Source organism: Symphalangus syndactylus, chromosome 15, assembly GCF_028878055.3.
Source record: "Symphalangus syndactylus isolate Jambi chromosome 15, NHGRI_mSymSyn1-v2.1_pri, whole genome shotgun sequence".
In the NCBI taxonomy this organism is placed as follows: Eukaryota; Metazoa; Chordata; class Mammalia; order Primates; family Hylobatidae; genus Symphalangus; species Symphalangus syndactylus.
The window spans coordinates 35,191,709-35,263,797 of NC_072437.2; the positions used below are offsets into that span (position 1 = coordinate 35,191,709).

Sequence of the window (72,089 nt, forward strand, 5' to 3'; positions counted from 1 at the left end):
AATAAGAGTATTTCCAATAAACAAATGAAAGAAATAACTATGCACTCAAAATCACCAATTAGTATTTGCTTTTTTTTTTATTTCTCTAAACTCAGAACTACTCTTTCTATGCAATTAATGTCATACAGATTTTGGAAACACAGTGAAATGAACTAATTAAACAAATTATTTGTATTGAATGTAATCTGTATACATTAACTATTAATTCTATTTTAGAATATGAATGTTTTTCTTAGAAAAATCATAAAATAAGAAAACAACTGTCTAGTATAAAAGTATGAGTGTTGGTAAAAGGCATGCTGATTTAGTCATGAAGAAGTATTTGATAAGTCAAAGTAAATGACAATGATTAGTGATAAGTTAAATATAACAATTCTTCCTTAACTTTACCAAAACTTAAAATAATACAACATCTACAGATAGAAAGTGTGCTAAAATTAATTAGCAAGTAGTGACATAAAGTCATGCACACATTTTTTTAAAGGCCAATGATTGAGCTATCTCGCCCTATTACATTTCGTATGAAAAGTTCTTTCAGAGTAAATGCATCATTATTTCAGGGATATAACCCAGTTAAACTTACAGACTGGATCAGATAGTTAGTATTCTACATTTATTTCCAGCTATCAAAGCCTTTAATATCTGAGTAAGGAGTCAGTTTTAAGGAAATAGAAAACAAGAGTTGAATGGAGTCTTTCACCTTGTTTTCTGAGGGCAGAGAATGTCTCTAAAATATATTACTCAATAAATATACCTGAAATTATGGGCACATTGTCTCATGCTGGAATTACAGGCCAACTACAGGCATTATGAGCCAATGCCTGTAATTTCAGCATGAGAACAATGCACCCCACAATTTTAGGTATATTTATTGGGAGACCAAGATGAGAGGATTCCTTGAGGTCAGCAGTTCAAGACTAACCTGGGCAACACAGCAAGATTTCATCTCTACAAAAATAAAAAATACAAAAAATTTAGCTGGGTGTGATGGTGCAATATTGTAGTCCCAGCTAGGATTGCTTGTACTTAGGAGTTTGAGGTTACAGTGAGCTATGATTGCACCACTGCATTCCAGCCTGGGCAACAGACTGAGACTCTGTCTTAAATTAATAATATAATATAATAAATATAATATATAAAATCTACCTAACATGCCACTATCTTTTTCATTAAAAAGGTGGTTCTAAAATCCATAATTCCAATCAACAGCCACTAACTTTACAAACAAGATTATTCTGACAATTCTAACGTTCAATAGGCAAAATAAAGACTTTTTAGTATCCACATTTGGAGATCTGTGTTTCAGATTAGAATGCAATTTAACCACCTATGGGGTGTAGATTCTAGAGTATGGTAATTAATGAAATCTTAGTATAAATTAAACTAGAAAATACACATATCAAATTGCCGATGCTCACCTCATAAAATTAGTGTCCTTCATGCGTGTTGTTAATGGATGGGAGCTTGTCACATTGTATAGAAATAAAGGAAGGCTCCTTAACAGTAAAGCTTCATCAGATAACAGATTGTCGTCATAATAATGACACAATGGCAGTTAGATATTTCATTCTGAGAGAATGCTATCATACCAATATTGTTTATGTGAAATTTAAAAATTATATACTGAGTTTGCGACTTCTTTTTGAGGAATGTAAACTTCAGCATTATTCTGATATAAAAGCTTCCACACTATTTTGTAAAGAAAATATAAATGTAGTCATGTGTAATCTATTAGTATAATCTATTTAGTATAATACAGAAACAGAGTGGTGTTCTTATTTACATATTGAAATGTGTATGTTATGTAGGATACATATATTAATAATTAATAATTTCCTAAAAAATATATGTTACAAGGTATAATTAAAAATGTATTATGTTAAAACAATAGCTTGTCATTTTCAAAATAAATGTCCTTTAGGATTTTAAAAATTTCTTGGCAAACCTACATTATTTTATTAATTACTTTCCAAGATTTTATTAGAAGAGAATTAAAAATAAATTTACTCTATTGCAAAATCAATGCTATAATCAGGTTTATAATATTGATAGCAGTGGTAATAGGTGGAATTCTAAGATGTGTTGCCAAGATTCCTGGGTCAGGATATATACACATCTTCTCTTAATTTTTTAAAAGCTAATCTTGGTATAGTTTGGAAGGAACTGTGCAAATGTAATTAAAGTATCAGATCTGATTTTAAAATATAAAATTATTTGAGTGATCCTAAGCTAACAACTCTGAATCTTTAAATTGACTGTAGAGGTCATAGTCAGAAGTCAGAATTTCAAAGTGTGAAAAAAATTCAATGAGAAGAAAATTCTCTTTCTAGCTTTTAAAATGGAAGAGGTGGCATAAAAAGGAATGCTGGAGTTATTTAGGGTTGCCAGCAGCCCCTACCTGATAGCTAGCAAAGAAACGAGGACCTCAGTGCTACAACTGCAAGTAACTGAGTATGACCAACCAACTGAAGGAGCTTGGAATCTGAGTCTTCACCAGAGCCTCCAGGTAGAAATGTAATCCAGCTAGCAGCCTTGATTTCAGCCTTATGAGAAGCAGAGCAGGGACGCAGGCCACGCTGTGCTAGAATGCTTATACGTGGAAATTGTAACCTAATAGTGTTATATTAATCTGTCAAATTTGTCATAATAATGCTGCACAGCAATAGAAAATAAATACAGATTTTGCCACTTGGAAGTGGAGTGCTTTTGAAAGAAATAGCTAAAATATAGGAGAGGTTTTTGAATGGGGCAGTGGTAGAGGGTAAACAATTTTTGATAAAAATGTAGAATATGTTTATTAAAATCTTCATTGTCTTGAACAAACTGTTCAACAAACTATGGGAGTGAATACTTATGAAATCCAGGAAAGACGTGCAAATTTCTTGAGAAAATTGCATCAGCAGAAACACTGTTTAGCTTTGAATAAACAGTTACAACACAAAATAGAAGGGGGTTGTTGGAACTCCAAATATTACTGGCATCAGGCAGTCTGATAAAAACTACTCTGCAAATGCACAGAGTGCATTTTTAGGAAAAAGGATGGGTGACTAAAAACGAGGAAGCAGAGCCTAGAGAATTTAAAATAGGAATTAAGATTGACATAATGAATTAACTACAGCATACTAAATATATTAATATAGATAAGAAGTTTGGCTCCATTCTATCCTCTTTGGGTGTGACCCTTAGTAAACATTGTAACCGTTATGAGACGTGCTATCCTTACCTGCAAATTAAGAAAACTTGTATGCTTGTATGCTTGTAAGAATTAAATAAAATAGAATACACACACACACGCACACACACAAACACACACACACATATATGAATAGGTCCTAGTCAGAGATGGAATCATATTTGGCATTTAATAACCCCTTGTTGATATCATTGCCCTATAGTTATTTTACAGAGACATCATGAAGACTTAATAATTCCCAAATTAAGAAATAAAAACTTAAAAAAGCAATTTGATAGGATATGCCATAGAGCAATTATTAACATATCTAATGTATCACCTTTATCAATATTCCACAAATCTCTAATATTATATTTAGCTTATGTAATAATTCACATTGTATATTTAAAAAATATCTAGAGCAGCTACATTACTGGCAAAATTCTTAGGGTCATATTTAATGTATAAGAAATGTATTTTTTAATTTGAAAAAATAAAAAAACAGTTTAATCGCAAATTTTCATGAAAAGTTTAGATTCAATCTAATTTTTTCTCTTTTAACTTGTTTTTAATTCAATAGAATGCTTATTCTTAAAATTTCTCTAAGCCGTACATATGGTGGAAGATGAAACAGAAAAATCATTGATGGCCACTTAAATGTTGACCTTAAGTTTTAGGTTTCTGAGAAAGAATGTGTTGATGAAAAATTTAAAATAGAATTGTAATATAATTTGCTTTTTTAAAAACCAACATTTATTGGTAGAGTGTCTATAGCAAAGCTGTAGTCATAGGAAAATGTAAGAAACATGTTACAAACATTAGGCTACTAGGGATCTGGAGTAGTAAAATGAGGAGAGGGCTGTAGATTCATAACAAATAAAATTCTTAAAAGATCAGATAAATAGATTGGAAATTGATTACTATTTCAAATGCGCTTACACATATGCGCACAACAATATGAACGTACTTAATAAAGTTGAACTTTGCACTTAAAACTGGTTAAAATGATAAATTTTATGTTGTGTCTATTGTATAACAATTAAAAAAAACATACTTGTGTGAGCTAACTTCTAAATAAGTCTTTTTATAAAAAAAGTGTGAGTCAGTAAAATGAAAATGATTTAAAAAACACATATTAAGTTAAACCTACTAAAGTGTCCGTATTTTTTTTTGTTTTATTACCAAAGTATAAAAAAATAATAACCTTCAGGGCATGCTTGGGCAAAATTACAAAGTTTTGCAATAGATTTACATAATTTATAATTTTATATTAAGCAAGTAAGATTAAGAAGAAACATATTGTATAACTGAATCATTTTCATTTTAACTGATAGGAGACACTCAGTGTGATGTATGTAGGAAAAGGAAATTAACTAGGAGAGTTCAGGATTTAAATGCTAACTAGCATGGGCACACCTGGATCAAAGAGTTTAAATTCTCCAAGAAGCTGTAAAAATACCAAGAAGCATATGAGGCCAGAGTTTTTCATCCTGGACTGGAGAACACAATGGTTTTGGAAAAACTGGGAGGATCAGTAATCACCATAAAGTATTTATCTTACAAGCACTTCTTTTATTTTGAAATAAATTGACAGACTTTTAATCTTTCCCAATATGTTCTGGGAGATGATGCTTTGTTTATCTGAACTTATTTTTTGAATAAGTCAACGGTGTACTAAAATTTCTGAGAGACAGGCTGCTCTAGCTGAAAATAGCACTATAGAGAGCCGCCAGCCAGGTTGTGTCATCATGAGTTACAGCCACACATCTAAACTACTGCTGTTTCCCTACAATCACTGCAATGAATTACAGTAATACATTCAATCCTGATAAATGATCTACTCAGCTTCTGCTTAAATTAAACTGACTGCAATCCAGATGAGTGCAGCCACATATTAATGCCGGGTCCACCATTTCTTGTCTCTATCTGGGTGAATTATGGAATGGTAGTGCTAGCTTTATGCATTGATTAACATTGCTGCTACAGCTTTTTCACAGATCAATGTTCAAGTGGAATGAAAAGTAGGCTCAAACATTCCGCTGCCACATTTAATGCTGTCATTATAAAAATAAATGTGTAGTGCTTAAAATCAAATCTTACAAATAACACTAGACATAGCCATGCCGCAAAATATTCATCTCTAATTTCTTTTACAATTAGTATATGAAGATAATATTCACAAATACCAGTACAGATACCTAAGGAGTAATGACTATCCTTTTTTAAATAACATTTTACCTGTTTCTTCAGGGTCCAAGGAATACTCTCAAGTTGAATGATTTTGTATATTCGTAATATGCCTTTTGAAGACTCAGTCCATTGTATTTAATTTAATATTTTGTTGGAATGCACGAAACACACACACATACACATACACACACATACATTTCTCAGTTGAACAGTGTTAGCTCTTGATTAAATAATGTTATATTTTTCATAAAATGAGACACATTTACTGTATCATATTTTCATTTTGTCATTGGCTTGCAGGAAGCTTAGAAGTGAATGAAGTGCTTAAACATTTAACAACAGAAGTGTAGACTAATTGTAAAAATTATTCTCCACTGCTCTCTATTTTGATAATGCAACTTTAAACATCCACCTCAAAGTCACTTCAAATCCTCTACAGAATATGTGGATATAACAACATTAAAATTACATGAGATATTAAGACAAATAGTAGTTGTAAGATATGCATGATTTCTACACAGAAAAAAAGATATTTATAATTAAATTGATATTAATGTAATAGTAAAATAATAGCATATCTTCATGCGGGAAATTGTTATCCTACAACATATATTCTTCAACATATTGCATTTATCCCCAATTATTTTTCTGGGCACTTTCAAAATGTTTGTAGGCTAGTGTTAAGTACTAAGAAAAACAAAGTATAAAGTTTAAAATTACAGGGTTCTGCTATAAATAGGGTTCAGAATATTTTTCAAAACTACTTTCTACTTCACTTCTGTTAAGGTAAATGAAGCAATGCCCAGTAGTTACTGTGGGCCAATTACTTATTTTGTATCTATCAGATAAACATCCTGCTTTATACCTGGTATGTAACACTAGCAAGGAGTAGTGTGAGTTCATCCCTGGTGGAGAAAGGGGTCTAAAGTTTCCATCCCCCTGTACAAACATTTTTGTCATTTTTATAACAAGGAGGTAATGTTTGCAGGACATGTGAAAACTTTAAATGTTTTCCTTTCTCCTGACTTAAAGAAACAGAAAATTGGGGGCAGGGGGTGGTTATCATTGCTATTCTTCAAGTGTCAAATGCACAGAGGTGCTTTTATTAAATCATGAAAAGTAAGAATAATGTTATGATGATGAAAATGTACATTACATTTTACTAGAGCAACAATTAAAATTAATAGTTGTAGGAATTTTATGAAATTTCAACTTGCCTCTCTGAGTTACTGGCTATCTTATTTTTCTGTTTTTAATTTGTGTTTATTGCCACTAATGATGTTGTGATGAAGCGTCTCATTTATTTGTAGAAAACCTAGACTGGAATTTAGATTTTTAAACTATTTTCTATAGAAACCTTAAAGTACTTGAAGTTTCAGTATTCTTACTGTATCTCTTCATAGAAACATATTTATTAAAGAATAAGATTTTAAACCTTTTCCTGTTTTAGCTTTTGTTATACTTTCATTTTGTCTACCTGATTTGGCAAACAAAGTAACTTTTATACAATTTGAAAATTATATCCAATTTGTGGAGATTTGGAGAGACAATATAACCTAAAGCAATTTAATAAAGATCATATATGACTTAGCCAGTTTAACTGTGTATATTTATTACTCAGAATAATATCTTGATTCTGAAATGGCACCAAGACAAAAATAACTCAATTGTGTGAGAGTTCCTCATTTGCCACCAGAAAGTACTTTTTCCTTCCTGTAATATTTTTCCTTCTTATGAATTTGTGTATATCTTTATCTACTTGCAAATGATTTGAGGTTCATTTATTTTTTTCTGTGTTTGGTATCTCTTCTAAAATAGAATACATTTTGACTGCATGATAAAGATTTTCCAAGAAACCATTGCTTAAATATTACAATAATTTTGGAGCTAGGCAGCTGCTGCATTGGTTGCATAGTCTGACAAGGTATCTTGTAATTTTCCTCATGCTTCCTACCTCACTTTCATAAAATGGCTGAGCCAGTGCAGCCATCTGTCAGTATTTCACATGGAAAAAGGAAAAGAGACATACATGCATTCTTCAGTGAAAATTTTCCTCCTTACTTTTGAAGAGAAGCTCTCCATGAAAATTCAACCTGCATGTCACTGACTGTAACACTACTACAACTACTTCTTCGGGTTTTAGATTCCCTGAAGTAAAAGGCAAGGAAGAAGTTGGTTGGGATATAATTTGACTGGGTGTGTCTTTACATTATCTACCCAAGGACCTACACAAAACATTTTTTTCCCTAAATACTAGACCCCTTCTCACCTCTTGAGATTATTCACTCTTCTCCTTGGCTTAGAAATCTGAGAGAAAATCTTGAGTTATCCCTTTTCTATATATAAACATATAATTATAGAAAACATTGGCTTGGTTTTATTTATTTGATTACTCTAAAATGGATTTGCTTCTCTGCATTTCTATTATCCCTATTAGTTCATATCCATAAATTCATTCTGTATTTTATCAGTCTTTTACATTTTCCTGCTTTAGTCTTTAAAATACAATTCTAATTATCGATCAGAAGGTATGTAATTACAGTATTCTTGATTTGCTTTAGCATAATATAGAAATTCCTCAGCTTGGCAAGAAGTACCTTCCTGAATTTTCCTATATTTTATTCTTAATCTCTCCAACCAGAATATTAAATTATTACTGGTTAAACTGCATTATTTTTAGTTTTAGTCAAGGATGCCATCATCTCTCCATTTGTTTTTCTTTTACATTAGAGATTGTACTTCAAATGGTAAAAGTATTTTCATACTTTAAAATCCACGACTAGATACGATGTCTTAAAACACAAGAAAACCAAACAAAATATTGCTCACTCATACTTCTATCCCTGTCCCAAATAAAATGTTGCTCTTGTCACCTATTGCTATTCTGAACCTGCCCTTCTCTGTTTACAAAGATGTTGTAAGCTTTTCAGATTCATGCTGTTGACATTATTGTAATTTCTTCAAGCTTCCTGAGTTATAACTTTGGAGTTTTGGTTTTAAATTTTTGTGCATATGCCTTATCAAGTTCAACCTCAATCATTCGTCTTTGTCCCTTGAATTCCATTCTTTCCAACATCCAACACCTTTTTCATAGCTTTTATGAATACCCATCTACAAGGTTACAAAGCCTTTTTAAAAAACAAAATCTTATTGTTGTGTTTCAATAAAAACACATCACTATTAACTAAATTCTAAATTTTATTCAGATTTCTTCAGTTTTTCCAGTAATTCCATTCTTCCATTTCAGGATCTAATTTAGTATACAAAATTGTGTTTAATCACTGTGCCTCCTGAGTCTGCTGAGGCCTGTGATCATTTCTCATTGCCTTTCATGACCTTGAAGATTCTGGGGAATACCTGCCAGGTATTTTGCTGGATGTCTCTGTACATGAATTTGGCTGATATTTTCCTAGTGATTATAGGGTATGAGATTTTCAAATGAATGTCACAGAGATTAAGTAATTTTTTCTTTATATCAGGTCAGGTGATACAGCTATTAACCTTAATTACTTCAATAAGCTAGTGTCTGCTAAAGTTCTCTATTGTGGAGATATGTTTCTCTTTTTATCCATTTCTCTTTGAAACCTAATCTGTTAGATCAGTATACACTCAAGAGAGTGGACTCCTAGCAAGGGAGTTTCTGGGTAGATTATGAATTTGTTGGCATTTCCTGGAAAGATTTCTCCCTTCTTCAGCATTTATTATACAATATTTTATTTATATCAGTATGGCTCATGGATGTTTATTTTTTTCTTTGGGTTATAAGTTAATATTAAGATATTAATTTTGTTTTTTAAATTATTCCAGTTTTTCCATTGGGAACTCTTTCAGTTTGCCTCCTTTTGCTGTTGGTGGTGTTATTTGTTTGTTTTATATGACCCTAACATTTATTTTTTGAGTACTTCCATACTTTCTGGCACTCTAAGATGTTCCAAGCTTAATTTGTATTTTTCCTTGCATTTTGCTAGAGCTGTAGCTCTAGAATAAACTGTTTCTCTAGGTATCCCTGAAGATCAGAGAATGGTATTTTTATCAGAAAATGGCATTTAGAACACGAAGTTTGAGCACATGATTGCTGTTATTGGTGTGTCACTGGGCCTATATATATGTATGTGTGTTGCCATATGTGGATATACACACACACATACATATAGCCTATATATCTAAACATATATCTAAACATGAGTTTATAGTAATGTATCCAACTTTAATCTAGTGCCATATAGTTTATTTTCAATTAATTTTTATTGCTCTACTTTTTTCTCTTCAACACTCTTTTCGTTGCTGTAAGTTTTTATTGGATAGATTTATAGCTCCTAATATACAATTGAAACTTGGCTTTTCTTACATAGTACTTTTATTTTCACTCTATTTATTTTCCCAAAGATCTATCAATCCTTTCTTCTGAACAATTAATGCCTATTAAATTATCTAGTGTACAGTTTTAAATGTAAGAACATCCTGAAGCATTAATTTTTTTTAGAAGTTTCACAATCATACATTGCCGTAAGTATTATAAACACACAATAAGAGTATATTATAATGCCACTCCTGGGATCATGTAATGTTACAGGTAAAATCTTGAATACTTTTTAGAGTTTGGATTAACAATACCTGAAACAGGGAAAGAGCCATAAGATACGAGATTCCATGCATAAGAGCATACTACTTTCTAGCAGTGTCTGGGATACTGATTTTTCAAAATGTCTATATCTGCTAATGTGCCAAATAATGTAAGATATGATATTTAATCTCAGATATTTTTTAAAAGTTTAGACAGGAAAATAAATGTATAGATTCAATAAAAGCTCACACGGTATTTATGACAAGTAAATGTACATTAGTGTGCTTGTTGTTTACACCTTGAAACAGTAGATAGCTAAATGTTTCTTCATTTGAAGACATTTACACAAGTTTTTTTTTCAAGTGGTCCATCAGCACTAATACCAGAATGAATAAGTTTTGAAAAGTAGGTTACATTCCTTTATATGTAAAATGCAGTCCTAGTTGTTAATTCATCTGACAGCTCTGGAGATATAGTCAAAGTTTAATAGAGACCTTGGGGCAACTAATCAGGATACAGGAACATACCTGCCTGGGGATGCAGTTAGATCTGGACAGAGAGAGAAGAGCAGAATTAACCCTTTTGAAAAAATAAAATAAAATGTACTTGAATGTGTCAATTAGTGGTAATTCATCTTACAATTATTATTTCCATGTAATGTTAGTTATATATTTTATGTTTTAGTGCAAAACCTTTTACAACTTGAAGAATTTTTAAAACAAAAATGATTACTTTCTGGTTAGTACCTTAATATGCCACAAATCAGAGTTTAAAATTGGATTTAATACAATTATTACAAGTATTGAATTGTTTACATTTCATTTAAGATACACTTTAAAATCACAGAGATCTTTTTTATACTGTAGATTTCAAGTAAAATAGAAATGCATAGAATGACTAGTGATTTAATTCATTATCACCACACTTAAAACACTTAGTGACATATATTAAAAATTACTCTTGTAGGCCGGGCGTGGTGGCTTACGCCTGTAATCCCAGCACTTTGGGAGGCCAAGGTGGGTGGATCACTTGAGGTCAGGAGTTCAAGACCAGCCTGGCCAACATGGTGAAACCCTGTCTCTACTAAAAATACAAAACTTAGCCGGGCGTGGTGGTGGGTGCCTGTAATCCAAGCTACTCAGGAGGCTGAGTCAGGAGAATCGCTTAAACCCAGGAGGCAGAAGTTGCAGTGAGCCAAGACTGTGCCACTGCACTACAGCCTGGGCAACAAGAGGAAACTCCGTCTCAGAAAAAAGAAAAAAAAAAAACAAATTTCTCTTGACACTTAAAAAAAGTTTATATAATAATGACATTATAAGTGAATTATAAATAAGGAAATCTTGTCATACATTATGGTGTTATAAGTTTTACTTATTATAATATATTAAAAATTATTTTAATTAAGCAAGGACATAATCTTATTGTATGAATGCCAATATTTTTTATGCATGTTGCTTCTTCCAAATGAATTTAGGTTGCATAATGTAAGTGTGAATCTACTAAAGATTATTAGTGAGACTGGAAAATTAACTCTTGTTCAGAATCAGAAAACAGAGGGAAAGAAATAGAAAAAGGGATCAAATAGTAGGCTAAAAATATACAGGTTTAAGAGGCTAATTTAAGATTTATTTTTAATTTTCCAGTAGACCATGTATGTGTTTGACTCTATTTGTTATTTGTTTACAGTGAAGTACAGTTAAGTTACAACTTACAAACAGTAATTTGTTGCAAGTTAAAATTCTTACAAGGAAAAGATTACCCAAAAATCAATTACTCTGTTTTTCTTTTTTAATTGCCTTTTAGGAGATTAACAAGATTTGTATCTAACCTAGAAATCTTACTCAAATATTCCTGTATATTAAAAAAGTGTAGACAAATATACCTGAATACTTTTCTGATAAACAGTATAACTTTCTTCAATGTTCTTGGAACCAATTTACCATATCGAGATTCCATTCTTAATTTACAAGTTAAATAAAATCTTTTAGAAGTGTACATTAGATTTTCTTATTTTGAAAGCAAGAAAACACTTTATGTATGGAAATGCAAGGACCATAAAAATTTGCATTACTCTATAAGTGATGGGAATATTGGCAAAAATTATCAGAATCAACTTTTTCACATTTCTGACAATTAGCAAAGTCTTGCAAGAATCCAGGGGTGTTTAACCAAGAAAAAAAGAGTCTTAACCTCTGAAAGAGCAGTGATATTTTGACATTTACACTTATCGGATTACCAATCATTCTTCTCAAATCCAAAATAGTCTTGAAAACCAACAACTTTACCATAATAGTAGCTGAGAAATAAGCAGCTTTGAAACCACTGAAATGGGAAGAATGAGTTTGAATCTCTCCCAAAGCTTTCTGTCCATAAAAGTATCAATCTACCGTCTGGAAGCTCTAAAACCTTCATTATTAGGGTTTGTCTTTATTTGAACTCACTCAGAGTTTTCTAGAGGGCATACAAACATGCAAAGTAAGTTAGTTGACAAATTCTGTATCTGTGATAACTTTATAGACCTTAAGCATGACAATGATAATTTATTGTGTAGTATATGTGTATTAGTCTGTTCTCACGCTGCTATAAACAAATACTTGAGATGGGGTAATTTATAAAGAAAAGAGGTTTAATTGGCTCACAGTTCTGCAGGCAGTACAGGAAGCATTGAGCCTTCTGCTTGGCTTCTGGGAAAGCCTTGGGAAACTTATAATCATGGCGTAAGATGGAAAGGGAAACAGGAACTTTTTACACGGCTGTAGCAGGAGTAAGAGGGTGGAGAAAATGCTACACACTTTTAAATGACCAGATCTCATGAGAACGCACTCACTAACGTGAGAACAGCACCAAGGGGGAAATCCACCCCCATGATCCAATCACCTTCCACCAGGCCCCACTTCTAACACTGTGGATTACAATTGACATGAGATTTGGGTGGGAACACAGATCTATACTGTATCAAGATGGTATGTTAGCATTTAATATGCATTAATCAGATGTTGCAATAGAATAATATAATGATCTATTTAAACAGGGTTTTCAAGCAAGAACCCTTTGAGGATAAAACATTTAAAATATAGCCTATTATTGGAACAATCACTAAATCAATAGTGAGAGGAGGAGTGCTTATTTGACAAATGGGATCTAATTAAACGAAAGAGCTTCTGCACAGCAAAAGAAACTACCATCAGAGTGAACAGGCAACCTACAGAATGGGAGAAAATTTTTGCAATCTACTCATCTGACAAAGGGCTAATATCCAGAATCTACAAAGAACTCAAACAAATTTACAAGAGAAAAACAAACAACCCCATCAACAAGTGGGTGAAGGATATGAACAGACACTTCTCAAAAGAAGACATTTATGCAGCCAACAGACACTAGAAAAAATGCTCATCATCACTGGCCATCAGAGAAATGCAAATCAAAACCACAATGAGATATCATCTCACAACAGTTAGAATAGTGATCATTAAAAAGTCAGGAAGAACAGGTGCTGGAGAGGATGTGGAGAAATAGGAACACTTTTACACTGTTGGTGGGACTGTAAACTAGTTCAACCATTGTGGAAGTCAGTGTGGCGATTCCTCAGGGATCTAGAACTAGAAATGCCATTTGACCCAGCCATCCCTTTTTTGGGTATATACCCAAAGGACTATATATCATGCTGCTATAAAGACACATGCACACGTATGTTTACTGCAGCACTACTCACAACAGCAAAGACTTGGAACCAACCCAAATGTCCAACAATGATAGACTGGATTAAGAAAATGTGGCACATATACACCATGGAATACTATGCAGCCATAAAAAAGGATGAGTTCATGTCCTTTGTAGGGACGTGGATGAAGCTAGAAACCATCATTCTCAGCAAACTATCACAAGGACAAAAAACCAAACACCGCATGTTCTCACTCATAGTTGGGAATTGAACAATGAGAACACTTGGACACAGGAAGGGGAACATCACACACCAGGGCCTGTTGTGGGGTGGGGTGAGGGGGGAGGGATAGCATTAGGAGATATACCTAATGTAAATGACGAGTTAATGGATGCAGCACACCAACATGGCACATGTATACATATGTAATAAACCTGCACGTTGTGCACATGTACCCTAGAACTTAAAGTGTAATTATATATGTGTGTGTGTGTGTGTGTGTAGAAAGAAAGAAAATCAAAGGAAAAGAAAGAAAATGACACAGTTTATGCAAAGTTCTAAGGTGGGAAAGAGCAGAGTGTTTGATTGTTTTATGGAAGGTTTGGGTGCCTGGACAGCAGTAAATCAAGAATGAAGTATCACCCAGCAATCCCACTACTGGGTATCTACCCAAAGGAAAATAAATTGTTATATCAAAAGACACTGCACTGGTATATTTACTGCAGCACTATTCAAGATAGCAAAGTCATGGAATCAACCTAAGTGTTCATCAACAGATGACTGGATAAAGAAAATATGGTATATATACAAAATATGGTATATATACACCATGGAATATATATATATATGTATATATATATATATATATAGCCATGTAACAAACCTGAACATATACCTCATTAATCTATAGAAATAAAAATTAAAAAGAGGGAGCATTACAAAAGAATAAATTATCATAATATATGTTAGGAATTACAAGTAGAGTAATTGGGCAATCGATGTATCGAGTTCTTCAGTAAGTTAGGACATCTATGTTTGCACCAGCATTGTTTTTTGATATCATAGTTATATCATCACTCTGGATAAATTCGACCAACAATTTGTGTAGTCCCTTTAATGGAACTGCTTCAAACATCGGTATCTTCTTGTCGATTAGGTGTTTAACCCTGACAACATCCTATACTGATCAGTCAGTGCCCAGGTGTTCCTGATCTCTTTTCTCCATTTCAGTATCATCATAACCTGCCTCCTCAATACTTATTTAATATTTTTCATGAGATAACCAATATAAACTTGCAAAGTGCAACTAAATTGCAAAGTGCGTTTAAGTTTTCATCTGAGAACAGCATTATTTCATCACATTAAGTAGTTATCAGTCGTTATTCTTCCTAATAAAGTTTCCAAATGTTGTCTTTGTTTTGTTTACCTCTGGAAAAGAAACAAACAAATATATACATATATATATATATATATATGACACCTGTGTTTGCACTAGCATTCTTTTTTGATATCATAGTTATATCATCAAATATATATATATATATATATTTTTTTTGAGATGAAGTCTCGCTCTGTTGCCCAGGCTGGAGTGCAGTGGCACAATCAGGCTAGAGTGCAGTGGCACGATCTCAGCTCACTGCAGCCTCCACCTTCCAGGTTCAAGTGATTCTTCTGCCTCAGCCTCCTGAATAGCTGAGATTATAAGTGTGTGCCACCACGCCCAGCTGATTTTTGTATTTTTAGTACAGATAGGGTTTCACCATATTGGCCAGGCTGGTCTTGAACTCCTGACCTCTAATGATCTGCCCGCCTCAGCCTCCCAGTGCTGGGATTACAGGTGTGAGCCACCACACCCAGCCAGAATAAAATATTTAAATAATACTTAAGTAACACTTATTTTGAAGGCTCCCATTATTGTAAGCATTAATTGAATATGTAGCCTGTGTTTTCACTCTTTGGTTTAGTTTTCCAGACCAAGTTTCCAAAGCGTGTTTGCTTCCGTTAAGTGTTTTGCAGCATGAGTGTAATGTGGCTATCACATGATGAAAGGGATAGTATTTCAGTTTCCTTAATATAATCATATGCTTTTCATGGATGTGACTTACTAAAGACAATAAAAAATCTCACAGAAGGCCGGGCGTGGTGGCTCACGCTTGTAATCCCAGCACTTTGGGAGGCCGAGGTGGGCGGATCACGAGGTCAGGAGATCGAGACCACGGTGAAACCCCGTCTCTACTAAAAATACAAAAAATTAGCCGGGCGTGGTGGCGGGCGCCTGTAGTCCCAGCTACTCGGAGAGGCTGAGGCAGGAGAATGGCGTGAACCCTGGAGACGGAGCTTGCAGTGAGCCGAGATTGCGCCACTGCACTCCAGCCTGGGCGACAGAGCGAGACTCTGTCTCAAAAAAAAAAAAAAAATCTCACAGAAAATTGTTAAAATTAAATTACTTATAGCTATTGGGAAAGAGACTTATTTATTAACCTTTATAGGTAACATTAATTTAATTAATTTAAAGACTTTCATTTAGAAATGTATGCACAGTATATTTTTTTCAGAAATATGAAAATTTCTGACTATATTTTTCTCAATTATTTTTTATTTGTTTGCTTCTAGGTGAACAGAGCCAAGTATCCTAAACAGGTGCAATTCATTTATTCGTAACGCAAATGAATATTGAGCTCCTACTTTCATCAGGGACCTTTGCCAAATGCTTACTATACTCATGTTTCCTAAATCTAGGGTGAAGAAGAATAGGGGTTTAAAAATAGTCTTCATCTCTAGCTGTTAAAAATCTACTGAATTTCAATAAGCAATCGATTCGTGACACTCTAGGAAATTCTCTCTCTTGTTATTTAAGCCAAGTGTGAATGTAATTTCCTAAAACATTTTTTAAGACAAAATATATATTAAATTCAGCCTCTTCAACTTTACAAACTATACAGACTAAATTTATGTAGTCTGTACTATATCCCAACCACTTTAAATACTTTTGATTATATTGAACTCTTCCCAGATAGAGACTGTGGTTTAATCATTTTTATAGCCCAGTTCAGCAGAATGCTATTTATTGAGTAGGTAAGTAATAAATAGAGCAGGTCTTCAAATAACATTTTGTTCACCATCTTTTGTTATAAACCTGATGAGGGGGAAAAAAATGGTTCCTGGCAGGGGCCACTGTCAGTGTGAAGCTTGCATGTCCTCCCCATGTCTGTGGGGTTTTTCCTGGGTACTGGTTTCCTTCCATATCCCAAAGCTGTGCGCATTAGGTTCATTGGCATTTCTACATTGTCCCATTATGAATGAGTGTGTGCGTGTGCGCGCGCCCTACAATGAGATGGCATCCTGTCCACCACTGGTTCCTGCTTGTGCCCTGAACTCCCAGGATAGCCTCTGGTCACCCATGATCCTTACTGAAATAACGGAGTTAATAATTGTCTTACTTGTTTTTATTAATCTTTCTTAAGTGCATACATGAATCATATGTATTTTAATTTTTAATATTATAATTATTTTGGTCTTCATTTAGAAAATGGTTGACGTCCGGGGACTATTGTGAGGTGGGGGGAGGGGGGAGGGACAGCATTAGGAGATATACCTAATGCTAAATGACGAGTTAATGGGTGCAGCAAACCAACATGGCACATGGATACATATGTAACAAACCTGCACATTGTGCACATGTACCCTAAAACCTATAGTATAATAATAAAAAAATAAAATAAAAAAAGAAATACAAAAAAAAAAAAGAAAATGGTTGATGTTTTGTGATCAGAAATGTGCCATAGGAACTTACCTTTTATTTAAATCAATTAGCTCGTGGTAAAACTGATTTCATTACAGGTTGTTTGCTTAAAGTCACAGTTTCCAAGAACCTATCAAAGATGTGCATGAGGACTTGCCGTATGTGTTTTGTTAAAAATGAATGTACTTGTCTATCTTTCAGATATTGTATTGAAAATCAGATAAGGCCAGGTGCAATGGCCCACAGCTGTAATCCCAGCACTTTGGGAGGCCTAGGTGGGCGGATCGCTTGAGGTCAGGAGTTCGAGACTAGCCTGGCCAACATGGTGAAACCCCGTCTCTACTACAAATACAAAAATTAGCCGGGCATGTTGTTGGGTGCCTGTAATCCCAGCTGCTCTGGAGGCTGAGGCAGGATAATTGCTTGAACCTGGGAGATGGAGGTTGCAGTGAGCCGAGATCGCATCACTGGACTCCAGCCAGGATAACTGAGTAAGACTCCATCTAAAAAATAAATAAATAAATAATCAGATAAAATAAATTTAAGATGTAATATTATTCTCTTACATGAATTGTCACATGAAAATTCAGTTTTATCTAAATAAACCAATAGTGTAAATATATTATCAGTTTTATCTATAAAGAAGAATTTTTCAAGAAATGTGATTCTTTCATAAAATCAGAGCCAGTTAGAGCTCCCGAGTAAATCATTGACTTACGTTTAAATAGCATCTAAGGGACTCTTAGTAATGATGTTTTACCAAATTATTAAATACTCTCTGTTTAAAATATTTAGGGAAAAAGTATAAGCAATAAATCTACTTAAATGTCAAGTGTATGGACATCACGACTATTATAAATAACAGTAATGCACGGATAGTCTCACATGCAGTTTTCTTCTAGGTTCAGAATATATTAAAATCTTGAACTCCGACAGCATTCAGAATAGATTCTATTATTTTGTATATCTATTTTAATAAGAAATATGAAAGGATTGCATTTATTTTCTCTATAAATACGTGAGTAATACAGTTCCTGAAGAATTATGATCTGAATACTATGTGAGTATATATGTAATTTCAGCAACACATCTACATTGTACATGTGTGTAAATTGGTTTGTAAGTTTATGTATATGTGTATAACTCTTTTCTCCTCATGAACATATATCTTTGGAGAATTTAAACATTCATTTCAAAACCTTCTGTATGTATTACATGATTAAAATTTATAATAACATATATAGTGTACAAAGAGATAGATTCCACAGAAACTATTCTATTACAAAATCTCTATAGCTAAAGCTGGCTGACTTGGTAGGTATGAAGTTGTGATTCATTCAAATAAATATCTTCAAAGAAATTGACGGAAGAGACAACGGTGGACATGTTAAAGGATAGAGTCAGGAAAAAAATGAACTTTTGAACCATACTGACCTTTAAATCCCATCAAAACAATAACATAATATGATTTTCTATGTCATCCATTTTTCATGGCCCTGATAAAGAGCCTGCTTCTACTTATATCTTCAAAGATATTTCTCCATGGAATGACATCTCAGAAATGCATGCTGTAATTCATTAAATCTTTTATTTTGGCAATGGTAATATTTTGTACTTGTATCTGAATATGTGTTATGATCCCTTTAGATCAGATCTTTTGTGAAATACAAAAGCCATCCTATTTTCTCTAAATCTTTAATCAAGGATTTACATAGAGTATGCTTTAAACAAATGTTATTTGTGGTAATATGGGCCCTTAAATAATCCAGCAATAAATAAATATTTTAATTACTTAGAAAATTCAAATAAATGATGTCAAGCTATACCTAGGCTAAATTACATTATGATCATTGCTTGACTATATTACGTCACTTGTATTCTGCTACCATTTACTTGTATGCTATTGTCTCAGATTTGGATTTTCTACGTTTTAATAGCTCAGAAAGGTGCATATATGTAAGCAGAACATCTAACTGAAAGAATATTATTTCCAAATGTGCTTTTGAATTTATATGTGGAATCGTATTAACTGTTCACAAACAGAAAAGGCAGAAGTCCATTTCGGGAATAACATCTGATTTCTTTGAAAATTATCTTAGGGACCTATTAGAACAGATCAGGGCAAAGTGGTATGTGATAGGTGAATAGTATTAGAAACCCTGGGAGTCAAATGTTGGCTCAAAGGGAATTCAAGAAGTGGTTCAGAATAAACCACTGTCAACAAATCACCATGAAGTGTAATAATATTGAAAGAAAAAATGGGAAAACCCAGACTGAATGATAAAATAGTTAATCCCTAAAGTGCCTGGCAGAGGAAGGAAAGTTCAAGCTAAATCAATGTAGTAGCTTTCCTCAGCTAATGTACTAACGTATGAGAAGGCTAGATATTGAATTTTTAGTCCAGATCTTTCACTGTTTTTTCTAGAGAGAAGAATATTGGACAGTTTTCTATTTATATATGATATTTTTATGAAATAGTGGAAGATGTATAATGTTGATGTAAATATAATTTTCTTTTTTTAAATGTGTATTAAAATTGCCTAAATTAATGTGTAGGATGCTGGCATTTGGCATACAGCATTCAGTTTTGCAGAATAAGGACAAATGATCTCTCCAATAGTGATAACAAATATTGATATAAAACCACTGTGGAGTGATCATTTAAAAATATGTAGAAAAATTACCTAAAAGTTCTGGGAGAATTTGCAACCATAAATTGCTTAATCAGTGTGCAAATAAGTTCGCGATCTCGGCTCACTGCTAACTCCGCCTCTTGGATTCAAGAGATTCTCCTGCCTCAGCCTCCCTAGTAGCTGGGACTACAGGTGCCCACCATCGTGCCCGGCTAATTTTTTTTTTTTTTTTTTGTAATAGAGATGGGGTTTCTCCATGTTGGTCAGGCTGGTCTCAAACTCCCGACCTCAGGTGATCCGCCCTCCTCGGCCTCCCAAAGTGCTGGGATTACAGGTGTGAGCCAACACGCCCGGCCGTATATTTTACTTTTTTAGCATAACCATCAAGAAGAGACTTGAAATGAATAGATATATTTTATTGTTGATGTATTATATAAATTTTTAATGGCTAGATGATGATTTCTGGAATTATTTGAATGCATCTTGACAAAAAGAAAAGCTTTCTAGAGCTTACTCATGAACAAATGATTGGTCAAAATAACAAAAATGGATAAAAAGGAAATTCATTATACTTTCATAACAATTTTTCTTAGTCATGTGTAAAGTATTACTGAAAGAATCAATATATGTCTTGTTTTTTCCAAATGTAATTATTCATGGTTTTAAATCACTATGGCTACATCACAGTATTCTAATTGACTGTAGTAAATTCCTTTTTAGAGGAAATAACCTATCTAAAAGTGGTTTGTTATTACAATTTAAAATAATAAACAGAAAATTGTATTATCCAATTAGTTGTATATTTCCACTGAAATAAATCTTGCTCTCAATTTCCAATACAGCAGATAATTTCAAGGTTGTATTAAATATGTAGCAGCTGGAGGTTGCCAAATGAATGTTTTGAATGAGTACATTTTAGTGAAGTGTGTACTATCTTTTTTGACATGCATGTAATCATAACACATTTTCTGGCAGCTGGGTTCCCTGGGGCAAAATGAAGCTGCAATAGAAGATAAAACAACCTGCTTATTTAATGACCATAAAATAGTATGTATATATTTCTGAAAAATGTCTCAATTGGATGACTGACTCTAGCTGAGGTCTTATTTTACAATTCGCATCAGTGAAGCATTTTCAAAATCCTGGGTATCTAGCTCTTTTAAACTAAATCTGAAATTTTCTTTAACACATGAACAACATTTCTTAATAAAATGTTTTCTAAATAAAAAGATAAAATGATTTTAGTAATTTTAATTTTTCCTGCCACAAGCATATGGAACCAAAGTCATACGGGGTTTGGCGGTTTTTTTTTTATTTTAATATAAATTCAGTCTTAGAATTTAGTGAATACATAGGGGAAGTATTTTTGTGTGAAAACTCATTAGAAATAGCTTTCTTCCCCCAGAAAAGCCTATAGTAAGCCACTGGGTTTGAATAGTATGAATAGTAGTTTTGTTTTGTTTTGTTTTAATTTCCCAGAGTCAAACTTTACCAGTAAAACAAAAAGTACACAAGTGAGTAAAACTTCCTGAGGTCTGGGACATGCTGCATGACTGCCCACGTCCTTTCTCACCACATCAAAGTCATGCTCTCTGGACCAGAATGATAGATAAGTCCTGTAAGTGGGCATTTGTAGTTTATTTCCTATCACTCCGTTGAGAGCATTTAAGTTATGAAACATATCTTTTTATGCTTAGAGAATTATTTAGCTTACATTATATTCTCCAGGGATGACCATAACGATTTTTATTCATAAGGACTAGCACGTGTTTTATTTAACAACTTTAAGAAGGTTACCTACATTTATACCTTTTTGCATCAGGCTTTCTATTCTTATTCATCATGTCTTTTCTTGATCTGCATTAGTGTTATGTACATTTAATATTTGAGAATGTGTAATTACACTGTAGAAGGGGAAAAATATACAAGATAGATAAAATTTATAAGATATCTTGGTAAAGAAAATTCATATTCCAGCAGATTTCAAAATATAAGTTAACATAAAATGCTTTTAGTATGTACACTAATGTGGGACATTACAGAAATAGGCAAAATGCATTGAATAGATGATAATATGTTTAGGAAAAATATCCATGATTTTCAGATGAGTAATAACAAAAAAGAAGAAGCCTAGCATTTATATAGGTTATAATATTAAATGACAGAAAGAGAAAGAGTAAAAAAGCCAAAGGCAAATAAAAATTCTTATAGATATATTAACTCTCACACACAGAACTTGGTATTTGGGAGACAATAACAGAAAAGAGTGTGACATTTCGAGAGGTTTGAGTTTCTTGAAACTGTCTTGAATACATTTAGTTATTCATATTTTTGGGAGGTGCATATCTATATTTCTATTTTTCTAAAATATGTTTATAAAGGCGCTACAAGTATTAGCATACTGATATTGACAATATTTTCTAAATATTTAAATCACTATATATTTCTGACTGTATTAATTTTTCCTGTCTAATGTCAATACTTATCATTTCTTAGTTTTCTTTGATCATTCTTATTGAAATTTTTCCCATTAAAATATTTTGAAATATTATTTCCCTAGATTTAAAAATCTGTTTTTCTCTTTTGAGTTTTTAGCTGATTTGTCCCTTTTTATTTGTATTATCTCCTTCTTTCTATAGAACTAATATTTATTTATTGTGTTTTAGCTTTAGTATTTCAGTGCTTATTGTTTTTAACTTACTTTTTATTAAAAAATAATATAAATTTTCTCTAAGTACTGCTTTGCTATCTTTCTGTTTGCTTTTTGGATATATAAGCCCTTGATTAATGCAATAATTATTTTGGATATTGCCTTTATCTTTATATGGTTGCATATTTTTAAGGAGATGATGTTAAGATTTTATTATTAAACAGTCATATTTCAATATGAACAGATAATGCAGTCATAATATTGGTAATTGTTGAACCAAATACAAAATAATTTTAAATGCCAAATGTCATATGTATATGTGTATCTAGTCCATGTGTAAATATATAACTAGACGTGTACATAAAATCAATGTTTTAAACTATATTAGTTAAATTATATCATGTTCTCTATTATTCAATGTACCTAATAAAGACAGTTTGTTGTTATATTTGTTTATTCTAATAATTTATAGTATGTTCGTTGAACATTTTTTGATCCATCTGTTCAAATTTATAAAAAATCAGAACTCATAAATTCATTATAAATTATGTCCTTTACTGTAAACCTCATTATTCCGTTTAAATTCCCTTCCCTAACATATCTTTCTGTTCAAAATAACATTGATATTGTTTTGCGTTTTTTTTTTTTAGTATTCTGGCCTTACTGAATCAGGTTCATACTAACATTGAAATTACTGGTTTATTTTTTCACCAATAAAAATACAATATTTTATATTTTCATTCTAAAAAAACTGTGCCATTTATTGTCAGTTTACTATGTAATGTTAATTATATTTATTCTCTTTTTTTTGGCGTTCCAATGGGCTTTTATTGAGATAAATTAACAAAAATCAAGATTTTACCATAATTTTTTTTTTTTTTTTTTTTTTTTTGAGACAGAGTCTCGCTCTGTCACCCAGGCTGGAGTGCAGTGGCGCAATCTCGGCTCACTGCAAGCTCCGCCTCCCGGGTTCACGCCATTCTCCTGCCTCAGCCTCTCCGAGTAGCTGGGACTACAGGCGCCCGCCACCACGCCTGGCTAATTTTTTTTTTTTTTTTTTTTTTTTTTTTTTTTTTTGAGACGGAGTCTCGCTCTGTCGCCCAGGCTGGAGTGCAGTGGCTCAATCTCTGCTCACTGCAAGCTCCGCCTCCCGGGTTCACGCCATTCTCCTGCCTCAGCCTCTCCGAGTAGCTGGGACTACAGGCGCCCACCACGACGCCCGGCTAATTTTTTATATTTTTAGTAGAGACGGGGTTTCACCGTGGTCTCGATCTCCTGACCTCGTGATTCGCCCGCCTCGGCCTCCCAAAGTGCTGGGATTACAAGCTTGAGCCACCGCGCCCGGCCATAATTTTTTATATTTTTAGTAGAGACGGGGTTTCACCGTGGTCTCGATCTCCTGACCTCGTGATTCGCCCGCCTCGGCCTCCCAAAGTGCTGGGATTACAAGCGTGAGCCACTGCGCCCGGCCTTACCATAATTTTTGAACCTTATAAATTCAGCAGACTCTGGTCCATATATGTGTACATACAACATAACACATCCCAAGAAAAACTGAGCCCCACTGGAACATCTGCCAATTAACAAAAAGCCAATTTTCCCTTCCCCAGTGTTTCTGAAATTTTGAGTTCCCACTGTTCACTTCTTAGTAGAACTTGTCACTTGTGGCTAGAGACACTGGAATTCTCTACCATTTTTACTGAACAAAAAATAATTTTTTCCTTTATTTCTAAAAAGGGAACAGTGACTTTGTTTTCTCCAGGCACCCCATCCCCCAAAACCAATGGTTAAAATACAGCGGACTGTGTCTTAATAACCCAGCCCTACTCCCTCCCTTGCCCAGCATTGTCTACTGGAGAATTTAAATGCACTTCTCTTGTAATCTATCAGATGTGGAGGGGCAGAGTCCAGGTGCCAGGCTAGCTCCCTCTGACCTCATGAATTGTGACAACCTTTGGACACTTAACTGTTTACCCGAAAGATGAGTTTTTAGATCAGAAAGTAGAGTAAATTTTCTTTAGCAGTTTTAAAAAACTATCCTTAGAGATATAAAGTACAACTACAATTCCACGGAAGTCTGCTAAAGTTCACCATAAAGCTGACTTACTTCAGCTCTCATGAGGTCAATAATTTTGATAAAGGTATTTGGCAAGAAAATGATTCCACAATAACAAATTTACAGATACCTCAAATGTTGAAAAAGTAGCAAATTAAAATAACATGGCTTAATTCCCAATAACTTATTTCATTGTTTGTTACTCATCTAGAAATTCAGGAGTGTGGCTAAAGGCAGTTTCTGATGAGATTATGAGCTTCCAAAGTGTTTCTACATTCTTAGTGCAGACACCCTCCCTTTTGGGGCAAAGCACCCTCTCTCCCACATCTACTAAAGAAAACCCAAAAAACCAAAAAATTAAAAAATTAAACCAAGTACCAAAATTGAAAGTATTACTGAAGTAAAACCTCTAATGAGCAGTGGCATCTAAACTATCTGGGATACCACTACTGGACACAGTCTTGTAGAGGCAGCAGTCCAGTTTTGGTGCTTGATTCTTTAATAGGAATTATTAAATGGAAAGATGCTCTAAGGACTAGGTCAAAGCCTGGACTCTTATTTTTTTTTTCTTTTTTGGTCCCTCATAATAAGGAGCACTGTTACTGTTACCCCTTTCCCAATGCCTCCTGATTGACCTAGTACATTGGGTTAAAAGGGAAGTAAAACATTAGAAAAAAAAAAAAAAAGTTTACTGGTTTTGAATCATCTCACTCCTTTTGCCTGGAGATCAGGCCAAACATCAAGCATGTTGTGAGGAGTACAATTTAAAGCAACACTATTGATTGTAAAGCATTTACCAGCAATTTACAGTACAAAATGACAGACAACAATTCTTGTTACAGTGCAAGAGAATGACAAGCAGCTTTCTGTAGCATGAAAGTTAACAGCTCTCAGGTTGCCCATTCCTGCAAAAGACTATGTATCAAGGTAGGCAGAGGGCAACACATTTACACACTAGAGGAAATGTTCCACAGAAAATTAAGCTCCAGAACTGCTAACGTTACCAAAGCTGGTACTGGCTAATATTCTGAAATGCAAATCTGTGCTTTATATATATACTGCTCAACGACACTGCCATTCAACAGAATTCCCACACTGCAAGGCAGATTAATCTTTGCCCCCGTTTGCAGAGCTTCAAATATTCCTCAAACTTTTAGAAAGTGGGGAGAAGCAAAATCAGAGCTTCTCAAATAAAAAAAACTCTTTAATTATCAATGTTTTGACGCTTCCTTGCTCTCTCCAGTAAATCTACTCCAAAGGTACTAGATGAGACTGTGTGGCAGCAAAGAGTACATCCCAGATTTCTGGGGCCCTTAACTAACACAGGGTACCATAGAAATCTGCTCTCTACAGCAAGAGGCCAAAGTACTTTCTAGAATTTGTGTTGCATAACACTGAGCCCCTCTCATCTTTTGCTGTTCCTATAATCACTCTAATCCCCTTAATCCCAGCAACCTTCATCCAAAATATCTATCTACCTATCTGAACCCAGAAAAAAAAAAAAACTTATTTACAAAGTTTATACAAGTGTACACACCCAATTTTCTACGGGACACGCTTTGCCACAGAGGAAAGGGGGTCAAGACTCTGACATGTCTACACATCAAGTGCCATACTGCTATGGGAGGCTTGTGTAAAGGAGTCTTTAGTGTCTGCTGTAGAGCACAAAGGCTTGTCATACAGCTCCTGCAATGATAGACTGCTCTTTCCTTCGGGAGTGATGATGTTTTATCTACTCAGCCTAGAAGAACTTTTCACTTGGGATTTTTTTTTTTTTTTTTTGAGCCGGAGTCTTGGTCTGTTGCCCAGGCTGGAGTACAGTGGTGCAATCCCGGCTCACTGCAACCTCCACCTCCCAGGATCAAGCAATTCTCCTGCCTCAGCCTCCCAAGTAGCTGGGACTACAGGTGCATGCTGCCACACCTGGCTAATTTTTTGTATTTTAGTAGAGACAGGGTTTCACCATGTTGCCCAGGCTGGCTGTGAACTCCTAAGGTCGGGCAATCCACCCACCTTGGCCTCCCAAAGTGCTGGGATTACAGGTGTGAGCCACCGCGCCCAGCCAGGATTGTTTTTTTAAAATACAAGTATTTACAGTGTGCATGAACTGCAGTTGTATATCAACTCCTCCACATAAAGAAAAAAAATGGTGTCTAAAATTACTAATGAGTTATATCTTACAGCCCTGGGCTTGAGTATTGGGTAGAAAGGGAAGATGCTTCAACTTGAAACTAAAATGAAAAGACAAAATATTTTAAAAGAAAAAGAAAGAAAAAAGAAAAGAGTTACTATTGAGTCCTTGGGCTATGTCTAAAAGATGATATTCTGAAAATAAGTAATAAGCTCTTCAGGTTTACAAAACGGATGAGTAATCAGGGAGAAGTTGAAATGCACTCGAGAGTCAGCTGTTGGAGAATTTTGAAATCATAGACAAACTTGTGTGTTCATTAAGATTCTTCTCTTTTTAGGGTTTCTCCCCTTCTCTTCTTTCTTTTCCTTCCTTGTCCCCTTTCCCCAGAAAACATTTTTTAAAAACCAGTAGTTAGTGTAACTAATGTTCAGTCAGCACATAGTGCAAACAACTGGAACCAAAAAGGTATATTCCTTCTTCTCAGCCTTTTTCTCATCACCAGTTAAAAAAGAAAAAAATGTCTGAGCTCTTTTAAGTCTTCATAGTTCCAAAATAAAAGATGGAAAAACCCACAAAGAGAAGAGCATTCCCCTCAAAACGATGTGTCACAGATCCAAACAAGCCGTCTGTAGTTGGTCAAAGCATTCTTGTGAAGGCTTCTCATCCTCTACAGGCTCGCTGTGGTATTCTGCCACACACAGGCTCTTGTCAGTGTTGCTTGGAATAGGTTTCATTTCTGTTCCCAACTGCTCCTCAATACTTTTCAGGTTGAAGCGATCATCATATGTGATCAAGCTGATGGCTAAGCCAAGATGACCAAAGCGACCTGATCTTCCAATACGATGGAGATAGGTCTCTGCCAGCTTTGGGAAATCAAAGTTTATTAACACATTCACACCTTGTATATCAATACCTCGTGTAAACAGATCAGTGTAAACAAGATTGCATCATAAGCCATTTCAGAAATCACGAAATACACGATTTTGATGTTCCTGCCTCATTTTAGCATGAATATAGAAGCAAGAATAACCTAGTTGAGAAGTCTTGGCTAGCAATTCAACTGGCTGAGAGGAGTTACAGAAAATGATCGACTGGTTTATCTGAAGCCTGGAGAAAAGTGTGTTGAGGCAGTGTACTTTTTGGAGCTCAGTTACACATGCATAGTACTGGGTTACTCCCTTTAGAGTTAGTTCCTACATCAGGTTAATCTCATAGGGTTTCTGCAAGTGGGAATTCATGAACTTCTGTACACTAAGAGGGAAAGTAGCAGAATGTAGTAAAATCTTCCTGTTTTTAGGTAGCATGAGAATAATATCCTCCATTATCTGCACAAAATCCTGAGACAGCAACTTATCTGCCTGCTCATCCAATACTATAATCTGAACATGATCAACTTTTGCTACTCTTTTTTTTTTTTTCTTCTTCTTCTTCTTCATTTGGGATGGAGTCTCCCTCTGCTGCTCAAGCTGGAGTGCACTGGTGTGATCTCAGCTTACTGCAACCTCCACCTCCCCGGGTTCAAGTGATTCTCCTGCCTCAGCCTCCTAAGCAAATGGGACTACAGTCGCACGCCACCAAGCCTAGCTAATTTTTGTATTTTTAGTAGAGACAGGGTTTCGCCACATGGACCAAGATGGTCTCGATCTCTTGACCTGGTGATCTGCCCACCTGAGCTTTCCAAAGTGTTAGGATTACAGGTGTGAGCCATCACGCCCGGGCTACTCTTTTCTTAGTAATATCCAGGATTCTCCTAGGGGTAGCAATCACTACGTGCATTGTATCATCAAGCCTGATTATGTCATCTCATAAATTGGTTCCTCCTGTGGTTGCCATTACTTTGGCCCCTCCCATGTGTTTCCTGACCTGGATGCAAATTTGACTGACCTGTAGAGCAAGTTCTCGAGTCGGAACAAGCACCATTGCTTGTATACCGTGCTTCTTCAGATCTCGCCGTTCAAGTAAGGGAATGAGGTAGGCTCCGCTCTTGCCTGTTCCATTTTTTGCTCTAGCTAAGATATCCCTACCAGATAAAGCAATGGGAATGCTCTCCTCCTGAATAGGAGGTGGCTTTTCCCAGCCCATTTCAAAAATTCCCGTCAGTAACTCCCGTTTCAAACAATAATCTTCAAACTCATTTTCTTGTTTGGAGTGTGGAGGTCACATCCGAAGTTTTGATTCTTAGATCTTTCGGAGGGAGTATTAAAGTCTTTTTCCAGTCATCACCAGGCCTAATAGTGGTGGTTTTACACTGTGCTTGCTACTGGGTGCCATTATTGATTGTGCTAGTGTTTTTCAGCTGGTTCATCTGTTGCTGTGTCTGTGTGTCCCCTCCTCCAGGGCCACCACTGGGTTTCACAGGGCCCCTCCACTCACCATTTTGACTGGACAGACCCATTATAACAAGGTAGTCTGTTCTGGCCGTGGTCATGCTGTTTTAGTTGCAAAGGTGTCTTTCAAACTTCAAAAGTTTGAAAGTCAGTAGACAAATTCTAATAAGTTTATTAGGCTCTCCAAAACTAAGAGAAAAATATAAGTCTTGCTCAATAAATGAGTCTGTGTTGCAATGCAGGCAAGCACCTGTAAGTCTCTGAACAGTAAGCAGCAACTTTGCTCTCTTGCACGGAATCAGCTTTTTATTTTTGAAAAGCCCTCTATGAAGCTTGAGTCACATCTGAATTCACTCACGTCAATTAACGAGGCCGCTCAGAACACTTGGTCCTTTATTGTTGACTTGAAGCTCCCCAAATCTATATTTAGTCTTAACTATCGCATTTGATCTTAGTTCTTTCAGTTGCTTCTCACTTAGTGCTGCATTCTTTAGTATGGTAAATTAAATATAAATTTATTTATTTATTTTTAATTGTATTATTATACTTTAAGTTTTAGGGTACATGTGCACAACGTGCAGGTTTGTTACATATGTATACATGTGCCATGTTGGTATGCTGCACCCATTAACTCATCATTTAGCATTAGGTATATCTCCTAATGCTATCCCTCCCCCCTCACCCCACCCCACAACAGTCCCTGGTGTGTGATGTTCCCCTTCCTGTGTCCATGTGTTCTTATTGTTCAATTCCCACCTATGAGTGAGAACATGCAGTGTTTGGTTTTTTGTCCTTGCGACAGTTTGCTGAGAATGATGGTTTCCACTTTCATCCATGTTCCTACAAAGGACATGAACTCATCCTTTTTTATGGCTGCATAGTATTCCATGGTGTATATGTGCCACATTTTCTTAATCCAGTCTATCGTTGTTGGACATTTGGGTTGGTTCCAAGTCTTTGCTATTGTGAATAGTGCTGCAATAAACATACGTGTGCATGTGTCTTTATAGCAGCATGATTTATAATCCTTTGGGTATATACCCATTAATGGGATGGCTGGGTCAAATTGTATGTCTAGTTCTAGATCCCTGAGGAATCGCCACACTGACTTCCACAATGGTTGAACTAGTTTACAGTCCCACCAACAGTATAAAAGTGTTCCTATTTCTCCACATCCTCTCCAGCACCTGTTGTTTCCTGACTTTTTAATGATGACCATTCTAACTGGTGTGAGATGGTATCTCACTGTGGTTTTGATTTGCATTTCTCTATGGCCGGTGATGATGAGCATTTTTTCATGTGTCTGTTGGCTGCAATAAATGTCTTCTTTTGAGAAGTGTATGCTCATATCCTTCACCCACTTGTTGATAGGGTTGTTTGTTTTTTTCTTGTAAATTTGTTTGAGTTCTTTGTAGATTCTGGATATTAGCCCTTTGTCAGATGAGTAGGTTGCAAAAATTTTCTCGCATTCTGTAGGTTGCCTGTTCACTCTGATGGTAGTTTCTTTTGCTGTGCAGAAGCTCTTTAGTTTAATTAGATCCCATTTGTCAATTTTGGCTTTTGTTGCCATTGCTTTTGGTGTTTTAGACATGAAGTCCTTGCCCATGCCTATTTATTAAATAAGATATGTAACAATTGTAAAATATGTTGTATGGTTTGTCTACTAATTTTACTATTATTTTAAATAATTGATGCTTTTAATCAACATTTTAATTTAAAAAAATAAGATAGTCAACAGATTTTTTATTTTGTATTGATGTTACTAATTTAAATATATTGTTCTTTCAACATCAGTGAGCTAACATATTCTATAAAAGGTAGAAAAGGGGTTCATTTTCATGTTTGCTACATGTTCTATTTTCTGACCTGACACATTTACAGAAATCTTGAGCATTAATTTCCTTTGCATAGGTCATCTCTTTTTCTTTCATGACTTTAGCATCAATTTGTATGTTAGTTTTTACTTCAGTTAGGGAGAGTTTGTCTGTCTGTTTAGCTATCTTCATGAAGTTTTTGTGTAACTAATAGTGGTTTCATTATTGGACAATGTTAACGTTGATACATTCTTAAATATCATTTTAAAAGGATTTTATGACAAAGTTGATGGAATAAACCTAATATTTTGTAAGCCTATTTGGGAAATACTGAAAACTATCTAAATATATGATAGAACAAGAATTACACATACAATAGAAATGAATATATATATATGTTTTCTGAATAATGGTATTTAATTTCATGGGGAAATCATGCTTAACATGGTGCTTGCTCTGCAGTAATAAAATATTTTTTAAACTGTGAATATAATTTTTGAATAAGGGTATTCAAAATAATAATAAATTATATTTTAAACTTGACCTTTGATTATTGAATATATTTATCATTGGCTTAATTTTAGCATATAGATAGCATATAGATACTATATTTTTGTTAACATGAAACATTAGAGAACAAAATTGTGATACAAAGATGATTTTGACAGACTAGAAAAACAGACCACATCTGACAAGTGACCTCTAATAACTGCAAGAGAAAGCCATGAAATTAATTTCAAAGAACCAAATGGCCATAACAGCAGATTATATTAAAATAAAAATTCTTAGGGACTTCAGTTGACACAAACATCAGTGACTTAATATTTTGATGTAAATGCCAAAGTAGTTCATGTGACTTTAGTCTAAATTAGTAGAAGTGCAGTGGTCAGCAGAAAATGTGTGGCAGACCTGCCAGTTTTCTTCTTTAGACTGACTGTATTACTTATTTGCTTTTTGTTGGACCATGTTTATTGGCATTGACAAGGCTGGACCTGCTACAAAGTAATTGAATTCAATTTGAGAGACTCCAAACATTCTGGTAGGCAAAAGACAAAGAGAATGGCAAGATTAGCTTACCTGTTGTAAGGAAGAAAAAAAAAAAGACACAAATAGAGACTTAACAATCAGAATTTGGTGAAATTGTATAGAGGATGCAATCACAGTTACAGTAATAGCATCTCTGCACCATCACGTGATAAGTGTGCAAAATTTTAAACCATCTTTCCTGAATACGGTTTGGCATTTTATTAAAACTTTACAAACAGAAATAAGTCACTGCTTAACAAATGAATATTTTTAATTCTTGTCCAAAATACTTAAAATTACAATAATATAGAATATGAATTACTAAACATGTTTTAATATTTTTAGTAGTTTATAAATTCATAAACAGCATGAGTCCTAGAAGAGAACAAAAATATCTACTATAAAATTTTTTGCGCATTTTACCTTATAAAAATATATTCCAAAGTCATATTTTACCATCCTAAATACAATTCTAATGAGCAGAAATTAAATGTCAGGCGAATGTATTGAATAAACCTACATTCGTAGTTTATTGTTCTTTGTCTTTACCGTTGATCCATGTAAGCTTTTGTTTCCTGACACTTCGGATCCCCCTTCACAGCTTTTGCTCTGTCTCTCAGAAATGTGTAAGATAAATGTGGCAGGAAAAATTAACCTGCATATCTCCTTCCCACTGCAGGGCCTAAAATAAGCACTTTACACTTTGAAGTCCCCGAAAATAAATGATAAATAATAATAAAATGCAGATCAAAATGCAAAGACATAGGCATGGACATAGCAACTTAATAAAAATAATTGCAGGTCTGTGAAGCACCCGCAGGTCTTAAAACCCTGGCAGTGGAGAAGGTCAAACCTGGAATTCCAGCCAAATTCCACTCTCTTAAGTCAGGCATGTTTCTGAACCATTCATGGTTTCAACTGTAAAATGGGAGTGTTTTAAATAAGTGATTCATGTCATAAGCATAGTAAAATTGATGGTATATATTAAATTATGAATTAATATTAGTTTTTTATCATTATTTTTATGTCAATATATTCACAAATGATAATATACTTTATTTCCTGGGTTGTTATGAGAATGAAGATAATATTGAAGGCGTATAAAATTTATATATTGTGAATCCATTAAAAGATAAAAGACTTAATAATTAATCATTGTTTTTATTAAAACTTTCTAATTTTTATTCAAATATATGTGCATCTCTAAATAAGTTTCCAAAAGTTTTGGTACTTCTAGAATTAGTTGCTGCTAATATATAAAATAACAGAGTTGATATTTAAAGTTCCAACTTCTAAAATAGGGTTTGCCACACATGTAAATGTTATATACCATAGTTAGAACTTAGATAAATATAAAAAATTGAAAATGGCAATAATGATCTTTGAAAATGCAGATCATTTGAAACACTAAGCCTTTGGCATTTACAAAAAACAAAGTTGGATAAGGCTATGTTTAAATATTTTTAACTATTTTATTGGATTAGTCTGTAGGTTGTAAATTTATATTAGCATTCTTTTAAGTTACTCTGTGTTTTTAGTACTTTCTGTTCATTTTTCACAGTAAAACTATATTCTACGGTAATAATATGCTGTAGTTTCAGGACCTACTTGATATTTTGCTTTTTATAGGTTACAAAGTTATCAAAATGTGTATATAAAATTTAAGAAATGAAGAATATGTCATGTGCCCCCACCCAAATAAAACAATTACTTGGGAGTTGCATAAATTAGCACTTTCTTTAAAATCCACAAGATTTTTAAAAATTTAATGAATCTGTAAAAGTTGATCAAACTGACATTTACAATTACTCCTTACCAACATTAAAGGCTAATAAAATAATTTTAAAAGGCTTTAAATTTATCTGCTCTTAAATTGTAGCTTATCAGACTAAGGCAGGTAATAAGAAGCACACATATAGTTATTATGTAGGTTACCTTATTATTAGTTGCATAAAACTATGATCTGAAGAAAAAATTACAAGTTCAGATTCACACAGACTAGATGGAGAAACAGTGTTTGAAAATATAAGTGATTGTAATGATTTTTACTAGATAGTGATAAAGGAAGAGTTTTTTTTTTTTTTTTTTTTGAGACAGAGTCTGGCTCTGTCGCCCAGGCTGGAGTGCAGTGGCGCAATCTCGGCTCACTGCAAGCTCCGCCTCCCAGCTTCACGCCATTCTGCTGCCTCAGCCTCTCTGAATAGCTGGGACTACAGGCGCCCGCCACCACGCCTGGCTAATTTTTTTTTTTTTTTGTATTTTTAGTAGAGATGGGGTTTCACCGTGGTCTCGATCTCCTGACCTCGGGATCCGCCCGCCTCGGCCTCCCAAAGTGCTGGGATTACAAGCGTGAGCCTTTGTGGGCCGAGATGAGAAATTTAAGAAAACTAATAGTCTGAAAATTCCAGTGTCAGTGGCAAAAATAATCAGTGACACAAAGTATGTGTAAAATAGCAATAAATGACAATTGGAACCACATAAGCTAGTCAGTGGATTTCCTCAAATGCCTAAGCACCTATCATTTAAGAATGGGAAATTTTTAAGGAGCCACAGTAAATAAAAACACAGCAAATGTGTTGCTTTTGAGAAAAGAGACTGAACATAAGGAGACTATTTAAGACACTATTGCAACAGTCCTGATGAGATAAAACTAAGAATATGAATTAGTGTTGTAATTGTAGGACTAGAAATAAGAGAAGAGTGTAACTGCATATGTAAATTCCACAGGTCTTGGCTGTTTGTATTCCCCTGAAAAGTGAAGATTGACAAATATGAGGCAGAGACACCAGGCAAATAGGGAGGAGAAATCCCATCATTTCCAGCATTCTCAGCAATGCTTGTTTTTCTTTCTTCAGTTGGAAAACAAGACATTTGTTAAATTATGCCTCTCCTCTTTCCTTTTCCTTTCCCCATTCGTTTTCTTCCTACCTGCACACAACTACACCGACATAGGCATGCACACATACTCACACACATGTAAGCAATTACAATCAGTATAATAGCAGTCATCATCCTCATTGCCACCATCACCACCACCATCTTTAAACCCTGCCATCCTGTTTCAGATTAATAATGTTAAAAGAAAAAACCTTTCTACAGTTAAATTTTACAGAGTTTAATTGAGCAAAGGACAATTCACAAACCGGGCAGCCCTCAAACAAGATTAGATTCAGAGATACTCCAGCACTGTCCCATGGTCATAGACCATCTATGAACAGGAAAAGGAAAGTGATATGCAGAAAACAGAAGTGAGGTATAGAAACTGCTGGATTGGTTCCAGCTCAGAGTTTGCCTTATTTGAGCATGGTTTGAACAGTTGGCCACCTTTAATTGGCTGAAACTTGGTGATTGGTACAAGAGTAGGTTGCAGTCTGTTTATACATCCAGTTCAGATACTGTTCACTATGCACAGAGAAACCTTTACTGAACTTAAAATATGTAAGGACACAGCTTTAGGCTAAACTTAATTTAATAATTCATATAATTTTACCCCATTTCAGGGGTAGGCAGGTGAGATGTAGTTTTATTCAGCAGCTCTCTCATCAGCAGCTTATTCACACTAGCTGTCTCATGCTGTCCGCCTTTAACTCGGCTTTCTGCTCCAGCTGTGTCTCATATCAGCAGCCGGCTCTGTGGCTCCTGCCACCCCCATGCCTGAAGCTGTACTCCTTGGCCTGCAAGGCCAGCTCTGTCAGAGTCAGCAGCTTAACTCTTTCCCTCTGGGCACAAGCTGGTTCCTGGATCCCTCCTGCTCGCCTTCGAGGTGACTGGCTCTCCTTTACAGGGTACGTCAGTAGCAATACTGTCTCTCTGGGTGTGTGTGAGATGAGCTGTGCCATGCCCTAGCTTCCCCCTGTCCGTCTATAGGATGGACAGCTTTAGCACTCTGTCTTTCTCTGGCTGCCAGAGTGCCTGTACAGTGTCAGCAGGGCAGTTATACCTTTTTCAAACAATAGTGGCTCCAAGCCATGTGTGAGCTTACACAAACAGGTTATATAACAAGTGGAGTTATACACCTGCACTCCAAACTCACTGAGTCATTCTGGCCCAAATGTCTGCATCAGCCTGTTGTTGGCCAAAGTACACCCATGTACTTTACACATACCTTAGCCTCAAATTATATATTTTTTTAATTTTTGTTTTGAACTATTTATTAGTGTATGTTTTCTCACATTTGTCTACTAGTCTTCTCTAAATATGTCAAAATTTCCTTAATTTACTATTTTTCTGTTTTTCCACCTCTAGAAATGTATTTTGTGCATGTCAAAATACACCTCATGTTTTGTATTTTTCCCAAATACAATATTTTTTGAAACTGTTCTCATCTTTTCCAATATGCTGTAATCTAATCTTTAAGCAGGTGTGCTGGATTGCTTGCACAACAGCTTAGACTGGTTGCAGAGCCTTCTCTTCCTCTGGGCCTCATACAAAACGAGTAGTTTTGCAGTCACACAGTAAGTGGGCTGGAGTAACAGAGCCAAATAAGGAATATATTGTCTTAAAAATCCAAATAGGCTCACTAGGCCTATTGTGTGTTTCTTTTTTGGTTGTAGGAGGTGCCAGATGCAATAACTTTTCCCTCACCTTAGAAGGGATATTTCAACATGCCCCACACCACTGAATCCTAGAATTTCCATTGAAGTAGAACCCCCCTGATGCCCCCTGAATTTTTATTAGATGTATTTTCTACCCTTTGACACACAAAAGTTCTACTAATAAGTAATAAATAGTGGCTGCTTCTTGCACACAAGTTTCAATCAGAATAATTTAATCAATGTAATGGGCCAATATAATTCATCTGTGAAAGGAAAAAGACATCACGATCTCTGTAAACTAAATGATGACATCAAGCTGAAAAGCTGATGGACCTGTGAGGTAAGACAGTAAAGGTGTATTGCTGGCCTTATCAGATGAAAGCAAACTGTCTCTGTTATTTCTTATGAATAAGGATGGGAAAAAGGCATTTGCCAGATCAATAGCTGCATACAGGTACCAGGACGTGTTTTACTTTTATGAAATGAAACCACATCTGCTACAGCAGCTGCAACTTGAGTTTCCACTTGGTCAGGTTTGCAATAATCCACAATTCTTTCAGAGGTTCATCTGTTTTCTGCACAAGGCTTAAGTAGGCAAGCTGAATGAGAATGTGGTGGTAATCAACATACTTACATCTTTAAAGTTTTTGATGGTGATACTGATCTCTGCCAGCCCTGTAAGTATGCAGTATTGGTTGTTATTTGCTATTTTCTTAGGTAGAGGCAGCTCTAATGGCTTCCAGTTAGCCTTTCCCATCATAAGAGCCCTCACACCACATATCAGGAAACCAATATGGAAATTCTCCATGCTGCTAAGTATATCTATTTCAATTATGCATTCTGGAATTGAAAAAATAACCACAAGATGAGTTTAGGGACCCACTGGACCCACTCACTTTGAGACAGATCTGAAGTAAAACTCTGTCTAGGCTGGGTGGGGTGGCTCACGCCTATAATCCCAACACTTTGGGAGGCTGAGGCGGGTGGATCACCTGAGGTCAGGAGTTCAAGACCAGCCTGGCCAACCTGGTGAAACCCCGTCTCTACTAAAAATACAAAAATTAGCCAGGCATTATGGCACACGCCTGTAATCCCAGCTACTCGGGAGGCTGAGGCAAGAGAATCGCTTGAACCCAGGAGGCAGAGGTTGCGGTGAACCAAGATCGTGCCATTGTACTCCAGCCTGAGTGACAGAGTGAGACTGTCTCAAAAAAAAAAAAAAAAAAAAAGACTGAGACTGTTGTTGGGCCTTCCATGCAGGCTGATTTCTTCCTCTTTCCACTCCTGTTTCCCTCCCTCTTCTCCCAGAAGTGTTTATCCAAAATACATCTACACAATAAAGAATAGAAACCTGCATGCAAAAAATTCACCTAGGAAATGGCTTTTTAGAGGAACCAATATGTGACAATCTTAAAAAGAAAGCTGTAATACGGAATACCTCACTGTCAGCCTAACAATGAGGGTCCCATCTATGGCAGCACGTCTTACAAAAGGGGCAGTACAACTACTAGCACTTACACTAGTGGCATATATAATGACATATACTGATGGAAATAATTCATTAACTTGGGATACATCAAGCATTTTAGATATATGGGGGACATAAAATAATGTACTTGATGGCTATCAATAAAAGCAACAGAGCTTTGGAAGAATATAATGTAAATTTGAGCCAGATGAATTGCTAACTGAATGCTAAATGTGTAACTAGATGTCCTCTGGGTAGTTTACACTGTTTTCCTAAAATAAAAGGGAGAAAAAAAAATCTGGGGACCAGACCTGGGATTTAATCAAAAGAATAGCCAAGCTCCAAAGAGTATTAAATTCCCAAACAGGGCAGATCTGTTTGGCCAAGTTCATAAACCAGTTACAAAAGCATAAAACGTTGACACTTAATGTGAGGCAAACAGCATCTGGGTTGATAATAATTAAACTGTGAATCATCATATTTTATTGAACCCAATGAGCCTGGAAAAGTGGCCTTGTCTTCCTTTTTGAGATCTAGTGTTTTCTCCTTGCTTGGAGCTGATGCAGAAGAAGTTTCTTCTCTCCTAAAAAATACCATGTTTCCCTACCCCAATTCTGCTCTTAGGCCTTCTTCTTGGAAGGATGTCTATTGCTAAAATTAAGCAACAGTGTAACCTCATCAGTGATGTTCTGGCTCTGATAAGAAAAAGGACTAAATCTCTAAGGCAGCTGTAAGGTTTAGCTGGTATGTACCAGCAGGAGTCAGAATACAATCAAATTAGGAACACATTTCTGGATACCGAGTTAAAATTCTGTAAAGGGCCACATGAGACTGTGCAAAGTTGCCACTACGATGGCTCCTAGATGTATTGTAAAAGTTATATCTAATACTAAATATAGTTGGTACAACAGAATTATTGTGACAGACCATAGAAGTATTTAAAATGCCCAGAGAAATATACAAGATAGAATAGATATGTTATCTATTCTGACATATACAACAAATAATTATGCTCCATTAGAAGAAACGGGATACATGTCTTACTAAGACAAAAAGGAATGCATTGGAAAGAAAACACGGTATCTGTATTCCATAGATAAGGAATGATAATATAGGAAATTATTAAGGACATAAGCTTGATGATGGCTATGAAGATATTGATTTTACTCTTAATAGAAGGTAATACATTGGTCTGCCAAAATTTCATGGATACTAGAGAAGGACAAGATTCTCCTGGATCAGAGACAAATTTGTACTTACAGCAATAGCCATAGTCAGAGTAATATTAAAGTTACTGGCAAGCAGAAGCAAGGTGGCTTTTTGTCTGGAAGAAAATATGACCTGATTTCTCAGAACTACTAGCTGCATAAACAATCCTGAGAAAGGTCCAGAATGAATGAGTAGTTACAGTCTTGCAATCTTGACAAATCCAACAGTATGTGTAGGAGTGCAAGGGACCCATGCTGGACTCTATCCAAATAATCAGTGTGCATGGCAGGGCTCCAAAACAATACAGTCCAGGTGGATGCAATTACTGTAATAAGTGGCAAGTAGCAAGGTCAGACCATCACAGGGAGACCTGATCCTCAGAGATTTATAACAACAATTAAGAGCTGGCCAAGATGGATAGCCTCATTCCTCCTAGGTCCTTCCTCTTGCTACTAAAATATACTGAGCCAAAACAACAAGCAAGCATAGGAAAAACTGGAAAAGTTGGAAAGAAGTTGGCAGACTACTAAAAGACCTTGTGCTTTGAGGAATGACTAAGCAATGGGTACTTGGTTTCCTTACTGTCTTTCATATATCTCAGACAAGACATTTCAGAAGTCTACAAGCCAGAAACTCCAATAGGCAATGACAAATAAAAGTACACACACAAAAAAAACCTGACTCTGTAGCCATAGTACTGAGAAAAAAATTGGCCTAAAAAAACAGGAAACATTTTTCATAATATAAACTATACTCCAGTCAAATAACCTCGGAAAACCATTTTCTTCATGACCCCACAATTTCAGCAGTGATGAATGGGGAGTTGAGCATTCACTCCACATTTCCTACATCCAATTAATGATTCAGAGGTTAGATTTATCTAAGATTTGGAATCAGTCATCACAAAATTGCTTTAGCAAGAATGATGAATCTTGTTGAATCAAATAAAGAAAAAAATGTGATAAAGATATAAAAGTTACAGAAAACAACTGTATGCAAATTATAGAGCTAAACAATGCAATGACAACAACAACAACAAAAAACATTTGGATGGACTCAATAGTAGAGTGAAGATAACAGAGAATAGACTCTGAACTCTGTGCACTAGAGGTCAGATCAATTTAATTTATCAAATTAAATAGAAATGCCGGGCGCGGTGGCTCAAGCCTGTAATCCCAGCACTTTGGGAGGCTGAGGCGGGCGGATCACGAGGTCAGGAGATCGAGACCATCCTGGCTAACACGGTGAAACCCTGTCTCTACTAAAAATACAAAAAATTAGCCGGGCGTGTTGGCGGGCGCCTGTAGTCCCAGCTCCTCGGGAGGCTGAGGCAGGAGAATGGCCTGAACCCGGGAGGCGGAGCTTGCAGTGAGCCGAGATCGCGCCACTGCACTCCAGCCTGGGTGACACAGCAAGACTCCGTCTCAAAAAAAAAAAAAAATAAAAAAAAATAAATAGAAGTAAATAGACTAAAAAAAAAAGTACAGAATCTCGGAGAAAGAATGTGGGTCTGAGAAAATATTCAAAGGAAATGTGGTTGAAAACTCCCCAAGTCTAGTGAAAGACATAAATCTACAGATTTAAGAATCTGAATCTCAAATAAGATAAACCTAAAAAAAATGCTGACACATGATAATTAACTCTAAAAAAAACTAATTATAAAGAATAATCTTGGAAGCATTCATAGAGAAATGGCAAATTATAGAGAAAAAAATTTCTAAAACAGTAGATTTCTCCTCTGAAACCATGTAGGTAAAAAAAGAAAATAGCATAACATGTTTCAAGCACTAAAAGAATCATCAAGTGCAAGTTCTATATGTGATAAAACTATCCTTCAGAAATAAAGACAAAATAAAACATCACCGGATGAAGGAAAACTAAGACAAATTTTCACTAACCTTAAAAAAATAGCTAAATGAAGTTCTTGGAACTTCAGAAAAGAAAGAACATTGAAATTAATAGAAATAAAGGTAAATATACTATTCTTATAAATTTATTGAATTACATCAGTTTGTTGAAGTAAAAATTATAAAATATATTTTGTACAGTACATGACAAGCAAATTCTTAAAACAATTATAACACAAATTGGGGAGGGTAACGGGATATAATTAGAAGATTTTTACATTTATTCTACTTGGAAAGAAAACAGCAATATCAGTAGACTGTGTTAAAATGCTTATGTATATTTTAATATTTAGAACAACTATGAAGAAAACCATACAAAGCAATAACTTAAAAACGCACTATACATAAATCAAGGAGAAATCCTAAATCATGTTGAAGCATCCCACAGTAAGTCAAGAAAAGAGAAACAAAGGAATGAGAAACAGAGGAAATAAACAGAAAAATTATATATATATATATATTCATATATATATATTCATATATATATATAATTTAAAAATTTGTACTTACAGCAAAAGCCATAGTCTGCTTCCTATTTTGTTAGGCCAATTTTTTTTCATTTCTTTGGCTACAGAGTCAGGTTTATTTTGAGCTTTTATTTGTCATGGCCTATTGGAGTTTCTGGCTTGTAGGCTTATGCAATGTCCTGTCTGAGATATATGAAAGACAGGAAGGAAACCAAGGACCCATTGCTGAGTCATTCCTCAAAGCACAAAGTCTTTTAGTAGTCTGCCAACTTCTTTCCAACTTTTCCAGTTTCTCCTATGCCTGTTTGTTGTTTTGGCTCAGTATATTTTAGTAGCAAGAGGAAGGACCTAGGAGGAATGATGTTATCTATTATATAATTATATACTTATATATTATAATATAATTATATATCATATATAACTCTATACATAATTATATATCATATATAACTCTATATAATTATATATCATATAACTCTATATATAATTATATATCATATATAACTCTATTATAATTATATATCATATATAACTCTATGTATATATCATATATAACTCTATGTATAATTATATATCATATATAACTCTATGTATAATTTAATATCATATATAACTCTGTATAATTATATATCATATATAACTCTATGTATAATTATATATCATATATAACTATGTATAATTATATGTCATATATAACTATGTATAATTATATATCATATATAACTCTATGTATAATTATATATCATATATAACTCTATATGTAATTATATATCATATGTAACTACATATAATTATATATGATATATAACTATATATAATTATATATAACTATATATAATTATATATAGTTAAACTGATAGTATATATGGGCAGTCAACAAAGTTGTTAATTGATTTGCATACTATCAAAATTCTGGACCTGAGCCAGTTTTTGGGTTCAGAAAATACTGACTGAATGAAAATCCAGGTCTCCCAGATGAAGGACCTTGTAATGTGATAGTAAATGTAAGTGTACGTTTTAATGTTCATTTGGTATCAGTTTAAGGAGCACAAAGGAAGTTATTTTACATGAACATACTACATAATGCCTAAGTCGGGGCTTTTAGTATATTTATCACCTGAATATTGTACATTGTACCCATTAAGTATTTTTTAAATCTCTCACCTCCCTTCCACTCTCCAACCCTTCCAAGTCTCCAACATCTGTTATTTAACTTTCTATGTCCATGTGTACAAATTGTTTAGCTCCCACTTACAAGTGAGAACATGCTGTGTTTAACTTTCTGTTTCTGACTTATTTCACTTAAGATAATGGGCTTCAGTTCCATCCACGTTGCTGCAAAATATATGATTTCATTCTTTGTTATTGCTAAATAGTATTCCATTGTATAGATACCATTTGCTTTATTGAGTAATTAATTTATGGACACGCAGGTTGACTCCATATCTTGGCTATTGTATTGTATTCCATAGTGCTGTGATAAACGCAAGAGAGCAGATTTTCTTTTTAATATTTCCATTGGTAGATACCCAGTAGTGGCATTGCTAGATCATACGGTGGTAGCTCTATTTTTAGTCCTTTGGGAAATCTCTGTACTGTTTTCCATAGAAATTGTACCAATTTACATTCCCACTAACAGTGTATAAGTGTTCCCTTTTCTCTGCATTCTCACCATCTACTTTTTGTATTTTTAATAATAGTCATTCTGACTGGTGTAAGATGATACCTCATTATGGTTTTAATTTGCATTTCTTTTTTGATTAGTGACGTTGAGCATTTTCCCATGTGCTATTTGACTATTTGTACGTCTTCTTTTGAAAAATGTCTATTCATGTCCTTTGCTCACTTTTTAAAGGGGTTATTTGTTTTTATTTTTGTTGCTGTTACTGAATTGTTTAAATTTCTTGTAAATTCTGGGTATTAGTCCCCTGTTGGATGCATAATTTGCAGATATTTTCTCCCATTCTGCAGATTGTCTGTTCACTCTGTTGATTTTTTTTTTTTTTTTTTTTGCTATGCAAAAGCTAACTGCCATTTCTTTTTTTGTTTGTGCTTTTGAAGTCTTACTCAGAAATTCTTTGCCTATACCAACGTCCAGAAGAGTTTCCTCTAGGTATTATTTTAACATTTGTATAGTTTCAGGTCTTATATTTAAATCTTTAATTTATCTTGAGTTGATTTTTTGCATACGATGAGCGATAGTGGTCCAGTTTCATTCTTCTGCACATGGCAATCCAATTTTCCTGGCACCATTTATTGAAAAGGATATAATTTCTCCGGTGTATGCTTTTGTCAAGTTTGTCAAAGATCTGTTGGCTATAGATATGTGACCTTATTTCTGTGTTCTCTATTCTGTCAATTTAATCATATTGATCCCCTAGCCAGTCCACAGAGGGACCTACAGACATTTTTCAGGGACCTTTCGACTAGGAAAATAGATTTGAACACTGAGAAAAATTGAACTGAAGTTTCAAGTCTACATTGATCCCCAGGAACCCAGGCCATTATCAGGGTCTTGTGCTAAATTGGAGCTCAGATGTATTGGGTAATAAATGCAGATCTGGCCAAAATCCAACACACAGAGTGTCCTCTACATTTGAAGATTCACTCTGTGGTTATTTTTTACTGGTTATATTGTAGTAAACATACATAGTTGTTGATATAAGCCCTTTTCTAATAGGCCTAGTGCACAAGGCCAAGTGGACTACTCTGAAACTGTCCTCATACTTTGGCTGAGATAGCATATCAAAAACAATATATTTCATATTATATTTATATTTACATTTATATTCATATTGTTTAAAAACAAGATATTTTAGGGAGTTTAGCAGAAACTGGTGCCATTTTTAAAGCTGAAGGATTCAGCTGGGCACGATGGCTCACGCCTGTAATCCCAGCACTTTGCAATGCTGAGGCGGGCGGATGACAAGGTCAGGAGTTCAAGACCAGCCTGGCCAACATAGTGAAACCCTGTCTCTATTAAAAATACAAAAAATTAGTCAGGCATGGTGGCGGGCGCCTGTAATTCCAGCTACTTGGGAAGTTGAGGCAGGAGAATCGCTTGAACCTGGGAGGTTGCAGTGAGCCAAGATTGCACCATTGCACTCCAGACTGGACGACAGGACTGAAACTCCATCTCAGAAACAAACAAACAGGGGTAGTGTGGCCTGAAATATCACCATCTAATTCACAAGTCTGGGACTTGCCAAAACCAGATGCATCCTCAAAAATCTTTGTAGACTACTGCAAATTAAAAAAAAAAAAAATAGTAGATCCACTTGCAATCATTTTCTGTATGTGTTATCACTGCTAGAGCTGAAAAAGAGAACATGTGATGACTGTAGTGTTTATAGAAAGTCCCAATGGGAGAATTACAAGATAGCACCCCACCCTGGTTATTTGGAGCAAGGTCATATAGTCTTTGCCATGGAAGATTATATACCTTTTGAGGAAAAACAAACAAACAAACAAAAAACAGCAGAAAAGTCTACTGGACTGCTGGAAAGCTACTTGGTCCTGATAGAAAATACCTGTTTATGAGCTACTTGGTTGTGATAGAAAATACCTGTTTATGAGATGACCCCATCACAATTGTCCATCATGGGTTGGGTATTTTAGAGGTGCCCCGTCTACATGATCATGTGGGCTCAACAAAAATCTTGTGGAAGGTGTGGCATTGGTATATCCAGGATATAGCAGAAGTGGGAACACAGGTCACAAGCAAGTTGCATGAGAAGTACTCCCAGAAGTTTGTGTCATCATGCACTACTGCTGTGCCAGTGCCTCATCCATCATTATACCTATGGCTATAAGGGAATCTTTACAAGCAGGAGAAAAAACCTGAAGTTATTTTAGTGTGGCCTTGAAAGAGAGTAATGATGTAAAATTTTTCTGATGTACAGTGTTTTGCTTGAGCAACTAGCCACCTATAATTTGTAGAAAGAGAAGTCATTCATCATTAGAAAATAAAGTGACACATGGGCAATGACAGATGTCTTGGATGCGTCAGGGGTCTAGAAGGAAAAAGATGGAAGGATTTAGAACAAGAAATCCTATGCTAGAGACATATAGATTGATCTATGGAAATGGATATGAAGGGTGAAGATTACTATCAAATATGAACATCCATTATATAGTATACAACAAAGAAGATGACCTAAACAAAAAAAAAGCACAATTGCTCAGCTAGTTGACATCAGTCAGCCTCTGTCCTCAGTCAATCCCATGCTAATATGATAGGCACATGAGCAAAGAGGCCATGATGGCAGAGGTGAAAGTCCCAAGGCTGATTTAGCTACAACCACTGCTGAATGACTAGCCAGCAATGGAGACCAATACTGAGTCCCTGAGATGGCATCATTCTTTAAAGAAATAATAACTGATTATATTAGACTCCAACGAATTGAGCCAGTGTTTCATTCTGACAAAGGTAAACACATAATGTGGGTGTATTAATGTGTTCTCACACTGCTTTGAAGAAATACCCGAGACTGGGTAATTTTTAAGGAAAAAAGTTTAATTGACTCACCATTCCATATTGCTGGAGATGCCTCAGGAAACTTACAATCATGGTGGAAGACAAAGGAGAAGCCAGGCACCTTCTTCACAGTACAGCAGTTCCGAGTGAGTGCCAAGCAAAAGTGGAAGCCTCTTATAAAACCATCAAATCTCGTCAAATATTACCAACAGCACGTACAAAGAGAAAGCACAGCTAAACCAGCTTGGCAAAATGTCCTCAAGATGAGAAAATGTTATACTGAAACTCACATTAAATTTTGAATATTTCTTTTTGTAAGATTTCTAACATGGAAAAAATAGGTAAGTAATATAGCCAGGATTATCGGCTAAAATATCTACTGTTGCTTTGGATGTAATATGAAACCGTTTTTTACTATTTCAGGAGTAAATGATTTATCAATAAACTTTAGAATATTTACTGAATATTCTTTATAAGAAGGAAATAATTATAAAATGCCTAATTGATGTATTTTAAACTTGTCCATGACTTCTCAGCAGCTTATTTATGCATTTATTAAAGAAATTTTCTTTAATTATATGAGATATTGTATAACTGCTAATTTAATAAGTGAAGATTACAGAGTACAATTGAGATCTTTATGTATGAATATAATATTAATTTTAAATAATCATAATGTGGGAATCCATGCTTTGATTAAAAACTAAGTAATCAATATGTCTGAAAATATTTTAAAATAATGTATTTGAGTGGTAGAAGTATACACCCTTTGCATGACTACATTTGTAATCTAAACATTTTTGTAATAATAGAAAACTGTCTTAAAGTTTCACTAGACTATTCTTAATCGATTATTAAATATTGCCTTTAACAAAGTTGTAATATACAGTAAGTACAGTGTAGTTTGTTCAAATTTTAGATCAGTTAAAATATAGTATTCTTAAGGTTTTAACACATAAGTTTTTTTAAATAAAATGCAGCAAATTTTTAAAGTGATTTAAACTTTTATCCGATAATTTGGTTGAGATACCTAGATGAAAAAATCTATATCTTGAGTGTATATGACTAATGATCATCTATTTATCTCATAAATCTGCGGATGAAATTTAGTCATTCACTAAAACTCTGATTTACAGCACATATGAAGCTAGGAAGTCAAAATTACATTGGAGAGAACCACTGAAAATAAAATATGCTGAACATTGTATATGAAGGTGACATTCCTGACATACCTTGAATTAAAGCATTGAGTTTTTTCTGCAAAACAGACAGTTGTGTTTTACATTATCTATTTTTTCTGTACTCTGAGCTAGCTATGTTTTTGTTTTACTCAATTTATCTATTGCCTACTCTCATTAATATTTAAAATTGTAGTTATTATTTTTGTATATTTCAAAACATTTCATGGATGTAATACACAAAATACTGAGATGATACAAAATAATAATAGGCTTGAATAAACATAAATGCAACCAAATGCAATGGTTACATTTGATTCCAGATCAAATGCATCTGGAAAATGATGCATTACAAATTGTAAATAGGTTTCAAATATAATATTTAACATATTATTTTATAATAATTTTAAATATTAAAAAATTGATGTACTATTTACTTTTCCCCAGAGTATTTGGATATGGATGGAATACTTATTTTCAGAGAGCATCTCTGCTCCATGTTTTCACATTTTGGAACACTTTATGTAAACCTAACTGGTTGATAAAATTAAAACTTGAAATTGTGACCATACTTTCCATGAAACTTTAGGAGTCTGAGAGAAATATTTTAATTCATTTAAAGTTATCAAAATTCTACATAAGATGCCTCTTTTTAATCACTGGCAAACACACATCAGGCACAGAAAATATCATATAATACCATTTATTTTGGAAAGAAATGAAGTTTAAAATTTGCCAGTGCTAGGAAGCGTTTTCTTATCACAATTGTGTCTCATGCCACAAATGCTTCAAAGAGGTTTTTTTTTCTTTTCTTTTCTTTTCTTTTTTTTTTTTTTTTTGGTAAAACACAAAATACTTTTATTGGCTTCCTCTCTAATTGATAATCATTAGGCAATAAATATTATTAGACACCATCAAGTACATACAATTATCAAATGCAATCCTGTTGCCACAACAATAAAAAATTGGTATAATAACAATTTTTGTTAAAACACCAAATTATTGATGCTAGTTTCTTTGGATGGTGGGTATGTTTTAAATAGGTAACAAGGGTACAATGTTAATTTATCATAATCCTCAGCTCCACAAAGATTATTAGTAGCAAGCAGTGAAAGGGATCTACCACTCTTTTTTTCTTAGAAGCTTTACTCTCTTTTCCAATTCTTATTGCCCTCCCTTATAGGGACTTTGTATTTTTCATAGATTCATGACTATGTTTTACATAAATGAGATTTTGTTACATATATTTTTTCCAGCCAAACATTTGTTTAGAAGAACTCTCTATGTACCTGTAACTACATCTAATGTGTTGTTTCTGACTGTTGCATTGTTTGTCCACGGTATATACAAACTACATTTTGCACCTGCAATCATCTAATGATAGGTACGTAGAGGACCTCAACTATTGAGTACCAAAAGTGGCTATCTACTAATGAAATGTGTTAGAATTACACTAGGAAGTCATAATCTCAAAAAACTGGCCCATTGTCATTTATACATGTCTCTATTGTTGAGTGCATCTCTATTGTCTACCACCACAAGATGTTTCAGGTTCATTTTGTACATATATTTCACAGCAATGGAAGCAATTATTTCTCCAAGGACACTAGTTTCTCTTTGTAAAGAATGATATTTAGGCCAGGTGCGGTGGCTCTCATCTGTGATCCTAGCACTTTGGGAGGCTGGAGGTGGGCAGATCACGAGGTCAGGAGTTCGAGACCAACCTGACCAATATGGTGAAACCCCGCCTCTACTAAAAATACAAAAATTAGCTGGATATGGTGGCAGGCGCCTGTAATCCCAGTTACTCAGGAGGCTGAAGCAGGAGAATTGCTTGAACCCGGGAGGCAGAGATTGGAGTGAGCCGAGATGACGCCACTGCACTCCAGCCTGGGTGACAGAGTGAGACTGTGTCTTGGGAAAAATAATAATAATAATAATAATAATATTTAAACCCAAGGCTGTGTGCTAATTGTGCTCACTGCTTTTGGGGTGGCATTGCTTCTTGGGCATCTTAATGGACAGAGATAGGAAACAGAGGCATGCATTCACAGCCATTCATACCTATGTGCATGTGTACATATGTGTGCACACTCACACTCATACACATATGCGCATATGCAAACACACAGAGATAGAGATTTCTACATTTAAAATCATGATTTCACTATGATCTCTTTTATTTCAAACAAAACAGCAGAATTCATCCTCTCTTCTTTTCCATATCTATATTTCTTTTCTCTGTTAATAAAAACATTATCCATTATATATTTACTTATTTGTCTGTCCTTGAATATACATATCATAGTTTTAAATTTTCTAAATGATGAGTCTGTGAAAAATAAACAAAAGCCTATCAGTTAGAGGGCATATATCCTCAGGAATATTATATATATTATATATTATTATATAATTATATAATATATATTATATAATTATATAATATATATTATATAATTATATAATATATATTATATTATTCAAGGCTATTCAAGTTGGCAGGTTTACTGCAGAAATATATAACTTATATTATATATAAATATGGCCAATATATATTTGGATGGCCAAAATGCTATATTCCAAAATTTCTAAGTTAATTCCTTTTCCCCACTTTTGTGTAATGTAGTTATGTTATTTATTTAACTATATATATATAATGATTCGATATTATGCTTTACTTCATCTATCCATAATTGATGTTATGTAACTCACTTATAACATGATTTTAAGGATTGTTTCCCCATTCTTGTTTATTATGATTATTTTGTTTATTTGAGTATTTTAAATGTTACTGTCTTAGTTCAGGCTGCCACACAATGTACCATGGATTAGGTGGCTTATAAGAAACATTATTTATCAAGGTTCTGGAAGCTGGAAGTCCGAGATTAAGGTGGCAGCACTGTAAGGTTCTGATGAGGACCCTTTCCTGAACTGCAGAATGTTGATTTCCAGTTGTGTCTTACAATGGTAAAAAGAGAGCTACCTAGTTCTGTGGCTTTTTATTTATTTTCCTTTTTCTTAGAGAAGGGTCTTGCTATGTTGTCCAGCCAAACTCCTGGACTCAAGAATTCTCCCACCTCGGCCTCCTGAGTAGCTAAGACTATATATAGCTTCTTCTTACACAGGTACTAATCCCATTCCTAAGGGCTCCACCCTCATGACCTAATTACACTCAAAAGCCCCACCACCAAATACCATCTATTGAAATTACAGATTCAACATATAAATTTTAGGGGGACACAAATATCCAATTGCTTGTATTTGACAGGTAACCAAGTCAAGGTTAGGTCAGAACTATATAAGAAGGGCCAGTCAGAAAAGTGATTTTTTCTTCTCATTACTTTTATCATTTTCACCCCATTTCCTTCCATCTTCTCTAGGTAACCAAGCTTGATAGGCTATATTTTATCCTATGTGATTTATTTTTGTGAAAATATGCAAATACCAGTATATTTTACTGTCCCCTCTTATTTTTACCCAAAATGCCATGGTAAATGTCATTAATTTAAATATTAAAAGTAGAGAGTGACTGGTTTAAGAATGACTATGTCATATAGACAGATCAGGAAATATTTTGTGTCAAAGAACTATTTATACTGAAACACAGGAAGAAGACAGAAAGTCCTATGAGGTACCCACTTCTGTAGCTCTTGAATGTTGATGTTTGTTTTTATAATTTAGATATTTAATTTTTTATATGTCTTTAATTGTTTTGACTTATGATTTAGTCCCTTAAATCACAGATCATAATATATTCTTCGTGTATGATTTATTTACACAGTGAATAGACACCCATAAAACAATATAATTTCATAAAAGTTAGTTTTTGAAAACGTGTGTGTTATGATTGGATCAGTATTTCTTCATGTGACTCACAGTACAAAATTTAAAGCTGAAATCTACTTCATGTCTGCTATCTTGTTATATAATATCAAGATTGCTTATGTTTTGCAGTGAACAGAAATGAAAACGAGTTATATAACAAAGAGACTTGTGGCAGAATAGTCATCAAACATGTTATTGTTATGTGATTTTATGTTATAAAAGTTACAGCTGAATTTTAAGAGGAATGGGACAGATATAGGTCATGAAAAATAAAATATAAGTGAAAACATAAGACTAATAGTTAAAATAATCTATTGTGGCCAGGCGCGGTGGCTCACGCCTGTAATCCCAGAACTTTGGGAGGCCAAGGCGGGCGGATCACGAGGTCAGGAGATCGAGACCATCCTGGCCAACACGGTGAAACCCCGTCTCTACTAAAAATACAAAAAAAAAAAAAAAAAAATACAAAAAAGTAGCCCAGCCTGGTGGCGGGTACCTGTAGTCCCAGCTACTCCGGAGGCTGAGGCAGGAGAATGGCGTGAACCCGGGAGGAGGAGCTTGCAGTGAGCCCAGATCGCACACTGCACTCCAGCCTGGGAGACGGAGCGAGACTCTATCTCAAAAAAAATAATAATAAAATAATAATAATCTATTGCTTAATTCTAACATCCTCTTAATACACATTTATACATTTAAATCTATTTTGCTTGTGTTAACAAGATTGCATAATGATACCTCCAATATATTTAATATTTACTTAGCCCTGGTATATTTAATTATTCATTCAGTCCTAGAGTATACAAATAGTTTCAAAATTATTAGATAACACACTCTGAGTAACAAATGTACTAATTGAACTGCATTTGTTTATATTCCTTCTGGCATTAGCCTGAGTTTGGATGGACAGAATGCTATATTCCAAAATTTCTAAATTAATTCCTTTTCCCTAGTTCTGGGTGGTGTAGTTATGTTATTTATTTAAAATATAGTAATTTGTTTCCATTTATATTCCATTTAGAGTTTTCTTTTGCTTTTGTGATTTATATAAGTATGTAAAACAATAATATAACTCCAAAAGATGTATACAAACATGTATATTCAGAAAATTACTGTGGTTTATCTTTGTTTCCTTTTATTATTGAACAATTTTTATACCACAAAATGTGCCCTCTTAAAAGTTTGCAATCCAGCATTTTTAGTACATTTATTATATTTCCTTTCTCAACCATTTTAATCTATTCTCTCTATCTGATATTAAATAAACTTAATACATTATTCAACTTTTATTCTACACTCAGTATTGTGTCTTACACTTTACTGTGATTACCTTATGTTTACATATATAGGCCTCATTTATGGATGAAGTTACTGAGCCTAAGAGAGATTACATAAATTTTTCAATATCATATCACTGTGCTCATGAATCAGATTTAGAAGCCAGGTCATCTGAGGCCATATTCCATGTACATAGTAAGTCCCAAACTGCTTCTCTACTGCTGTAATGCTGCTCCAAATACTGCAGCACCTCACCTAGATTTTTGTCAATGTGCCCAACTCGTATATTTGCTGCTGTCCTGCCTTACCTATGGTCTTTTCGTCACAATGCAGCCAAATGATCCACTGAAAACCTCAGGTCAGATCATGTCTTCTCTCTGTTTGAATTCCTACAATATTTCCCCTTTGAATGGAAATAAAATCCACAGTACTTAAAGGGGCTAATGTTTCTCCATGATCCTTGCCCTCATTTTTATGGATTCATCTTCTAACACTCTATCTTGATAGTTGATATGTCAACCACACCAGCCTCTTTGCTGGATACCAATCCTTTAACGTTATGATTATTATTTTAATTCTCACTCCACATACCCTGGTGTTTTTGCACTCTCTATTCTACATATCTTAGCTTATCACAAGTCATTTCCTGACCACAGTTCACTTTGTCCCTGCCCCAGCATTTTGGATCCCCTTACCCTGTTTGGTTTCCTCTGTAGTGCTTGTTGATGACTGGCATAGGTTAAAATTCACGTACATGATTCTCTTGTGTTCACTAGAATCACCGCAAGGAATATGGTGGTTTTGTCACTGCTGTATTTCCAGGACTCATAACATATACTTGTCCAACAAAACAAAAGATTAGACTTTAAAGACCCAAAGCTGATGATGGGCTATAAAATGTGGAGTAGAATTAGTTTACTAATTCTCTACCCTAGAAATACATAGAAAAGAAATAAACTAAATAAGGAAGGAAGGCACTAACATCTGCTATTGAATTTATTCTAATTATACTAATGAAACTTGATATTGCCATTTCCTACCACATGAATAATTATACAATAGCTTATTTGCATGTCAACATATATGGGTGTAAATTAATGCAAATCAGAATCTAATGAGTCACCTGTATGTAAATTATTCAGACCAATTAATTGTATAAAACTATAAGAATAATTGCAAAACTCTTCTTAAAATTAATTTCTTGCAGCAAGAAAATGGAGGAAGTTCATGCAGCATTTTGTTGCTGGGTGTCTAGCTCTAAATTGCAGACATTCATTGTGTGAACAGCTTTAGCTAAATATGGAATAATAAGGATCTTTTGGAAAACAGAAGCTGCTAAATATTCAAAAGATATTTATTCACATCTAGTTGAAAGGTAAAGCTGAAAGGAATGATGTTTAATAGACTCTGACAAGTATTTAGAATAAAAGCATGTCACAAATTATATTACAACCATGGAAATGCTAACCACCGATAAATTGAACATAAATTCTCCTTATCCCAATTGATTGACAAAGGGAACAGTAAACACATTTCATATAAAATCTACCTCGACTCATTGATTGGAAACCTTTCTTATCTGCTGAAATTTGACCTTTACTAACACATAGCAACAGATCTAAGCTTGATATATATTTTTTCTTTTTCTTTTTCTTTTGAGACAGAGTCTCGCTCTGTAGCCCAGGCTGGATTGCAGTGGCGCGATCTTGGCTCACTGAAACCTCTGCCTCCCAGGTCCAAGTGATTCTCCTCTCTCAGCCTCCTGAGCAGCTGGGACTACAGGGGTGTGCCACCATGCCCAGCTAATTTTTTGAATTTTTGGTAGAGACAGGGTTTCACCATGTTAGCCAGGATGGTCTTGGTCTCCTGACCTCATGATCTGCCCACATCAGCCTCCCAGAGTGCTGGGATTACAGGCATGAGCCACCATGCCCGGCCTTGTTCTTCCTTTTTCAAATTTATATTTTCTCAATGGAACATTTCAGAATGTATGGAAAAAGTCAAAGGATTGGCAGAAGAAGAATGAGGAAGAAGAAAATATTTAATCCCTACTTTTAAAGCACTTTTAGATTCTGTTTCATGTTAACTTGTGATATCTGTTATGGGGTGTTTCAAAAGACAATAGCTTATTAATTTACTCATATGACAAAATGAATGATTTTTTCATTTAGACCAGTAACAACAAAGGAGATGAAGCAGCAAAGGAGATGGAAACTTTAAGACATAATGTGAGTTTGCTGTACCTTTTGGAAATACTTAATTTTGTTATAAAGAATAAGAAAAAATAGGAAAGATAAAATTCATAAGACAAGTTAAACACAGATAATAAATAACCTATTTGTTCATGGACTATTGATACATTAATAGGATACATTAGGTATACATAAAGGATGAGTAAATAACACAAAAGATTTAGATACCCTAAGATAGGCTAAATGTAAAGTAAGTTAGATGTAGGAAATAATAAAGATAGTAACAATATATAGATAATTTGATGAAACAAACAAGAATATCACTTTTAGATAGAAATACATGAAAACGTTACGATTATGGCACTTCTGGGCTGACAGCTATGTTTCTCCTAAATTGGCCACCCATTGATGACGCTCGGTATGGTCCCACTCTGCCCATATGTGCTTAGCCCAAAAAATACACATAAAACTCGTAGCTGTTCAGCAGGATAATTGGCAAGCTACAGCTATTGGCAAAGCATATTTTAATGTATCATTCTAATATAAGATGTGTGTGTGTCATTGGCCTACACATTTTCCATCTGTTGGAGTTCCTGTGATCAAACCTTGACTCTGGTCCTTATAACCAAACCATCTGTGGAGAATGGTACAGTGAGGGTAAAGGGGAGGGGAGAAACAAATAGATAGATAGGAAATAGAGAGATTGCATATGAATGTTGCATAACTCAGGATTCAAGTGGTGTGATCCTTCCACAAATGTGTGCCTTATCATAAGTATATTTCCCTCTATAGCATCTTTCTTCTGCTTCTCTTAATGCATTTCAATTCAATTTGTTAAGCTGTGTGTTTCAACCACCTTAAATTGGTTTGTGAGTGATTCTGTTCCATGACATCTGAGGTATAGTTCTCCTGGTATTGTACTTAGAGGTTACCACTTCATTAAGCTAATTCCCCACATGATCAAGCACTGATGCCCTTAAAACCTGGTAAAAGGGTCAAATATATTGGGCCACTTTTTTCTGAAATTTACTGGATCCCATTTTCATATATACCTCTCCCCGTGGGCCAAGAAAATGCTCCCACTTAGAGTTCATGCCTCCACATTGTAGATCATACTGTGGGTGCCTGAGAATGAAATTCTGAGTCACAGTTGTTCTGAGACCAGTATCAGTGTGTGCATGGGTTCTTACTCTAGTTCTGTCCCCGTAGATAGAGGCCAAGATGACTTGTTTACAATATAGATAAACAAAACTTGACCATGTGGGCAGCTGTGTTCACCTGCGTGCTCTCAAGTTCCCTCGTAGTGCAGAGTCAGGGAGGGAGGCAATTGTGAGAGGGAAGCCAGGACTGGCACTGTCCATGGTGCTACATTTCACCCTGGCAATAAAGGGAGTTCAATATTTTCAAATTCAAACCTGTATTTTCAAGATATTATAAAGGTACATTCGACAAAGTAGAAGCATAGATTATACTTTATTTCACAATCTGGTAACTTTTAAGTCTCTAGACATATGGTATGTGGGCTGTCATTTGTACCCAACCTTCTTGCAAGTATTATGGCTGAGTCTGCCTTAAGGCCTTTATTTATCTATATAAAGAAGGAAAATGTAATACTATGCAAAAGTAAAGTGATTTTTGAAGAAATACCAGAACTTTGACTCAAATATTGCATAATTTTAAAGTAATTTTGCTTCTCTAAAAATTATGTAGCATTTTGATTTTTTGATTTTTGGAAAACATTGCAAACAAAATAGCTAGTGCTTAAGGAAAGGCAGACCGGAACAGATAAATGAGGTAATGGAAACTTTGGGCATTTTAATTGTTAGGAATAATATTTGGTGGCAAAATCAAATACTTTAGTGAAGGCTAGAGTGGGGTCAGTGTTGGAGCAGTGCATGTCTAGACTTTGTTATGGATACCGTATTTCAGTCAGTTCTTCTGAAATCAAACTATTTTTAAACCAAAAAAATCCAGGGCAAAACTCTCTTATTTATGCACTTAGACTGCTGCCTTTTTCAAAATTTTATTAGCTACCTGCCTTTTATTGTCAAATTCTCCTGATAATTGTATTTAATGTATAGAAGAGTAATGATTTTATACATACTTTTGAATATTTAATTATGCAATATATAAAATACTTGCAAACCCACTAATTTTCATGATGTCTCCTAAAAATATTGGCGAATGTGGTGATGTTTATGAGAACTGACTTGCCTATTGATCAATCTTTACTAAAAACAAGAATTTTATTCATCTGTATCTCTAATATAATGTATAATTTATCATCAGTGGTAAATAAAAATAAGTTTTAAAACAGAAAAAAATATAATTCAATTAAAAAAATAAAATCTGAGATACAAAAAGAGAACTTCAGAAATTATGAACCTCCAAAATTTTTCAGAGTAATTTTGCATGATCAAACACAAAAGTCATTTCTGTAAAGGAAAAGTTAAAAAATGTATTACTAAACATTTTTAAAAATATATTTTATACTTAAAAATTGCTGAAGAACAGAAATAATATAAGTAAAAGATAAATTGATTTTTATACTTGATAAAAAATATGAAGTACAAAAATGTGAGAACCTATATATGTCCTACATTAATTTTATTGATTTCCAGAAAAACAAAAACATAAATTAAGAATGAGGTGAGAGTAGGAATAAACAAGAAAATGTTAAAATGATGAAACTGTCAAATAGAGATAAGTTTATATCTTTTCTATTTGAATTCCTTGTATTACTTTTGCTTGTCTGATTTTTCTTGCTAATACTTCTAGTACAATAGAAGTGGGGAGAGTGTATGTCCTTGCCTTAAACCACGTTTTAGAGGAAAAGTTTTCAGTTTCCTTCCATTGATTATGATGTAGTGATGCGTGAGTTTTTAATAAATGACTTTCATTATGATGAGATATTTTTCTTCTACATCTAAAGTGTTGAGGGTTTTTATCAAAAAAGGATGAACTTCGTAGAATACTTTTCAGTGTCAATTTAGATGATCATGTAATTTTTTTTTTTTGTTTCTCAGTCTGTCAATGTATGCATCATATTGATTAATTGACATATGTTAAAGCAGCCTTGAATTCCAGAGATAAATTCCACTTGATCTTGATGTATAATCATTTTGTTGTGTTGTTAAATTTTATTTACTAATATTTTAAGAATTTTTGTATCAAGCTTTACCAGAGATGCTAGCCTGTTTTCTTTTCTTGTGATATGTTTTCTAGTAGTTTTCTTTTCTTTTTTTATTTTATTTTATTATTATTATACTTTAAGTTTTAGGGTACATGTGCACAACGTGCAGGTTTGTTACATATATATACATGTGCCATGTTGGTATGCTGCACCCATTAATTCGTCATTTAGCATTAGGTATATCTCCTAATGCTATCCCCCCACCTCCCCCAACCCCACAACATTCCCTGGAGTGTGATGTTCCCCTTCCTGTGTCCATGTGTTCTCATTGTTCAATTCCCACCTATGAGTGAGAACATGCAGTGTTTGGTTTTCTGTCCTTGCGATAGTTTACTGAGAATGATGGTTTCCAGTTTCATCCATGTCCCTACAAAGGACACGAACTCATCATTTTTTATGGCTGCATAGTATTCCATGGTGTATATGTGCCACATTTTCTTAATCCAGTCTATCATTGTTGGACATTTGGGTTGGTTCCAAGTCTTTGCTATTGTAAATAGTGCCGCAATAAACATACGTGTGCATGTGTCTTTATAGCAGCATGATTTATAGTCCTTTGGGTATATACCCAGTAATGGGATGGCTGGGTCAAATGGTATTTCTAGTTCTAGATCCCTGAGGAATCGCCACACTGACTTCCACAATGGTTGAACTAGTTTACAGTCCTACCAACAGTGTAAAAGTGTTCCTATTTCTCCACATCCTCTCCAGCACCTGTTGTTTCCTGACTTTTTAATGATTGCCATTCTGATATGTTTTTCTGGCTTAGGTAGAAAGCTGAGGCTAGCTTCATAAAATATGAAGTAATCCCTTCCCCTTTGTTTTTTGAAGAGTTTAAGAAGCATTGACATTTGTCTTTCAAAGTTTGCTAGAATTTAGCCATGAAGCCATGTGGTCTTGGACTTCTCTTTGTTGGAAGGTTTCTTTGTTTTTTGCTTGTTTGTTTTTCACTTTTTATTTTTTTGTGTGGGTACATGGTAAGTGTATATATTTACGTAGGAGATATTTTGAAACAAACACACAATGTGTAGTAATCACATCAAGGTAAATGGGGTATCTATGACCTCAATAACTTAACCTTTGTGTTATAAACAATTCAGTTATACCTTTGTAGTTCTTTTGAGATGTACAATTAAATTATTATTGACTACAGTCACCCTGTTGTGTGATCAAATGCTAGATCTTATTCATTCTATTTTGTGTACACATTAAACATTCCCATTTCCCCCAACCCCCACTACCTTTCCCAGCCTCTGGTAACCGTCTTTCTGCTCTCTATCTTCATGAGTTCAATTGTTTCAATCTTTGTCTCCCACAAATAAGTGAAACATGTGAAGTTTGCCTTTCTGTGACTGGTTTATTTTACTTAACATAATGACCTCCAGTTTCATTCACGTTGTTGCAAATGACAGAATTTCATTGTTTATACTGGCTGACTAGTACTCCATTAGGTGTACATAACAAATATTTTCTATCCATTTGTCTGTTGATGGACATTCAAATTATTTCCAAATTTTGGCTTTTGCGAATGTTGCTGCAAAAAACATGAGTGCAGATATCTCTTCAATCTACTGATTTCCTTTATTTGGGGTATGTGCCTCGCAGTAGGATTGCTGGGTCATACGGTAGCTCTGTTCTTAGCTTTTGGGGGAATGGCCAAATTGTTCTCCATAGTGGTTGTGCTAATTTGCATTCCCACCAACAGTGTACGAGGGTTTGCTTTTCTTCACATCCTTGTTATTGCCTGTCTTTTGGATAAAAGCCATTTTAACTAGGCTGAGATAATACTGAATTGTAGTTTTGGTTTGCATTTCTCTGATGAGCAATGATGTTGAGCACCTTTTCATATGCCTGTTTGCCATTTGTATGTCTTGTTTTGAGGTATGTCTTGTTTTAAGAAATGTCTGTTCAGCTGTTTGCCCATTTATAAATAAGATTATTAGATTCTTTCCTATATAGTTGTTTGAGCTCTTTAAATATACTGGTTATTAATCTCTGGTTAGATAGTCAGTTTGCAAATATTTCTCCCATTCTGTGGGTTGTCTCTTCACTTTGTTAATTGTTGCCTTTCCTGTGCAGAAGCTTTTCACCTTGATATGATTCCATCTGTTTATTTTTGCTTTGGTTGCTTGTGCTTGTAGGGTATCACTCAAGGGAGAGATAGGGGTAGAAAGTTTATTCAAAGGAATAGTAACAAATAACTTTCTAAACTTAGAGAAGAATATCAGTATTCAAGTGCAAGGTTATAGAACACCAAGTAGATCTAACTCAAATGAGACTAACTGGAGACATTTAAAAATAATTAACATACAATAAAGCTCCAATATTTCTGGCCACAGGCGTTTCAGTGGAAATCGTACAGGGTAGGAGAGACTGGCATGACATATTTAAAGCGCTTAAATTATTTTTTTTACCCTGGAATAGTATATCCGGTGAAAAGATCCTTCAAACATGAAAAAGAAATAAAAACCTTCCCAGACGAACAAAAGCTGAGGGAGTTCATCAGCGTCAGACCTCTTCTACAAGAAAAGCTAAAGGGAGTTTTTCAAGCAGAAAGAAAAGGATGTTAAATGAGCAAAAAGAAATTATCTGAAAGGACAAAACTCATTAGTAATTGTAAATACACAGATAAACACAAAATATTATGATACTGTTAGTCACATGTAAACTACTGACTTTTATTTATTTGTTTGTTTTAATATATGGATCCAGGCAGGAGGGCAGTGGCTCAATCTCTGCTCACTACAACTTCCGCCTCCCAGGTTCAAGCAATTCTCCTGCCTCAGCCTCCTGAGTAGCTGGGACTACAGGCAGCCACCACTGCGCTCAGCTAATTTTTTTTTTTTTTTTATTTTAGTAGAGATTACTATGTTGCCCAGGCTGTTCTTGACCTCTTGAGCTCAGGAAATCTGCACGCCTCAGCCTCTCAAAGTGCTAGGATTACAGGGATGAGCCACCGCACCCGGCCAACTACTCACAACTTAAGTAGAAAGACGAAAAGACGAACTGAACTGATAAAAACTAATAGCTACAAAACTTTTCAAAAAATAGTACAATAAGATACAATAGAAACAACAAAAAGTTAAAAAGCAGGCCAGGCGTGGTGGCTCATGCCCGTAATCCCAGCATTTTGGGAGACTGAGGCAGGCTGATCACCTGAGGTCAGGAGTTCATGACCAGCCTGGGCAATATGGAGAAATCCCATCTCTACTAAAAATACAAAAAATAGCTGCCATTTTGTTCTTTGTTTTGTTGTTTCATGATTTTCTCTTCTTCATTCCTTGCTGTGGGGCTCTGACCCGCCCCCAACCTCCGTCAGTGTCTAGGGGTGAGTGTTTACACCTGAAGCCCCAGTGGGCGTGTGTTACAGGGTGTTTTTTTCAGTTTGCTGTCTATAGGCAGTTTGTGTTAACCAGCTCAATAGCTCAATTAGACCCCTTTCCTTTTCAGAAGGAGAGAGAGATTTCTGTATCCTGGGGTTTCTTGTCTTGGTGTACCGGAAGAATTGGATCACACACGGGCTTGGAGAATGAGTGCAAGGTTTTATTGAGTGGAAGTAGCTCTCAGCTGATGGGGGAGCCAGCAGGGAGATGGTTTTCCTCTGGAGGTTGGGCTCCTCGGCGGCCCGACTCTTTTTCGACCACTCCAGCCAAACTCCACATCCTTCTGCAATTGATGGCCTGCTAGACTGCCTCTGCCTTTCGACGTGCTCTTCCAGCAGCGTGTTCTTGACCAGCTCCTTGTGTCTTCCGCCGATGTGTTTCTCATGATGTCCAGCAGGTAGTGTGTGTACCCGCTAGGGTCTCAGGTTTTTATAGGCCCAGGATGGGGACATGGCAGGCCAGGGTGGTCTTGGAAAATGCAACATTTGGGCTCAGAAGCAGGAATGTCTGTCCTCACCTAGGTCTGTGGGGGTGGGGCCCTAGCCAGGGACCAGGCCCTCCATGCACTTCCCTTCCCCCTTTTCCATAACATTTAAAGGGACCATTGTCTTCCCTTCCCAGCACTCCCATATCATTTCCCCCTCTAAGAGGTACATCCAACTGACGTTAGAATATGTAGGATGACCAGTCTTAGCTGCTTCCTGCTGACAAGGGCATTGTTTTGGGGAAAATAGCAGCCAGATTCCTTCCAGAGTCTCTCTAAGGGTTCCTAGCAAAAGGGAGCCGTCGTCCAATGGTCTGGTCGCCTGATCATTTGGAGTTTGATGGCTTCTATGTGCGAGAGAAAAAAGCAAGTATGCATAGGTTAAACATATATATTATACAAGGAAATAATTTAATGCCAAAGATTACATTGACAAGAAGTACAATATACTAACAACAGCATTGTACCCTTAGCCGTTTCACCCTGGTGAAAGAAATTAAACTTTGTATGGGAGCGATTAAGCTTTAGAAGAGAGATAACTATTCTTGCCCTATCTTTTAGCAGTTAATAGGCGCACCATGGGAATTCCTGGGTTTGTGGGCTTGCCTGGTGGCCATTAAAACTTCCATCTCTTTCCTGTATTTGCTCTCTTTCCTGGGCCTCCCTGTCTCTATTATAAAAGATTGACATAGCCACTTTCAGGAGGTCCTCTAATGTACTATTTGGTCCCAGGGCCCATTTTTGTAACTTCCTCCTGAAATCAGGGGGTACCTGAGTAATAAATGTATCCTTTAGGATTAGTTGTCCCTCGACTGAATCAGGAGATAGAGAGGTGTGCTTTACCAAGGCCCCTCTTAGCCTTTCCAGGAAGGCAGTGGGATTTTCACCAACTTCCTGGTCAATCATGGGCAGCTTAGTATAATTGAGAGGCTTGGTCCTAGTTCTATGTAGGCCTTCCATTATGCACACCTGAAAGTGACTCCTAATCTTCCACCTCATCACTGGGATCCCATTTAGGGTCATTCACTGGTACTGCTTCTCTTCCAGTTGGATAATATTTGCACCCTTCCCTGACACTATATGTGATGTAGTGGTCATCCCCAATTCTCTCTGCTGCTTGCAGAGCAGCCTGTTTCTCAGTGTCCATCAGGATCTGATTCAAAAGTAACATAATGTCCCTCCAGGAGAGTTCAAATATTTGGGTCAAATTCTTGAAAGCCTCTCTCTATATATTAGGGTCATCTGAAAATTTTCTAAGATCTCCCTTAATTTGCTTTAAGTACCGTAGGGAGTAGGGGACCTGGAGCTTACTGGGCCAAAATTCACTGGGCATCTGTTGGAGGGGCAGGAGTGAGACCGGGGCTTGTTTAGAGCAAGGATTTCTAGGAGGGGGCAAGTGAGAGGCTCAAGCTGGATAGGGAGGTCTGGGTGTACCTGGAGGAGCAGGGCTGGAGGGAGCTGGCTCCTCTGCTGGGGGTGCCTTTGGGACTCTTAACTTTACTTCCCTGTGTTTGCCCCTTGCAGCTTTCCCTGAGACGGCAACAGGAGGGCTGAATCAATCCTACATTGTCAGTAAAGGTCTGGATTGCCTTGCAAGGTATTGAAAGCCTGCACATACGCGGCCTCAGACCATCTGTCCTCAGGTCTACAGAAAACTTCCAACTGCCAGATTGTATCAAAGTGGTTGATACAATCTGGTATCAGATTGGTTCGTTCCTGAGGCCAAGCTAGTCCTTCCTGTAAATTATAATTTGGCCAAACCTTGGTGCAGAGGGCTATAAGGCACTTTTCCTCTAGATTCTGAGTGTCAAAGCAGTCCCAGTGGTTCAGGATACACTCCAGAGGAGTATAAGCTGGCAGTGGTGAGGAGAACTGGTTGCCCATTCTGAAAGACAAGAAATAGAAGCGTCCCTCATTCCCTTCCTTCATGCAGCAAAAACTCAGGGTGTGATGGAGAGAGAAAGTGAGCATCCTCATTTCACTCTCCACCCCTTATGACTGAGCCCTGGTGACCTTGGCAGGTGCCAGTCATAGGTACAAATATGGTATGTACCCATGAAGCAGGGAAAACCTGGAAAGTAGGAATTAACCGCCCTCACCTACACCTCCGTTTCTCCCTGCTGTTAGCAAACTTTGAGTTCCCTGGGCCTGTCTATGCCATGACGCGTGGCCTCCTTCCATGGGGTGGGGGGTTCAGTTAGCGAGAATTGGTCCAGCCCATTTACATTGTGCCTGTTGCCTGGCTTTGGATCCCTCAGACCTGGTTTGGTTTGGTTCGGTTCGGTTCGGTTCAGTTCGGTTTTTCTAGGGCCCCAGCCTGAAGCTTGGAATCAAGTTTGGGACTGAAAAGGTATTTTCAAGACTGTTTGTATCCATAGAGAGTATCTCAAATGCACCCTGCTGAATTTGCAGTCCTCAGCCAACAGGGGCCATTCCTCTGTTAACTTTCCTATCAGAAACAGAGCAGCGGGGAGGCCTCTCACAGAGAAAAGGAAAAAGGAGAAAACAGTTTAAGGGGCAAAAAGGAGGCGATTCTCGGGGAAAAAAACCCTTGCTTAGTGAAACTGGGCCCCCTAATCCTTACATCTTTCCCCAGTTCAGATCGGGTTGAATTACTTGGCCAGAGGAGGAAAGGTTCCACTAGACTGGCAGGCAAGAAGTGCACATCTGTTGGCCCTGTGGGGTCTTGACTACCACCACAGCTTTCTCCCGCCCCCTCCTCATGGCTGTTGGGCTCTGCCTTTGTCCTGAGGGCCCGCCCAGGCACCCAAGCTAGGAAGAGAAAGGGTAGCAGGAGATGTCCTGAGCCATGCATGCCTGTGGCTGTCAAGATGGAGGCATACATGGTACCTCTATGAACAATTGGTCTGATTTGCACCTTTGGTGGCTGAGCCTAATGCTGTCTTTACTTAGCAACATTGCCGCAACCTGTAGCAAAACTTAACATTATAAAGAAAGAGATAAGAGCCATTTTAAACCATGTGAGAGAGAAAAAGAGACAAAGTCTAGGGGTTTTGATTGGCAGGTTAGGGCGGTTTAAAACTCTGAACAGAAACAGAGCCTCTTGCTCTCAGAAAAGAGAGAGAGATGGCAGGGTTTTGGAAGAGAGGCAGACCCAACAGTTTCAAATTCACTCACACTCACCTTCTGCAATCCCAGATGAGCCCCCAGTTGAAACAGGACAGGTTCCCTTGTCCCCCTCGCAGGAGTGTGGCTGGCTTCTTCAGTGCTCTGCTGCTCATACCTCTAAGGGAACATACAGACGGGCAGGCTGTGGGGCTCGGACCCCATGGCAGTGTCTAGGGGTGTTTCAGCTGAAGCCCCAGTAGGCATGTGTTACAGGGTCTATAGGCAGCTTGTGTTAACCAACTCAATTAGACCTGCCTCCTTATCACAGGGATAGGATCCTAGATCAAAGGATGTATCCTGGAGTCTCTTGCCTTGGTGTACTGGAAGAATCGGATCACATGTGGGCTTGGAGAACGAGTGCAAGGTTTTCTTGAGTAGGGGTAGGTGTCAGCAGATGGGGGAGCCAGAAGGGAGATGGTTTTCCCCTGGAGTCGAGTCTTTCAGTTAAACTCTGCGTTGTTTTGCCCGTTGATGGCCTGTCAGCCTGCCAGTGCCTATCAACCTTGCTCTTCCACTGGTGTGTTGATGACCAGCTCCTTGCGTCTTCTTCTGCCAATGTATTCCTCATGATGTCCAGCCGCTTCGGTATGTCTGCCTGCTAGAGTCTCGGGTTTTTATAGGCCCAGGTTGGGGGCATGGCGAGCCAAGGTGGTCTTGGAAAATGCAACATTTGGGTGTGAAGGCAGGAGTGCCTGTCTTCACCCAGGTCTGCGGGGGTGGAGCCCTACCAAGAGACCATGCCCTCCCCTCCCCAGCACTTCCCTTCTTCCCTTCTGTATCATTTAAAGGGACTAAGCTCTTCCCTTTCCAGCAATCCCATATCAGTGGTATGTTTTAGTCTCTTCTTTTTTTATTTTTTGTGTGTATTCATTGTATGTTTTTAGACTTGAGGTTACTATGAGGCGTGCAAATATTTAATACTATCTTATAATTCATTATTTTAAACTGATGACAACTTCCCACTGATTGCATAAACAAACTCAGAAACAAGTAAAAGAAAACTAATAAAAACTCATTTTAATTTCATCCCTCTGCCTTGTAACTTTTTGTTGTTTCTGACGTTGATGAACACCATCAACTTTTGTTTGTCTGGAAAACATTTTATTTATCTTTCATGTTTGAAGGATCTTTTCACTGAATATATTATTCTAAGTTTTTTTTTTTTTTTTCCTACAGCACTTTAAATATGTTATGTCAGTCTCTCCTGGCCTGTAAGGTTTCCACTGAAAATTTTTTAGCCAGACAGTGTAGCTTCATCGTATGCTATTTGTTTCTTTTCTCTTGCTGCTTGTAGAATCATTTATTTATCCTTGACTTTTGGAAGTTTATTAAATGTTTTGAGGTAGTCTTATTCGAGTTAAACTAAATTTTATAGACGTACTTTATTCTTACATATTTCGTCTTTGTGACTATGTATTTTCAAATAACCTGTCTTCAAGCTCCCAAATTCTTTCCTCTGTTTGATCAATTCTGCTATTAAGAGACTCTCAGGCACTCTCCAGCATGTCAATTGCACTTTTCATCTTTAGAATTTATTTTTAATTATTTAAATCTCTTTATTAAATTTATCTGATAGAACTCTGAATTCTCTCTCTTTGTTATCTTAAATTTCTTTGAGTTTCCTCAAGTCAGCTATTTTGAATTATCTGTCAGAAAGTTCACATAACTCTGTCTCTCTGTGATTGGTCCTTGGTGCCTTTAGTTCATTTGGTAAGGTCAAGTTTTCCTGGATGACCTTGATCCTTGTGGATGTTCTCAGTGTTTGGGCATTGAAGCACGAGTTATTTATTGGAATCTTCACAGTCTAGGCTTGTTCGTATCTATTTTCTTGGGAAGGCTTTCCAAGTATTCAAAGAGACTTGGGTGTGATATAAATTTGTGGTCATTGCAGCTTTATCTATGTTAGTGGGCACCCCAAGCCCAATGATGCTGTGGTTCTTGGAGACTCCTAGAGCTACCATTTTGATTGTCTTGGATAAGCTCTGCAAGAATTCTATGGATTAACAGGCAGAAACTTGTCCTTTTCTCTTACTGTCTCCCAAACATACAGTTTCTCTCTCTGTGCTGAGCTGCCTGCAGCTGGGTGCGATGTGGCAAAAGCACCCCTGTGGCCACCACCACCAAGATCATGCTTGGTCAGATTTGAAGCCAGTACAACACTGGGTCTCACCCTAGACCCATTGTAAACCACTACTGTGCTACTACCTATGTTTACTCAAGGACCTTGGGCTCTATAATCAACCAGTAGCAAAACCAACCAGACTTGTGTCCTGCCTTTACTATGACAAGTGCCCCTGGCCCCTGAGTGAGTCCATAGATGCTGTCTGGGAGCCAGGGCCTAGAGTCAGAAAACTTAAAATCTACCTGGTACTCTGTTCTACTGCAGCTGAGCTGGCACTCAAACCATAAGACAAAGTCCTTCCCACTCTTCCCTCCTCTTACCCCAGGCAGACGAGTCTCTCCCCACTTCCACAGGCCCACAGGTAATACTGTCAGGCTATAATCGATGTTCACCTAAGGCCTGAGGGCTCTTCAGTCAGATTCTGGTGAATGCTGCCAGGCCTGGGACTCACCCTGCAGGGCAGTGGACTCCCCTCTGGCTCCAATTAGGTTCAGAAATGTTGTCCAAGAGCCAAGGCCTGGAAATGGGGACCCCAAAAGCCTTCTTGGTGCTCTACCCCACTGTGGCCAAGGTGGTAGCTAAGCTGTAATTCAAAGTCCTCTTCACCCTTCCTCTACTTTTTTCAAGCAGAGAAGTATCTCCTTATAGCCATCAATCATGAATGTGCTAAGTCACACTTGAAGCCAGCATATCTCAGAGTCTCACTCAAGGCCCATGGAGTTTACTACCTGGTTACCACTGCTGATTATTCAGGGTCAAAAGGCCCTTTAGTCAGCAGGTGATGATCCCTGCCAGGGGTAGGTCCTTTCCTTCTAGGCAGCAGGTTGCCTTCTGGCCTAGGATGTGTCAGAAGTATCATTCAGAAGCTAGGGCCTGGAATGGGGGCCTTGTAATTACCACTCATGCCCTGTCTTACTGAGTGTCTGAGCTGCTATCTAAGTTGCAAGACAAAGTCCTTTTTGCTCTTTCCTCTCCTCTTATTAAGCAGAAGGAAGGAGTCTTTTGGAGCTGTAAGCTGTGCTGCCTAGGGTCAGAGGAGGGGTAGAACAAACACTCCTTTAGCTGCCCTGGCTGCTGTTTCACTCAATTGCATATTCCCTAAGTCCACTAGCTCTGAGCCCAACATACCACTAGGACTTGCCAAAAAGTTGCAGTTCTTCTGTCCTAGACTGTTTTTTAAGTTTATTTAGGACCCCAGAGCACTTCAGCTCACAGTACTGAGGCTTGAGGAAACTCAAATTCTGACCACTGGGATGGGCGATTCCCCTCTGGCTGGGGGTCACGTAAATGCTCATTTTGTGAGCCTTAGCTGAGTTCTGCCCAGTGTTTTCAGCACTAAGTTCAATGCAAAGTCTCACAATTGCTGCAGTCTTTCTCCCCCAATACACAGACTCTCCGTGTCATTCGGAAGGTTCAAGGGAGAGAAGTGACATAGGCAATTGAAGTCTGTTTTTTCTACCCTATTCAGTGCCTCTTTCAGCAATATAAAGTTAAAACCAGATACTGTTGTCTTCTACCTGATTTTTGGTTCTTATAAAGTGCTTTTGATGTGTAAATAGTTGTTAAGTTTGGTGTTCCTGTGGGGAAGGATGGTCTATGGGGGCTTCTATTTAGCCATCTTGCTCTGCCTTCTCCTGGAAGGTTTCCAATTATTACTTCAATATTTCTGTTAGTTTTTGGTCTGTTCAGACTTTTTATTTCTTTTTTATTCAACCTTAGTAGGTTGTAGTATTCTAGGAATTTATCCATTCCCTCTAAGTTAATCCAATTATTGGTGTATAATTGTTTATAATAGTCCATTACAGGCCCCTGTTTTAATTACTGAAGCATCTGTTGTAATGTCTCCATTCTCATTTTTGATTTTATATATTTAAGTCTTCTCCCTTTTTTTCTTAGTCTAGCTGAGGGTTTGTAAATTCTTTGTAATTTCTTTATTCTTTTAAAGAAACTACCTTAGTTCCATTGATTTTCTTTGTGTTTTCTATTCTCTATTTGATTTATTTCTGCTCTGGTTTTTATTCTTCTTTTCCTGCTAAATTTAGATTGAGTATTTTTTTTAACTCCTTGAAGTGTAATTTCAGGCTATTTGTTTGAGATCTTTCTTCTTTTTAAAGAAAAGGTACTGAAAGTTGCTTATGTTCGGATAAAGAAATACTATCAAAATGTCAAAAAATGTAAAGTATTTATGGCACCTATAATAATTCATACTGGAGAAAACTCAAATTTTAAAAAGAAAAAAACAATATTCTAAAATGTTCACAGAAAACAAAACAAAACAAGTACATAAACTAGGTAAATGCTTTTTTAAAAAGTATATTGAACCTACAACTCTATACCCAACCAAACCATGGATTAATTCTAAGTAAATAATGAAATAAGTTTCAAAATGTGCAAGGACTCAGGACTTCCATGTAATACACATGGAAGTTATATTTGTATGTTTTTTGAGCATCACCAACCTATCACAAGTAAAGAGGTCTCTGATTAAAAAAAAAAGAGGCATTGACGAATGCTGTAAATAATAACAGCTCTATAACAAATCTAGAAAACATTTGACCCTATTGACTTTATTGTGTCTAAGGTTGGTTCCATTTGTAAAGGTTTCATATGGTAATGTAGCATGAATTTGTGATACATAGAAATTTAAACTTGTGCTGGCTACAAAAAGCATGTAAGTTAATTTGGATCTTTAGGAAGGAAGAGGAAAAAAAAAAAGCCTCCACAATGAAGACATTTTCCCAATATGAAAAAAGACAAAAGAATACATTGTGTTTTGTGCCATAAAGAATTATGGTATTTTATGGCATATGATTATGTATATAATGTATAGGTATTCCCTAGAATTCCCTAGAATTTATATATATGTTTTAGCACATATTTTATATATATAATATATAAATTATATATAAAATATATATAATATATAAATTATATATAAAATATATATAATATATAAATTATATATAAAATATATACTACATAAATTATATATAAAATATATACTACATAAATTATATATAAAATATATACTACATAAATTATATATAAAATATATACTACATAAATTATATATAAAATATATACTACATAAATTATATATAAAATATATACTACATAAATTATATATAAAATATATACTACATAAATTATATATAAAATATATACTACATAAATTATATATAAAATATATACTACATAAATTATATATAAAATATATATTACATAAATTATATATAAAATATATATTACATAAATTATATATAAAATATATATTACATAAATTATATATAAAATATATATTACATAAATTATATATAAAATATATATTACATAAATTATATATAAAATATATATTACATAAATTATATATAAAATATATATTACATAAATTATATATAAAATATATATTATATAAATTATATATAAAATATATATTATATAAATTATATATAAATATATATTATATAAATTATATATAAAATATATATTATATATAAATTATATATGTCCTAAAACATATATATATAAATTATATATATATATACACACACACACATACACACACATATATACACACGCATATATTCTAGGGCACATAAGTATACATATCCCTAGAATGTAGTGATATGGTATACTTGCCTATTTATAAGAAGTGAAAGGTAATTACACACACACACACACACACACACACACACACAGCCCTGCATGGCTCAGTGTTGGGAATACGTTCTGAGAAATACATCACTAAGTGATTTTGTTATTCAAATGTGTACAATTCTGTATTTTTATTTTTTACTTTTTAAATCTTTTTCTTAAAAACTTCAGACATGAACACACATGTTAACTTAGTCCTACAGGGTGTCAGGATCATCAGTATCACTGTCTTCCCCCTCCACATCTTATCCTACTGGGAGATATTCAAGAGCCATAACACACATGAGGGTGACATCTCCTATGATAACAATACCTACTTCTGAAATACAGTTTGAAATACTTGCCTGGGGAAGTTTTACAGTAATTTTTATACATATAAAGAGGAATACATTCTGAAATAACAATGAAATGTATACCATAAAAAGTACATAAACCAGTAATGTAGTCATTTGTTAACATTACCAAGTATTAGGTACTGTACATCATTGTAAGCGCTCTACTTTTATATGACCGGCATTGCAGGATAACATATTGTGAAGATGTTACCATTTTTCAAAGTATATTCTTCAGTTTATAAATGCCTTTAGCTGCAAGATCCCTGGGTGACCACTGGTCTGATTTCTCTCACTTTAATAGAAATGAACTTATCTTTATTTAGTTTCATTATTTAATAAGAATTGAATTTAAAACTATGCACTAGTTTTGCCAGTCTCTTTTTACTTGGTGCAATTATTTTGAAACTTATTTATGCTGTTAAATGTAACAACATTTTGTTCTTTGGGGTAATGAGTAGTACTCCATGGCAGTACAGAGTCACCTATGGAGGAATGCTTCACTTGTTTCCAGTTTACGGCTATAAAAATATGGCTCCATGAACATTTATGTTTATGTCTTTTTGTAGCAATGTGTTTTGATTATTCTATTATTCTATTACACAACTAGTACTGCAATGAATGGGTTACATGGCAGGTATATTTTTAACCTTTCAAGAAACTGCCAGATTCTTACACCAAATGTGTGTGCCTATTTAAATTTCCAGCAGCAGTGCATAAGAGTCTTAGTTAACTCACTTCCTTACTGACACTAGGTATGTTCAATCTTTGAGTTACCCTATCAAATACATAGTAATATTCTATTGTTAATTTTCATTTCTCTGATACTAACATTGAACATATATCTCTTTGCTTGAGCTATTTAAATCATTTGCTTTTATTTTAATTGTGTAGTTTGTCTCCATATTTGTGTGCTGTAAGTGTTCTTTATATGTTTTCCGTGCAATTTCTTGGCCAGGTAGCCACTTTAAAATTTTGTCTAGGAACTCATGATGTCCCTTTTTATTTTCTTAGCAATGAATATTGAATATCAAACATTTTTATATTTTATAAAGTCCAAGGCTTTTTTTCTTAAATTGTTCATGTCTATCATTCTATTAGGATACCATTGCCTAACACAAGGTAACCAAGATTTGTCTTATAATCTTATTTCCTAGAAGTTTAATAATTGCCTTTCTTTCATCTAGGCCAGAGGTTCTCAGTCTCAGCACAATTGATATTTTGGGCTGCATAATTATTTGTAATGGAAATCTTTCCTATTCATTTTATGTTTCCTAGCTCTAACTTTAACCA

General features: G+C 35.4%; 1 pseudogene; it reads right to left on the minus strand.

Moving 5' to 3' along the window:
• Positions 1-27,320: 27,320 nt before the first annotated feature.
• Positions 27,321-29,227, minus strand: LOC129463662 (probable ATP-dependent RNA helicase DDX6; annotated as a pseudogene).
• Positions 29,228-72,089: the final 42,862 nt, after the last annotated feature.